General features: G+C 37.4%; 1 protein-coding gene across 1 annotated transcript; it reads left to right on the forward strand.

Moving 5' to 3' along the window:
- Positions 1-9,849: 9,849 nt before the first annotated feature.
- On the forward strand, positions 9,850-47,380 carry LOC111908500 (cysteine-rich receptor-like protein kinase 2). Its single transcript, XM_042900233.2, has 6 exons — positions 9,850-10,332; positions 28,248-28,663; positions 29,059-29,178; positions 29,273-29,388; positions 39,884-40,094; positions 46,874-47,380. Exons 1-6 carry the CDS (start codon positions 9,926-9,928, stop codon positions 46,888-46,890), a joined length of 1,287 nt encoding a protein of 428 aa, XP_042756167.1. The 5' UTR covers positions 9,850-9,925; the 3' UTR covers positions 46,891-47,380.
- The last annotated feature ends 24,709 nt before the right edge of the window (positions 47,381-72,089 follow it).

Raw genomic sequence — 72,089 nt, forward strand, 5'->3', positions numbered from 1 at the left:
ACAACGGATTTTAAAGAAAACTGGGCTTTGCTCGGAGCAGCGTTTCCGAAACCAAAAGACCCTTTTTCTCGGGACTCCGGGAGCCTCGGGGCTTCCTTAGGCTGCTAGGGGTTTTATCTAGGGTTTAAGAGTGGTTTGGAGCCTTAGAGAGAGAAAGATTTTAGAGAGAGAATGAGAAAATGTGTGAAAAATCCGGAGACCCTCGCCCTCTTTTATAGCTGCGAGGCCTCGGCCTACATTGGGCGTAATCCTTGGCTACGCGGCGCGTACTCCTCGGATAAGGATGCCAGATGGCGAGCTTCGGATGGGGCGACATGGCTACTCCTCGGACCAAGCAGATCGACTACGTGGGGAGTTCCCTTTTCGCACGTAGGGCGTACCTCGTACGCGAGGCGCTCCTCGGTTACGCTGGGCGTAACCCTCGCACCAGGTGTCATCATCCGAAGCGAGGCCTTGGGGAGCAAGCAACGGTTGGGATCATGCCACGTCAACAATCTCGCAACATGTCTCGTGAAATTTACTTTCCGACTTCTAAAAATCATAAATTTCGCATACGAGCTCTGTTTTTGACGTTCTTTATATCCACGCGAATGCGGGAACGTACTCTACAACTTTCGTTTAGACTCTGTCGGCTAATTTTGAATTTGTTTTAAAAGTTATATTATTAACAGGCCAGGACAGGATTGGTCCGTTAAATTCTCATAACTTCTTCATCTAGCACCCGTTTTCGTCTGTCTTTTTATCGTTACACTACAATTAACGAGATCTTCGCTTCTCATTTAGGTCGTGTCAGCTAACAACCGCTCGATCTATTATTCAAATTTCGGGTTGTACACTGCTAATCCAAAACTTCGAAAAATCGTAACTTCCTCATATGAAGTCAGATTTGGGCGTTCTTTTTATGGACGTTCTCAGTTTAACGAATTCTACGACTCTTATTCAGATCGCTAAGACTAAATCTCACTCTATCGTAAATTCACTATTTACGCTTCCCGGTATTGTGTTCGTTCTGTCGCGAAACTTCGACGGGTCATAACTTCTTCGTTATAACTCGGATTTCGGCTTTCTTTATATCCCCGGAATCCTTGTTCCGACCACTACAACTTTATATAAAGATACCGGGCTTATCTGACACTTTAATTTTGACGCTTACTTTTATTCTTTATTAATTTTACATTTATAATTAAATAATAAGCACATAAATACACATAATACTCAAATATTTCATCTTTATTACTTCAAAAAGAGTTACAATAGTTGACCTAGACTATTACATTGTCAAAAATGCTTAGCCCTGAAACCCGAGCATTACATTAGGGTTTGGAAAACCCTAATGCCATGAAACCTTAATTTGGGACTTATCGAGACCGCATCAGAATTATTTAATGAACTTAAAGTAGTAATTAATAACCATTTGCAATTAACCGAAGGCCATGTGGGACTTAATGGATTAAGTCTTTAACGGGTTAAGTAGGGACACTTAACCCTAATCGTTATTTTATGTGAAACCCTAATTTCACTTGGGCCTTGAGTTGGGCCTTTCCATTAGTCTTTGTTGATTGGACCAATAATGGGCCATTTAAGAAAAATCATATGGACTAGAAAAATTAGATGGGCTTTAGCCTAAGGCCTATATGAGGGGTTGGGCCCAATTTAGAAAATTGGGCTATAGATGGGCCATAGTTTGGGCCTTAAATATTATATGATATTGGGCCAATAGAATGTCAAAGGTTGGACTAGAATAAATGGTTGGGCCTTAGAGTGAGACCATGTAGAGGTTCGGGCCTAATTTGGAAAACTAGGCCATGTGTTGGGCTTTGACCCATAGTTGACTTTTAGGCCTTTGGATTGGGCCTTGGGCTTGAATCAAGCCAAGATAGGGGAAAAGCAGTATTTTACCCCAACATGGACTTATGGACATGTGTTGGAACCCAATTATTAATTGGGTGTTGTTTTGATGTTGACAGTTCGGTGACCTGTCATCCAGCAGCTGGGGTTGGGACTGCAGGACTTCAGCAGTGTGAGGTGAGTCACCTTCCAGTAGCGGTGTGTCTATGGCCACAATGTCGACCCACTAGTAGGAGTTGTATGTTAGATGATTGTATTTGTGATATTCATCTAGGTTTGCTACTACCTGATATGTTTATGTGTTATCATGATATGTTATATGTGATAGTGGTAGTAGTAGGGGAATAGTCCCCATGTTCGGTTGTTAGGACCGAAGGGTAGGTCGGGCACCCCAGATATAACTGACAATATGTTTATGCTATGATATTATGTGGAAGTAGTAGGAGGTGAAATAGTCCTCGTATCTCGGTCTTAAAGACCGAAGGGTAGGTCGGGCACCCTAGATATGCCTGACAATATGATTATGTTATGATATGTGTGGTAGTAGTAGTAGGGGTGAGATAGTCCCCGGAGTTCAGTTGTTAGGATCGAAGGGTAGGTCAGCACCCCAGAATGGCTTGACACGGGTAGATCAGCACCCCATAATGGCTTGACATGGGTAGGTCAGCAAACCATAATGGTTTGAGACGGGTAAGACGGGCACCCTATAATTTCCTGGCAGTATGTATTCTATGTGATTGTATGGTATGTGGTATGATGGCGGAACTCACTATGCTTCGTGTTTACGTTCTACATTTTTGGTTTCAGGAAAGGAGTTGGCTTGATCGCAGCGCATCACACTATGTTTTCCGCACTTGAGATCTTTAGGTTTACACTCTTATATGCTTTTATGATAGTATGTTTTGATTATTGACACTTTGGTTTTGACATGAGATATTAATATGAATGTTTTTATAACGATGGTTTTATAAAATACCTTAATGAAAACGAAATTTTTGGTCTTGAATTTTGGGATGTTACATTTTCTTCGGAGACGATCAGGAGACATTTACAAATTTTGTCTTCAACCCTTTCACCATAAACATTAATAGTGATGACGATGAAGCCCCAATGACAAAAGGGCGGTTCAAAAAGCTTAACAAAAACTGGATTATCTTTTAGAGTTTTCCACATCTACATCTTCATCTAAATTTAAATACATGTTCACTACTAACAAAGCTATTGTGGAGATGCTCACAGTAGTGAACACTAAAGTCCTTGAAGAGGCATCCAAGGCAATTAAAGCTTCTGAAAAGACCATTTCAGAAACGACTGCAAAAGTCGAAAAACTATCTCAAGATGTGACTTTCCCTCGTTCGTTCCGAAATTAAAGTCGAGAATGTTGAACTCACTTCCTCTGTCCTTTCCATGATTGAAAAGTTGCAAGCAGACTTGGCAGCAGAAAACAAAATCATGGATGCGTTAGCTAAGAAAACTCAGAAATCCAAGGTCCTTTTTGTCAAACTGAAGATTGTTACCAAGCATGTTGATGATCATGAGAATGAGAGGAATATTGTTAAAATTTGTGTTCCAGGGATAAATCAATATCCATTGCGGCTTGTTGATACTCCTAACTCTTTGTTCACTGTCTTGGTTCGACAGCAACTATCCGACAAGCTCCAACCAGTCTTTGTGATGCTTAATCAAATCGAATGTGTTTTAGGAAGCGAGGCTTTTCCAAAACAAGGGGGAGAAACTGATCAATAGTCAAATCCAAAGCCTAAAACTGAAACTGATCAACAGCCAAAGCCTAACACTGAGACTGGTCAGAAGGGTAATGAAGCTTCTGCATTAAAGAAAGGAAAAAGGAAAGTAATTGATGAAGAAGAAGAAGAACAGTTGTCTAAGCCTGAAAAGCAAGTGAGAAAGAAGCGTGACAAAGAGCTACATGATCTACATGCTATTCGGAAGAAATTAAAAGTAGATGAAGTTGAGGTTAAGAATGCAAAAATTATGGTTGAAACTCTAAAATCGTTATTTCGTCGTTGGTCAATGAACAAAATTCAGAAAGAGGCTATTGACAAGCTAAGCATCTACTGGCTGGAGCCCTCGATCTCATTTGACTTAGTCAATGATGTGAAAAATCAATTTGATTTCCCAATCACTCCAAGGGCTTTTCTCTTCCGTTGTTTTGAAAATATAGAGAAGTTTTTGATTTTTGTAGTTGTGAAGCCTGGATTTCCTATTCAGACCGAAGACTTTGTGAATATAATGTTCAAGGGATTTAGAGGAGCTAATCACGTTCTAGATGAGTTCTCTTTGGCAGGCCTTCAATTTATGAACACATATGATTGGATCTCCTTCTTTCACATCAGTACGAAAGAGGAAAAGAAGTATGACCCTATCATTGCACATTTGAAAAGGATGCTCATTTGTTGCATCCATGAAATTACGAAGATGGATGTTGAAATAGAATCATTTGTAAAGAAGAGGCCCATTCTAAACCCGGAAGAGCAAACGAAGGAGGTTCAGAAGCTAAAAATCGAAATTATCCGAAAAGAGCATTGGAGCATAGTGTATAAGAGAAATAAGGGTGATATACTTCATAACTACATGTTCTTTCTACGAGACAAACACCTTTACTCCACAGCCGCTCTGAAGACTATTCTTTCTATAGCTGAAGCATGAAAAGTGAATACTACGGCTAACCTCAAATGCTACTCGGATATAATCATATGGTACTTATGTATCCGAAATACGCTTCTAAATTTAATCCCAAGGTTCTTTATCGTGGAGAAAAGAATACAATGAAGACATTCCTTGTGAATTTGACACAAAGGGGGAGATTGTTAGGTCTATAATGTATTGTGTCAAATATGTACTTATATAGTTTTGTTTATTCGGAAATGCGTCTGTCTATGTTTGGATCCAGTATCTATTCTAGTCTATATATTGTGCATACATATAAAATATTAGGGTTACTTCTTTGAACCCTAAACGCCATTTGTACGCTCTCACAGAGAAGTTCCATCTTTGAGAACTCTTCTAGAGCTGTTTGAATCTAATCATTCGACATACTTTTGTTCATTGTTTGTTTTCTTTAAATCTCATCATTAATATAGAATCTATCGATCTTATTTATTGTTTCTTTATAGAAAAAGGGACCAAAAGGGTCCTACATCTACCAACAATCACTTTTGGAGTGAAGCAAAAGGCTCTACAATCAAACCATTGACTCAAAGAGCATAAAATGGCACGAAAGTAGATCTAGCATTTTGGATTAGCAAGATGGAAGCTTTTTACCTCACAAGGACAACAAATGAAGAGCTAATCTCAGATCTTCAAGCTCTAAACACAACTCCAAATGGTTCACTTCTTCTTCTCCTTCACAATGCACCAAAAATCACACTTTAAGGCTCAAACTCTCAAGATCTCACTTATGCTTCGATTTCCTAGATAAGAAGAGATGGAGGGTGTCTAAACATGACCTAGTGAGGCTATCACAAGGTTTAAATAGGGTGAAACACCCTTAAATTTTGGTTTTACTTATCCACACGTAAGCCCCGCGTACATAAGCATACGCCCCACATACGTGTGCAAATACGTGATCATGCATCAAGCTAGTACACTAAGCGTACCATTCTGTACGCCCCATATACTAGCCTTAAGGACCATTTTGCAAACTTTTTTTATTAGGGCTTACATATGAAACTTACAATTTCCCAAGTGTTACAATTCTCCTACACTTGAATCAAATTTCGTCCTTGAAATCATTCATTACCATCCCAGGCAGGCCAGACTGCATAAGCAACACAACAACCACCCCGATCATACAACAACCTTCCCAAAGGCAACCGAACCCAACTTTAGCAGGGCTCTTGGAACCCAATGATGAACGAATTCTTTCTCATCCTTGTTAGGGTGCAAAGTCACGCTTGGATGTAAATTTGTGCTTACCCTCTTGTATTGTGTAATGAGTTGTCTTTCATATAAATAGAAAGTGGGTGACACTCATTTATGTAATGTTCATTTGGAGAGTTAGACTAGAGAGATAATTGTACAAGACCCACTTTGTATTCTCTTTCTAGATCTAATGAGAGCTTAAAGCAGATTTATTTACACCTTGTGTTCATGATTCTTACAATGATTCACTAGATCTTATCAATTTTGCATATGTCATCATAATCAACACCAGTACAGTTGGTACTAGAGCGGGTGTTCTTGATTTTATCAAGAATTGATCCATGATGACATTTTTGATTTGGTGATTCTTCATTGTGTTTTAATCTTCATATTTTAGAGAGTTTTTGGATTCTAGAAATCGAATTCATCATTGATTCAATTCATAATTCGATTTTCTTCACTAGAATTCAAGTGATTTTTGATTTGTTGCTCTAGAAAACCCATTCAAAACCACTTTCTCTCTTTACAAAAAATCAAGATCTTATCGATTGATCAAAGATGGTGTACTTGTCTTATGATTCTTGGGTTGTGATCATTAAAGATGTCAAACACAAAGTTAACGAAAATAAATTCTATAGATTATTGTTGAAAGGTGGCTTGATTTCATAGGGTAGTATGGTTTCTTATGGAGGTTTGAAGGATGATCATGGAAGATTCATTTTTCAACCACTTTAGAAGATTGGATGCTTGGTTGAAATCTCCTTGATTATGGTGTCTTGGAGTGAAAATCAAAAGGAAGGAGAAGAAAGAGATTTGTTTAATACGAAATACATTTCTCTTATTGAAAACCCAAGTGATCTTCATACTCTTAAGTACGTTAAAGTTCACGATTATGGAGTTCAATGTGATGTTCTTAAAGTTCATGACAAAAAGATTCAAGTTGATTCTCATGAAGATGAAAAAGTTTTTTGCTCGATTGGAGTTCAAACTAATGATATTTTGAGTTCTGGTGATTCCTTTGAAGGAATGATTCCTTATCGAAAGCCATTAATCCAAGAAATTCACAAATATCAAATAAAACACTAAAAGATTTGATTCAAACTTGCAAAGTTGAAGTTATCAAGAGTGAAGTTGTTCTTGAATTCAAATCTTCAAGATGCAAAAAGATGAGAAAGAAAAAGAATTAGAAGATCAAACATAAGAACAAGCAGGTTAATTCACAAAAATCGTCAAATGTTGTTGTGAAGCCGAAATCCATGAAGCAAATTTGGGTTCCAAAGCAACAATCACCAAGCGTTGCATTGAATTTGAAGTCAAAACCCAAAAGTGTTGATGGTTCTTGTGAAGATGTTCTTAGGTCGTTGAAGAACATGAAAAATGAGTTATACAACATGTATCGTGGGTGGTACAATGTTCATTTGAAGAGTTAGACTATAGAGAGAATTATACAAGACCCACATTGTATTTTATTTCTGGATCTAATGAGAGCTTAAACCAGATTTTATTTACTCCTTGTGTTCATGATTCTTATGTTGATTCACTAGATCTAACAATTCCGCATATGTCATCATAATCAACACCAACAAAAGAACCAAAATCTTCAAAGTTAGATTCGTTCGTTGCAAATGGAACTCGGATCGTCAAAAAGGTATCTCAAATTCTCGAATGGATTCCAAAACGTTCTTGATTACGATTCGTGCTTTGTGTTATTCATTTTTGATCGTTTTGTCTCATTGGATTAAATCTGTTTGAGCCACATTGTCGATCTAAATATTTTTTGTTAAATTGATCTAGCCAAACACAAGTTCAAAATTTAATTTCATTCTTTTTGATCCAAAATTCGTAATCAAACACTGTTCATATTTCGAAATCAATTTTTCCAAATCCTAAAGTAAAACTCAACTTTTCTTTGGTTGAGTTACTATTCATTTATTCTGGAGCCCAAATCCAATCACTGTTCATTTTAACCCAATCCGTTTATTACACTGTTCGATGTTGGATGAATAAAGTGAATAAAAGTCAAATGTTGACTTGTTGCTGATCAATTCATTATTAGTTTGGGGTATCGAATAGTAAGTTGTATGAAATTGAACAGGACAGAAAACACACTTGGAGTCAAACTCGATCTTGACGATGATTGTTGTTGAGTCTAATTCGAGTGTATTCATTGGAGTCATTTGTGGATCGTGTTTGATCTTGTTCGCTTGCATCCTAATATTGTTGCTTCGATTCGATTTTTGATTTTGAGTTGAATGAGTCCTTAATCGAATAAATCAACTATATTTGTGTTTGATGAATCGAAATTGTGTTGGGACTACATCGAACGTGTATGGTTGTTAGTTTAAATCAAAAGCTTATTGGTTTTTGAATGTGAATAATTGGGAATTTGAAGTTGAAATCGATTTCGATGTAAAGTGTTGATTGTAATCAATTGGGAAGGCTTAGTTTTAGAGTTTGATCGATTTTGAAGGTTTGAAGTCTGCTGATTAGTAACGAAGTCTGTGAAAACGAAGAATTGAGGATCAATTTCGAATGATTACAAGTCATGAGTCGACGATTGAAAATTAACGCCTCGTTCCCGAGTTTAACAAAAGAAAAGAAAAGAAGAGAAAAGAAAGTCATGAGAGAAAAGAAGAGAAAGGAAAGGAAAACATAATTTTCTTTTGTGTTCCCGAGTTGGAGAGAAATGGAAGGAAAATGAATCATTTTGTTCTTTCTTTCCAAATCTTCCCAAATCGGAAGGAAAGTTAGGAGGGAAAGTGATCCTCTCATTTCCCTCCACTTCCTTCCACTTCCCTGCTTTAATGAAACTTGGGAACACCAATTTCTTTTATTTTCTTCTCGTTTCCACCCATTTCCTTTCCTTTCTCTCATTAAGTTGAACTTAGGAACGGGGTGTAAAAGTGAATACGATGTGATTGAAGCTTCGATTTTGGGATCAACGCATTGAAGTCGATAGTCGATGTTGAGTTTTTATTTTGATTTCGAAGGGTGAACGTTGGGATTTGATTCGATCTGATGACAATCGTTTTGGAGTTGAAATAGACTTTGAATGTTGATGGTTTTATATCAATTCGTTAAATGTGAAGGCTTGGATTGATTTAAATTTTGGAGTCGATTATCGAAGGAGTGGGTTGATCATAGAACGGAGACTTGAGATGAAAAAGGAAGAGTTGGAATATGTATCGAAAGCTTGGGTATCAAAGTCGATGGTTAATGGATTGATGTGAAATTGAAGGATTGTTGATTTTGGATTCGTTGTTGATGGTCGATGCTTCGTTAACGAGGGTTCTTGAGATTAAAAGCGAAGGGTTGAAGGGTTGATTAAAAGGGAAGGGTTGATGGTTTTATATGATGTTTGTTACATGTTTTAGGTACTATGTGACCAAAAAGTTTCATTTAATTTGCTTTGCAGTCTGATAATCTACGAAATATACCCTTGAAGATGTTTACTATGGAAACCACATCAGAAAATCCCACACCACAAGCTATGCAGTCAAACTAAATGATCTACGTGGAGTAATGAGGACAAAATCCAAGAAATAACAACTTACTTGTGCTTATTTGTTTTTATATCATCCCATTTCTTCTATTACATCATCGTACGTTTCTACCAAATTATAGCAACGTATCAACAATTTCCACTGCTACAGTTTATTAGAAAAAAAAAAAAAAAAATTGTGCATGGTCTCATCACCGGTTATTATTATTATTCACCTTAAAAATGTTGAACACTCTAGCATTCAAACTTTGGTCCACTTCAATTTAAAATGTTTCATTAAAATGCTTACCATTATTAAACCATCTTCACGATGGTTTGACCATTATATATTATTATATACTATTGACTCTCTATTAAATAATGTTTTCATTTTCTGCGTTTAGTTATCAACCTCACATGCTACAGTTGACATTTTTCATGTACATGTGTGGGTGTCTAGGTCAATGCATACATTAAAATGATGGAAATTTCATCTCGGATGATGGAGAATCCAGTATGATGAAACACGTGGTGGCCCTTTTGTCATTTAATGTAGTTTGGATATCTATTCTTTAAATCGTCAACTCAAATTTATTCATCGAACGTTGAATATCCCTGTAGTGCTCTCTTTTCTTTTATAAATTATTTTGTTCATCAAAGAGATATACTCCTCTCCTCTCTTCTTTCCTTTTAATTTGTTCTTATGTGAACATCATGTCAACAGGTTACCAGTTTTCTCGGTGGCTAGCAGCCATGGTGGTCGTTCTATGGATGATTGTGAAGCCAGGCAGTGCACAATCAAACGATAGCAGTAGTAGCACTGTTGACATGCCGATTAGATCATTTTGTGGCCCTGTTGATGTCATGTCTCCTACAGTATTCTTCACTAATCTCAACTCCACATTTGCTTCACTTAGAAAAGAGTTATCCAGGAAAGGTGTCTATTTTGCAAGAAGCAACAACTTAGGAAATGCAGATTCAGTCTATGGTACTACCCAATGCAGGCGATACCTCTCAACAGCCAAGTGTATGTCTTGCTTCGATGTGGGGGTTTCTATATTGACTGCACGTTGCACTACCCAAAATGGTGCTTATGTTATTCTTGATGACTGTTTCATCAGGTGAGTTCTTAATTATTATGCTTTATCAATCTGACACTTTCGATCTTACTACTTGAACAACGCTAAGTTTTGTTTTCAACCTAATATTAGCCGATTATCAAAAGGAAACAGGCTTGAGAATTGATATTTAATGAAAATCTGGTGGTGTTTCTTAGGAATAATTCTAAATATGATGAATGCTCCCAAACCATACACACAAATTCCTGAAGATTTTTGATGGCTATATGAACACAATTGGTGTCGGTAGGCTAATGTATAGGCACTTTGATAGTCTTCTATCTGATTATGCTTACACATACAAAAGGATGAATGTAACCCTGAGATGCATCTGCTGATCTAATATCCAAGATGTCATTCGTTTATATGGAAATGGGATTAAGACCATCAGAATAATAATTTTCATTTCTGAGGCAAATATAATATATTTTGGTTCAACTTTTGCCCCTTTCTGTAGTTAATTAACATTTTACTCCCTTATTACAAATTTAACTACTTTGTAGAGTCCGTCAAATAAAAATATAAATTAATTTTACATAATACATCACTACGAAGTGTTGGATTAATCGGATTTATGAGTGTAGGGGCATTTTAGGAAAATTATATATTTAAGTTTTGTTTCATTGATTTAGAGTTTGAGTAGGATAGTATCTTAATTAGTATAAATATAGGACAGGATGTGTCTTTTCTTAATTGTATTCAGAAATTAGTTTAGCTTATTAATAAAGCTTTGACAGCAAGTAACTTCCGTTGTTTGATTACCTTTAGTCTTACACTTGGTATCAGAGCCTAGGGCTCGTGAAGACGTAAGGCGGCCGGTTTGAGAGTCGGTTTCAAGAAGAGTGTACCCCTTTGTTGCGGGGCAGACGCAGCCGTAACCGAGTTCGATTTAAAGGGGTGTGGATTGTTTTTGAGCACGAGTTGAAGCATCTCAACAGCAACCCCAATTTTTCTTGATAGGGTTTGTTCTAAGGTAAAGATAGACTAACCGGAGGCGCGGAATAAAACGGACGGGAAGACGTCAAAGTGGGTGACTTTTATTCGGTTCGTTTTGCAGGTTACAGAAGATGGTAAAGATGGTTGTGACCTTGTCTTGTTATTCAGTGGAAAAGTGCTCTCGGAACAAGTTCGATTAGGTCGGGGTTGTCAAAAAAGAGAATAAGTTCTTGATCGGTTTGTTCGTGATAAAGGGATACCGACGTAGGTGCGTGAAAAGCGGGCAGGAAGGATTCGTCAAAGCAAGTGGCTTTGGATTCAGTTCGTTTGGCATGATTGAAAGAAAACGGTGAAGCGGGTAGCTTTGTTTTCTTCGTCGGTGGAGTTGCCTCTTTGAAGAACGGTAATCGGAACAAAGGAAGAGAATTGAAAAAACAACACGGTGTGAACATTATGACGGTGAAGTTCAAATCGGATGGCTTTGGATCTGGCCGGGGAGAGGTCATGAATCCAAGAAAAGTCTAGATAGTAATGAACGTGTCCAACGGGATGTCATGGTATATGTTACATGTGTTATCAACAATGAAAGAGAATGAGAGAAGACTTTGGTTGTGACCGTGGTGGTGGCCCGGTGTCTGGGAAAGGTCGATAATCGAGATGGTTCAAAAAGGTGATTAAACGTTGTAGTGAACGAGTGGTATGACCAATCCGATTAAGGGGGTGATTGTTGGATTAATCGAATTTATGAGTGTAGGGGCATTTTAGGAAAATTATATATTTAAGTTTTGTTTCATTGATTTAGAGTTTGAGTAGGATAGTATCTTAATTAGTATAAATATAGGACGTGTCTTTTCTTAATTGTATTCAGAAATTAGTTTAGCTTATTAATAAAGCTTTGACAGCAAGTAACTTCCGTTGTTTGATTACCTTTAGTCTTACACGAAGATCTTAAGGCTCTAAATTATCTTGAATATGATTTTTTTAACTGTTGTCCATCTTTATAATATTAAAAACCACAAGAAAGGGTATGCACAATGGATAAATGCAATTCGTAAGAAGGCAAAAAATAAACCACCTATCCGAAGAACCTAAAGATAAACAAAAACATTCGGGAAAATTAACATGGAGTACTATAGTCTAGCTAAAAGCTCAAACTAAGCTAGCAAGCCTCAAACCCAACATAGAAAAAATAACTCAAATTACATTAGTGACATGAAATCGCGCAGCCAAAGTTACAAAACCACCAAACTAATGAAACCAAACCCACATGTCCATAGAAACTATGAAAACTCCGTAGGAATAATCCAAATTAATCTTTATAAGGAAAGTAGTAGTTTTAATTACTTTAGAAATCTTTTGCTTGTTTCCTAAGTTTTGCTTGTTGATCAAGTGTAGGAGTCTTAATGTTGTCCTATAAGAAGATGTAATGTTTTTAGTTTTTTAATAAGAGAGCTTAACAATTAAGCAACTAAAACCTTTCATCGTTATTTTCGATTTTTCCTTCTTTGTTCTATACTTGCTTCGGTTCTATGCAAGTTGTTTATCAAGTGTAAACCCTAAATTTGGTATCATAGCGAATTTGGTGGGTAATGTCTAACAAGGAAGTATCTCTTAACCTCCTGATGTTGTCAAGGACCAACCACGTAGCATGGTCGATAAAGATGAAGATTTACATGCAAACTCAACAGGTGTGGGGATGCCATTGAATCGAAGAACCCACAAAATATGCTAGGTGTGAAGAAAGAAAAGATGGAAATGGCTGCCATCTACCAAGCAATCACGAAAGAAAATATGTTGACGATAGCAGAGAAGCAATGAGAAAAAGAAGCTCGGGAGACACTCAGAATGATGTACTTGGGTGCAGATCGACTCAAAACAGCCAAAGTTCAAACTGTAAACGCCGAATTTGAGATGTTGAGCATGGAATTAGAGGTTGTGGATGATTTTTTGTGAAGACTGGAGGTATCGTGAACAACATTTGTGTTCTTGGCGAAACAATGGAAGAATCGTATGTTATACAAAATATGTTACAAGTCGTACCCTCCAAATTCATTCAACTTGCATCTACAAATGAAAAACTTGGTGATCTCAATAGTGTTACCTTTGGAGAAGTTGTTGGAAGGCTTAAAGCTCATGAAATTCAAATCAAGGTTCATCAAGAACCTGTGGAGAAAAAGTTGTTACTTACTCATGAAGAATTGTCAGAACGAGTGAAAAAGAAAAGCAATAAATTTCAATCGAAGTAGTGATACAATAATAATAGTTGTGGTGGAAAAGGATGATGAAGAGGATGGGGAAAAGGTGGTTACAACAAATCTAACAGAGGAAGAGGTGTTGGTAACCAACAAAACAAAGGTAACAATAACTCTTCTCAAACTCATGACATGTCGAAAGTTTAATTCTACAATTGTCAAGAGTTTTTATTACACTACTGAATGTAAAAACCCTCATCAAGAATGGAACCATAGAGCTAATCTAACTAAAGATCAAAACGATCTTGAGCCCGCTTGCAGCCCAAGTTAACGATGAAGTTTATCTGATTGAAAAAAAATATTAAATCCCAAACTAAGATCCAAAGAACATATTCCAACCCAATCAAAGGTTTTGTGTCTTGTTGAGAAAGGAACCATAGAGCTTGAATTCTTCACTTCTTCTTCCATTAGCCTTTCAAGCTCCAAACGTCATTCATTAGTATCAAAGTTTTCACCTTTTTGTTCTTCCTAATCATTCTCTAATATATTATCTACAATGTCCATAAAGAACACTTCATCTTTGTGTACCCTATGTTCAACTATTTTCTTCTAACACTTCCTCATTATCTAAATTTTTTAAAAATATCTTATTGTCACAAACCTTGCCAAACTTCATCACTTTGACGATTCTAAATGTCATCTTTTTGGATCCCACTCTTAATGTTTGCTTTGACTCATTAATATCAACTAAAGCTCTTGTGGTTCTTAAGAAAGGTCTCCCGAGAATGATCTGAGTGTTGTCATTTTCGTCGATATCATGGACAACAAAATCAAATATGAATACAAACTTTTCCATTTTCACGAGCAAGTCCTATATGATTACTTTGGGATAACTAACAGAGCGATTGGCCATGTGAATCTTGAATTCAATTATGGGAGATCGAGCTTCTTTAGAATGATGACGACATTAAATAGATAGTAGCTCCAGAAACAGCTAGTGCATTCGTTTTAATAGAATTTTCGAACTCACAAGGCAATGTAAGGTTGCATGGATCTCTCATTTTTGTAGGAATTTTTCGCATCACCATTGCTAAACATTGTTCATTCAAAACCACACTTGAGGCTTTCTACAAATTATTTCAATTCGTGATGAGATCGTTGAGAATATTTTCATATTTTTTTCATTTGAGCTAATGGTTTTATGAAAGGTATATGTATTGAAAGTTATAGGATCTGCTCCATGAACTTCTTCTTCCCTTGCTCGAAATGATTTTGCTTTTCCCTTCTCCTTAAAAGTCCGTGGCGCGGTTTATCCCAAGTCGTGATGTGGTTTCTGCGTAGCTATATTATCTTTATGGGATTTTTCGACCATTTCATTGGGTTGACTGAATTTTGATGGTTCTTTAGAGTCTTTAAGAGTCTGAGGTTGGAATGTAGCACTGGTGGTTACTACATTTACTTGTTCTTGTTAGCTTTCTGTAGAATTATTCGGTAATATTTTTGATATACTTTGTAGTAATAGTTGACAGAGTTAACCGACTTATCTTTCGACGTTTACAACTAAAGCTCATTGAATCCTTATAGTGGCATTGTTCTCTTTGTGAAGCTTCGCGGATGCCTCCACAAATCGAATGAAGGGAGTTTCAAGATCTGAATTCTTTTCTTTATTTTATTTTTCACATTTTTTTCTTTTCGCCAATGTTGTTTTTATTTTCCGACAAGTAGCACACTCAAGCTTTCTTCTTCTTATTCTACTTTAAATCATTATCCTTCATAAGAATGGGACAACTATAATCCTCATGACCGTCTTTCATACATGAATCGTAACATCGATCTTTTCCATACTCAACCTAGCTAGTCCAACTCCTTCAATCTTTTTATTCTCTTAACTACCTCCTTGAAAGAAGTTACATCTAATGTTTTCAAGCTGCTTGTTGACAACATTAGGTGCAAGTAAGAAAAGGTATAACCCAAGGTTACTAATAACGGATTTACATAAGATAAGACAACCACCGATTGAGAGATTTTAGCTTCCCAATTAGATAGCTTCTTGTTGAAATTGTCAATTAACAGAATCCAATTAGATTTTATAGACATGGTAGCTCCGATAAGATTAGGTTTGTGAGTGTAAACTTGACTTGGGAGACTTGGGTGTGAACCTGACACCAGTAGCTGCACCTCCATCTATGTTGACAATAAGAACTCAAATGACAGCTTCTTCATTTCACATGATGAACACATTAAACGATAATAGTAGTTACGGTAGACTAGCTTAACTATAAATAAGAGCTCTAACTTCAGTTGTAAAGCACCACAAAACAGAGATTGTAGTGTGTAATACTTAGAGTGAGTATTAGAGGGTTTTTTCTTTTTCTTGTAATATTAAGCGTGTAAGCTCTTCTCTTTTGTTCTAGTTCGGAATAAAAGTGTGTTTTAACCCCAACAAGTGGTATCAGAGCTTGGTTAAGCTCCGGGGGAGCATTCTCTATTTTTTGGTCGAAATTGTGTTGTCTCAAAAACAATTTCGGAGTACATTGCTGGAAAGGACTCGTTCCGAGGATTCCGAAAATATTTTTTTTTGAATTTTTTGACCACCGGAAGGCGTCCAAATCACCGGTCAAAGTTGGTCAAACCTGCCGGAAAAGTCGCTGGAAAAACCAGTTCGCCGAAGCATCTGCCGGAGAAGAAGGGTGACGTCATCAGGTACTGTAGCAGCACTGTAGTAGTGACGTCAGCAGTGACCAAAGTTTAGAAAAATTGCAAATTGGCCCCTGTTCTTCCGAAAAGTGTAATTTAGCCCCTATCTTTCAGAAAAAATTGCAATTTTGGTCCCGTTTTTCAAAAAAATTTCAGTTTAGCCCCTGTTTCACTTCTGTAAAAGTTCTATTTGCCCCTTGAACTTCTGAAAAGTTTATATTGGTCCCGTACATCAAAAAAAATCATAGTCGTGTATGCCAAAGTATATGCCAAGAATGACTACACTAACCACGTCATCTTCTCAAGCCGAAGTTGAAAGTATTCAAAGGATCGGGAAACACGGTAGTGTTATGTTACAGTATCCAATGCTCACGAAGATGAACTATGCAGTGTGGGCCATAAAAATGCGAGTGAATTTACAAGCACAAGGAGTATGGGATGTAATTAAAAATGCAGAAACGGATGAACGTAAAGATCGGATGGCTCTTGTGTCTATTTATCAAGCAATTCCAGAGGACGTATGTAACGCCCGTAGATTAGGGCTAATCAATTTAGAGACGATAAACGTCAAAAATGACTTTTTAATAGAAGATTATTTAGGATGAGTAATCTTAACTAAGTTGTAGTATATGTTACAAGGATTCCATACATATACAGAACGCCAAAATCTGACTTCGTATGAGGAAGTTATGATTTTCTGAAGTTTCGACTTAGCGGTATGCAGCCTAAAATACTCGATTTGAGACTGAGCGGTTTTTAGCCGAAACAATATAAATGAGAATCGAAGCTCTCATTAATTGTAGTAAAACGATGAAAAGTTAGGCGAGAACGAACGTCAAACGAAGAAGTTATGAATTTATAACGAAGTTTTTCTGTCCTGGCCTACTAAAAATAATGTCAAAATTAGCTGACGGAGTCTAAACGAAAGTTGTAGAGCGTAGTCTCACCTACGCATGGATATAAAGAACGTCGAAAACGGAGTTCGTATGAAGAAGATATGAATTTCCGAAGTTTATTAAATAATTAATATTTAAAATTAATTATAAAATCCGGTATTATCCGAAGGGGAGTCATCGGACTCATCCGAAGTACGCCCAGCGTATAGCGAAGCGTGACGTCCCTCGCACTCGAGTTCTTCGGATGACGCATGCCATGACGATTCGGACGCGTATGCCCCGCGTACTCCGAGGCTCCAGCCTCCTATAAATAGGATGCGAGGGCAGCCGGCTCCTTTGCTCTTTTTCTCTCTTCTCTCTCCCGTTTTGCCTCGTTTTGCGTGCTAGAAGTACCCCGAAGCCCCGGTATCATTCCCGAGCCCCGAAGCAAGTCCCGAGGTCCTTAAGATCCCGAGAAGTAAGATTCCCGAGCCGAAGCTCTGCCCGCGAGAAGTTCGATTTTTGTGGAGATCTTCCAGATCTACCGAAGAATACCACTATTATAAGTCGTAGTGTTGTCCGATCATCTTCTGATCAGGTGAAGGTATAGTCACTTTCATCTTACACATAGATATGAAGTATTTTATAAAATACGTGCTATGTGTACATATATTGTTGTTTATATGTGTAAGTGTGTGGTTACTTTCTTCTAATGCATAAATACAAAGTATTTTATACGAAATACGTGTTATGTGTATATTTTGTTGTTATATGTGTGAATTTATATTCACTTTCTTCTGCTGCATATATATGAAGTATTTGCTATGAAGTACGTGCTAGGTGTTTATACATTGTTTGTTTACTTGAGATAGATGTTGAAATGATGTTTCATACATGTTTTAAAAGATTTAAACTATATATGTGTTTGCATCTACAAATATGTTGGGTAGAACATGGGTAGATGAAATAGTTGATGTGAGAGGAAATAATAGGTATTTTTGAACTCTATGTGTTCACTTGGTGTTTGAACTCAATGTGTTCATTAGGTATTTTTGAACTCTATGTGTTCACTAGGTGTTTTGAACTCAATGTGCTCATTAGGTATTTTGAAATATATGTGTTCACTTGGTGTCCTTGAACTCAATGTGTTCATTAGGTATTTTGAACTATATGTGTTCATTAAGTATTTTAGAACTCAATGTGTTCATTAGGTATTTTTGAACTCTACGTGTTCACTAGGTGCTTGAACTCAATGTGTTCATTAGTTATTTCCGAACTGTATTTGTTCACTTGGTATTTTTGGACTCAATGTGTTCATTAAGTATTTTTGAACTAGATGTGTTCACTTGGTGTTGTTGAACTGAGTGTTTTCACTAAGTGTTTTAGAACTAAGTATTCACCAGATGTTTTGAATTAATTGTTCACTAGGAGTGTTAGAACTAGGTGTTTGTTAAGTATGTTGAACTAAGTGTTTACCAATCGTAATTTGTGGACCTTGGCAGTGGTGGACTTTGTGTCAATTCCTTAGGAATAAATGGATAAAGGATAGTTGATTCTTAGGGTAAATCCTTAAGAAATAAAGGAGATAATGGGAATGGGTATTTGGGTTGATTGTTTGATAATTGAATATAATAAATGTATTATTGTGGGTTGAAAACCCTATATGCTCACCAGGCTCCCAAGCCTGACCCACTCAGTTTTCTTTGCATTACAGGTAATGACACAAGAGTATAAGTTGGTGGACCTGACGAGAGGTTTTGGATTATAGATCAGTAGTTATAAATAACTGTTGTAAGGTCTATTTTATATTTTTTATGCTTTTGGTCTATATCGGAACATGACATCCCGAGGTTTTATTATTTAATGAAAATACATTCTCTTTGAGAAATGTTTTGATAAATGGTTATCATATTTTATTTTGGGAACAAATTTCACAACCGTTTTCTTTAAACGATCACTCTGAATTATAAAACAAAGCATAAACGAATCGGTTTTTTCTGGCCGTGAAATTGGGGATGTCACAGTTGGTATCAGAGCATTAGACTTAAACTTAGAATGCTAAGTAATGATTGTGAGGAGTGTGTCTAAAATATGTTAAGTAGTACACCTAAATTGACACAAGCACTAGTTTATTTTAGGAATGATGCCTAAAAAGTTTTTATGTGCTAAATGTTTTGTGTGATAGCTATATTGATGCTATTATTTGTTCGGATCTATGGTCTGTTGCCGACCAGATCTGGAAACCTTATGTGTGTAGGATTCTAAGCGTATGACTACGATATTAGAACTAGCATGTAAACGTTTCGGAATGATAAGGAGATTTATACGTTTATCGTAATTAAAGCTTTCTTATCTTAAAATTCTCGCTTGGTACACCGAATGTCTGCTTGGATGTACAATAGGTCATGGTGAAGACTCGTAGATAAATTGAGTAAATGGAGGAAATGAAGAAGGCTTATGATAGTGGATGACACCTATCAGAAGATATCGTAAGAGTGGTATCTTGCGTTTAGAGTATGTCTTATGAAATAAAAGTACGTTTAGAGGAGTACGGTACATCTAAAGTACACCTTCGATTAGTAGGATGATGGAACGATTGGTGAAATTCTTGAAGTTGTCTCATCGTCTGGTATTTCCATCACCAATCGAGTTGAAGTAAAGTTGATGATTGAAGATTGAGCAATGAAGAAGTCCTAGTAGAGTCTAGGGAAATTTATTATGATTACTTGGACACATTCGTATGTGTTAAATTGTTTTGTGATTTTCTTGTATGGTGACTTGGTCGACTGCGGGACAATACTTGGGACGAGTATGAGTAGGTGTGAAAGGTAGTAGATGCATATACTACCGGAAGTGCAGGACTCACACTTAGATCAGGGAAAGTCACAAGGTTACCAAGAAGCTAGTGATTGATTCCATTTTATTCTGGTATGTCATTACCATTGTTTCGGTAATGACTAGTAAGATGGTTCTTGTTCTGACCCTAGTGGTCATATTTAAATTTGAGTTCGACTACGAGGAGTATGTTACGTGGTCTAGAGGACCAAGTTAGATGTAACATCTGACTTAAGTCAGAAGGTTGAAGTTAATGCGATTTATAGTGTCGCACTCGTTGTTCAAAGAAGTTTGTAGGTAGAAATGCTACATGCTGAAAATGTGATTATATCACATTAGAATATGAAGGAAGGTATATTCCATTTTGGAATTTAACTCTAAGAGACCTGAGTCTAAGCATTGCATCATTCGATGAGAGGTCAGTAGAGCACGACCCATCGTTTTGTTACAATAGATAAATGAATGTATTTATCCTAAGAAGAAGAAGGAGTCCACAATAAGGATTAATTTTGTAACTTAAAGTCCAACATAGTAAGAAGAGCAGATGCAGGATTGAGCATCAAGGTTATTACTTAGGATGGCGAGATAACTTATGGAGTCAGTATACGAATCCTATTTCGTTGATGATTCCGGGACGTAATCATCCTAAGGGGGAGATAATTGTAACGCCCGTAGATCAGGGCTAGTCAATTTAGAGACGATAAGCGTCAAAAATGACTTTTTAATAGAATATTATTTAGGATGAAAAATCTTAACTAAGTTGTAGTATATATTACAAGGATTCCATACATATATACAACGCCAAAATCTGACTTCGTATGAGGAAGTTATGATTTTCTGAAGTTTCGACTTAGCGGTATGCAACCTGAAATACTCGATTTGAGACCGAGCGGTTTTTAGCCGAAACAATATAAATGAGAATCGAAGATCTCATTAATTGTAGTAAAACGATGAAAAGTTAGGCGAGAACGGACGTCAAACGAAGAAGTTATGAATTTATAACGAAGTTTTTCTGTCCCGGCCTACTAAAAATAATTAATAAAAATAATGTCAAAATTAGCCGACGGAGTCTAAACGAAAGTTGTAGAGCGTAGTCTCACCTACGCGTGGATATAAAAAACGTCGAAAACGGAGTTCGTATGAAGAAGATATGAATTTCCGAAGTTTATTAAATAATTAATATTTAAAATTTATTATAAAATCCGGTATTATCCGAAGGGGAGTCATCGGACATATCCGAAGTACGCCTAACGTACTGCTGTACGCCCAGCGTACAGCGAAGCGTGACGTCCCTCGCACTCGAGTTCTTCGGATGACGCATGCCATGACGATTCGGACGCGTACGCCCCGCGTACTGCTGTATGCCCAACGTACTCCGAGGCTCCAGCCTCCTATAAATAGCATGTGAGGGCAGCCGGCTCCTTTGCTCTTTTTCTCTCTTCTCTCTCCCGTTTTGCATCGTTTTGCGTGCTAGAAGTACCCCGAAGCCCCGCTATCATTCCCGAGCCCCGAAGCAAGTCCCGAGGTCCTGAAGATCCCGAGAAGTAAGATTCCCGAGCCGAAGCTCTGCCCGCGAGAAGTTCGATTTTTGTGGAGATCTTCCAGATCTACCGAAGAATACTACTATTATAAGTCGTAGTGCTGTCCGATCAAATTCTGATCAGGTGAGTGTATAGTCACTTTCATCTTACACATACATATGAAGTATTTTATAAAATACGTGCTATGTGTACATATATTGTTTTTTATATGTGTGAGAGTGTGGTTACTTTCTTCTAACGCATAAATACAAAGTATTTTATACGAAATACGTGTTATGTGTATATTTTGTTGTTATATGTGTGAATTTATATTCACTTTCTTCTACCGCATAGATATGAAGTATTTGCTATGAAGTACGTGCTAGGTGTTTATACATTGTTTGTTTACTTGAGATAGATGTTGAAATGATGTTTCATACATGTTTTAAAAGATTTAAACTATATATGTGTTTGCATCTACAAATATGTTGGGTAGAACATGGGTAGATGAAATAGTTGATGTGAGAGGAAATAATAGGTATTTTTGAACTCTATGTGTTCACTTGGTGTTTGAACTCAATGTGTTCATTAGGTATTTTTGAACTCTATGTGTTCACTAGGTGTTTTGAACTCAATGTGTTAATTAGGTATTTTGAACTATATGTGTTCACTTGGTGTCCTTGAACTCAATGTGTTCATTAGGTATTTTGAACTATATGTGTTCATTAAGTATTTTAGAACTCAATGTGTTCATTAGGTATTTTTGAACTCTACGTGTTCACTTGGTGTTTGAACTCAATGTGTTCATTAGTTATTTCCGCACTCTATGTGTTCACTTAGTATTTTTGGACTCAATGTGTTCATTAAGTATTTTTGAACTAGATGTGTTCACTTGGTGTTGTTGAACTGAGTGTGTTCACTAAGTGTTTTAGAACTAAGTATTCACCAGATGTTTTGAATTAATTGTTCACTAGGAGTGTTAGAACTGGGTGTTTGTTAAGTATGTTGAACTAAGTGTTTACCAATCGTAATTTGTGGACCTTGGCAGTGGTGGACTTTGTGTCAATTCCTTAGGTCAATCCTTAGGAATAAATGGATAAATGATAGTTGATTCTTAGGGTAAATCCTTAAGAAATAAAGGAGATAATGGGAATGGGTATTTGGGTTGATTGTTTGATAATTGAATATAATAAATGTATTATTGTGGGTTGAAAACCCTATATGCTCACCAGGCTCCCAAGCCTGACCCACTCAGTTTTCTTTGCATTACAGGTAATGACACAATAGTATAAGTTGGTGGACCTGAGGAGAGGTTTTGGATTATAGATCAGTAGTTATAAATAACTGTTGTAAGGTCTATTTTATATTGTTTATGCTTTTGGTCTATATCGGAACATGACATCCCGAAGTTTTATTATTTAATGAAAATACATTCTTTTTGAGAAATGTTTTGATAAATAGTTATCATATTTTATTTTGGGAACAAATTCCGCAACCGTTTTCTTTAAACGACCACTCTGATTTATAAAACAAAGCATAAACGAATCGGTGTTTTCTGGTCGTGAAATTGGGGATGTCACAACGTACTTCTGATGTTAGTTGAGAAGGAAACAGCTAAAGAAGCATGGGAAACGCTTAAGATGATGTACATGGGAGCTGATCAGGTCAAGGAGGCTAAAGCTCAAACCTTGAGAAGTAACCTTGAGGTGATCCAGATGAAGGACAGTGCATCGGTAGATGATTTTTCCATGAGATTGAATACTATCGTAACCGGTATTCGATATCTAGGTGAAAAGATTGAAGAAATTACGGTTGTGAAGAAGTTTCTGCAAGTCGTACCGATATGATTTATACAAATCGTAACATCTATCGAGCAATTCGGAGATTTGAAGAATATGACAATGGAAGAAGTTGTGGGTCATCTTAAGACCCATGAAGAGAGACTTCGAAGCTATGGAGAAAAAGAAGGAGGACCTTCTCTATTTCTTACACATGCCGAGTGGGCATCTCGTTCGAAGCAAAATGACGAGAGAAAATCGTCAAACACTTCAAGAGGACGAGGAGGACATGGTAACCGAGGCCGGGGATGAGGCCGAGGTCGTGGATGTGGCCAAGGAGGTGGTCGCGAGTACAATAAAAATCGGAATGACCATAATCCTTCTCGAAAGGATAAAAGTAAAATCAAATGTTTTACTTGTGAACAATTTAGTAATTATGCTTCGAAGTGTCCAAACAAGAATCGAGGTGAGGAGGCGAACCTCACTGAAGCCAATGAAGAAGATCCTATTTTGATGATGGCAGTCGCACAAGAATATGCACACAAAAAGGTGTCTCTAAGAGAGAAGATTTGTGTTAATCTTCTTGCATCAGGAGAAAGTCGAGTCGAGTCTGAGGTATGGTATCTCGAAAATAGTGCTAGCAATCACATGACTGGAGACCGCTCAAAGTTTTGCAAACTAGATGAGCACGTTACGGGTCACATGAAATTTGGTGATGGTTCGACCGTCGCTATTTTGGGAAAAGGGTCGATTTTATTCGATTGCAAAAATGGTAACCAAAGACTCCTTAATGAGGTATATTTCATTCCAAGTCTAAAAAACAATATTATTAGTCTTGGAAAAATGACGGAGGAAGGGAGTCGGGTCATAATGGATGGGTCGGATCTGACATTGTTTGACAGAAACAAAACTATACTTTTGAGAGTTAAACGATCCCCAAACCGGTTATATAAAACTCCTTTAAGGACCGGTAGACCGACTTGTTTTTTAGCAACAAAAGACGAACCAACTTGGATATGGCATTCTAGACTCGGTCATGTTAACTTCCTCGCCTTAAAGAAGTTGTCCGAAAAGAATATGGAAATCGAAGTCCTAAAGATTGTGCACCCAAACCAAGTATGTGAAGGGTGCGTTCTTTCCAAACAAACCTGAATTCCTTTCCCGGATCATGTTGTATTTCGGGCTAAAAAACCTCTACAACTTGTTCATGCAGACTTATGTGGTCCGATCACACCTACGTCTGTTGGAGGGAGTAAATATTTTCTCCTTTTAGTAGACGATTTTAGCCGGTGGATGTGGGTTTACATGCTATCGGAGAAGTCTCAAGCCTTGAGGGCTTTCAAACGGTTCAAGTTGATGGTTGAAAAGAATTTGGGTTATCAAATAAAGACACTTCGAACGGACTGAGGGCGAGAATTCTAATTCTCATTATTTTGTGAAGAAAATGGTATTCAAAGGCATCTTACGACACCATATTCGACTCAACAGAACGGAGTTGTAGAAAGGAGAAATCGGACCGTTATGGACATGGCAAGAAGTCTGCTGAAAGGTAGAAATGTTCTGGGAGAGTTTTGGGGAGAAGCAGTTAGTCATGCAGTTTATCTTCTCAACCGCCTGCCAACAAAAGCACATCCCGACAGGACGCCTTATGAAACATTGTTTGGCAAACAGCCCAACCTTGAACATCTAAAAGTTTTTGATTGTGTTGCTTTTGCTAAACTTGTAGGTGGTCACTTGAAGAAGCTTGATGATCGAAGTAAAAAGATGGTGTATTTAGGTGTGGAAGATGGAACTAAAGGCAACCGCTTGTTCGATCCGCAAGACCAAATGTTTCGAATTAGTCGCGATGTTGTTTTTGACGAAAAAGAAGAATGGAATTGGTACAAAAACAAAGAAGAAGAGATGGAGACTCCTAAGACCTTTACCATAATTGAACCACAACCCCAAATACACCTCGAAACACCTCAAAATAACCCCGAAATCAACCAGGAACAACCAAACAGTCCAGGAATCGATGCTATCCAAGTTGAACAACCATATGCTGAATTTGACAAGCCTGAACCAGCTCCACAAACTCCTGTCTCAGCCCTGTTTTCTTCTACCTCGCCCCATATGGAAATCCCTTCTAGTGAGATTGGGCCAAGGGGATTGCGTCCATTAACCAAAATTTATTCCGAAACCGAAAATGTATTCCTTGAACCCGGAGAACTGTTGATGATTGCAGCGGATCAACCCTTGAATTTTAAAAAGGCGGTAACCTCTAAGGCATGGCAGGAGGCTATGCAAACAGAGTTGGATGCAATCGAGAAGAATAAGACATGGAAACTTACCGATTTTCCACCCAGACACAAAGTAATCGGTTTGAAATGGTTGTTCAAAGTGAAGAAAGACAACTTGGGAAAAGTAGTGAAGCATAAAGCTCGACTTGTAGCAAAAGGATTTGTACAAAAGGAAGGAGTCGACTTTGATGAAGTTTTTGCACCGGTAGCATGACTTAACACCGTAAGGCTCATTATTGCCTTTGCAGCTCAACATGGGTAGGTTGTCCACCATCTCGATGTCAAGTCGGCTTTTCTCAATGGAGATCTCAAAGAGGAGGTTTATGTCACCCAACCAGAAGGATATGTTGATAAATCAAACAGTTACAAGGTGTTCAAGCTTAAAAAGACTTGGTTTTACAAAAAGTTCACAAGACCCAGCTGTTTACAAAAGGAGCTCAAAAGACAAAATTCTTATTGTTGGTGTCTATGTTGATGACTTGATCATTATCGGGTCGAACACTAACGATGTTGTCGAATTCAAAGAACAAATGAAGAAAGAATTCGAAATTAGTGATTTGGGATTACTTTCTTACTACCTTGGAATCAACTATGGAAGAGGTCGTGAAATTGAAGATTTGGTTGGTTTTACAGATATTGATCTTGGAGGTGACCCTGTTGATAGCAAGAGCACAAGTGGAATGAGTTTCTATCTAGGAAGAAATGTGATAAATTGGCAATCCCAAAAGCAAAAGACTGTTGCTTTGTCCACATGTGAAGCCGAGTTCATGGCAGCTACAACAACAGCATGTCAAGCCATTTGGCTTGCTAATCTTGTGAAGGAGCTCACGGGACATCATATCATGCCTATCACCTTATATGTCGATTACAAGTCAGCTATCACATTGATGAAAAATCCCGTGTTTCATGGTTGAAGAAAACACATTGACATTCGTTATCACTTCATACGAGATGTGTTGAACGTGGGCAAATTATAGTGGAATATGTCAACTCGAAGGATCAACAGGCGGACATCTGTACAAACGCTTTAGCATACGTCAAACATAGTGAAATGCGAAACATGATCGGCGTGACGAATCTCGAGCCAAGTTCGGTTTAAGGGGGAGAATGTGAGTGTAAACCTGACTTGGGAGACTTGGGTGTGAACCTGACACCAGTAGCTGCACCTCCATCTATGTTGACAATAAGCACTAAAATGACAGCTTCTTCATTTCACATGATGAACACATTAAAAGGTAATATTAGTTATGGTAGACTAGCTTAACTATAAATAAGAGCTCTAACTTCAGTTGTAGAGCACCATAAAACAGAGAGTGTAGTATGTAATACTTAGAGTGAGTATTAGAGGGTTGTTTCTTTTTCTTGTAATATTGAGCATGTAAGCTCTTCTCTTTTGCTCTAGTTCGGAATAAAAGTGTGTTTCAACCCCAACAAGGTTTACTCTTAAAAATAATTTTTGAATTTTGGTGGGCGTTGTCTGACTCTTCGCAGTCAAAATCCCTAATTTTTTTAATCACGTCGTTGTTCTTTCTGCCCAACGCTCTTGGTTTCCACGCGCTTCTTGTAACATCTTCCATGGCCGGAGTCCTCTCCAATGTGTATTGGTTCTCTTCATGAAGTTGTTCATCGATTAATTTGTTCTGGTCATTCTCTGAACCAGAAGCATCATTGCTACTAGCATCAATTTCTGATAAACATGGTGCTAGATTTTTGGATTCCCCTTTGTCCTCAATAACAATGATTTCGAATCTGACTCCGTTGACAATGACTGCGAATTTGCTTTGAATCCATTGTCCTTGGTTGGTGGAGATCACAACCCTTCATCTATCTCTATTTTTATCCCCGGGATTACAAATTTCTTCTTCCAAGACTTCACCCCAACATCTAGCAACTTTTGTCAGCCAACCACCCATCCGGGGGCATGCCTAGGATTGATAAACATGCTAGCCTTTCTTTAACATAGTACCATGGATACTATTCTTGCAAGCACGAGAACCACAATTTTCATTTCAAGTCTCCCAGATAAACCAATTCGATATCGTTAATCCACTCCATTTCTTTGAGCAGCTTTATATTTTTTAGTATATACAAAGATTTAGCAACCCCAGAAAGCGTACATTCCAATGGTAGCATCTCTTGATCTGGGGACTCTGATGCAATTTTACCCGTATTCAAACCCCTTTATGTTCGATTTAGGTTGTCATTATCTATGAGATCTTCTTCCAACTGAAGTTATCAAATGCCTTCTTAAAGTCACCTTTAAAGATAACATTTTCTTCTTTCTCCTCTTAGTCCATGGAATAACATCATTCCACTGCTCAAATAATGAATTAAGTTGTTGGGTTAACTCATTCACAATTTGAACAATTTCAAAATACAACATTACTAAATTTTACATTAATTCAACACAACAGTTGGTTGGGCATAAAAGATGTTGTTTGTCTAATGACAAATAGTTTTATTTCTTGTTAGTTTTAAAGATCTTAAACAATATTGCTTGACTAGTTTATTTGTGTTTCATCAAATGTAAAAAGTTCTCATTTATCTGGGTTTGAAATCCATTCTTATCAGCTACTTACCTAACTCATGTAATCACACTTGAGTGCTTGTTTATTAGCTTCTTTTTAGTTTAATAAATTCTGCTAATCATAAAATATTTAGAAATGTTAGTACTCTAAATGTTCCTTAATCCATATGTAATGTGTATTCTAAAATGTGGTCTAGAAACTAACATTCTAATATTCGTTTAAACCATTTGTGATCTTTGTTTTAGTGTATTATCACTCTTCATTTCTTTTTCCTTAAGGTATCAGAACTACCAAAATTACTACGATGATCCAACAGTGATAGAGGATGTAGGAGTGACTTCAGCTGGAATATGTGGTAATCAATCAACATCTGAGCCATCAACCTTCAACAAATTTATGGAGGAGTTTTTGTTAGATATTCAAGTTGCCACACCAAGAACTTCTAACTTTTATGTTGCATCTACGACAACACGCTCAAGTGGGAATGCAACATTGTACGCAATTGCACAATGCATTGAAAACACAACTCAAAATATTTGCCAAGACTGTCTGGATACAGCATATAACAATTTAGTAGATTGTCTCCCTAATACCGAAGGAAGAGCTATTAATTTGGGGTGTTTTATGAGGTATTCTGGCACACCATTTTTTAAAGATAACCAGACAATTGACATCACGTCTTTTCTACAAGAAGGTAATATTTGTATATGGATGTAAATTCTGAGATTCACCAGGAAGGACTTTTCCCTTTCTTATTTTAATTTTTTTACTTACTATTTCAGACCAATAAACTTGTTATTTTTTTAATAAAAAAACGCCATTGTTGCCTAAATATACATACACACTTGAGTTTATGATAATGGTCGAATGACTCTATTCTAGCTATTCGCATCCTTTTACCAATTCAAGTGTTAGTTTTGTGTTTTTGCAAATCTATTTGATGTTTAAACATGGAGAGCCAAGTATAATGGATTAAAATAAGCATCACCCAAAAGTTTCTTCGCTACTTCACCGTTAAAATATGTTTATCCTCACATTTAGTCATGAGAATAACCTAACAAAAATAATTTCTATCATTGTATGTTGCAGAGAGTTCAAGCAAATTAGGCATGATTGTTGCAGTAACAGTCGGTGGAGGCATATTCTTTCTTATGCTTGTTTTCTCACTATGGTATCGACTACCAAAAAGATCAAAGGCAATTGAAGAAGGTGACAACTTGAATTCTATTCAAATTCATTAACTAGTATAAGAATTAGGAAATCATATCTAATTGCATGTATGTTTGCCATTTCATATAAATAGATGCTTCTGAGCTACAAGGGGCAGTAAATTTCAGCTATAAAGATATGAAACTAGCAACTGGAAATTTTAACGAAGAAAATCGAATAGGGAGAGGAGGATTCGGTGAAATGTATAAGGTAATAGTATACAATATTTTATTTAGTTTTTGAACAGCAAAATGATTTTCATTAAAAAAAACCACCTACATACCATAAATGAAAACACCAACACCACTAAAAGGAAGCTAATGAACATAGCAAAGTCTCTAAATTTGAACAAGAAGAACACAAAGATTGACAAATTAATCTAAAAAAGTACCAAGCCACTATGGTCAATACCGCCAAAACATTGGTTAGCAAAATACGTAACTTTTTTAGGGATATTAGTAATCTAACCATAATTTAATCTGTATTTGAAGAAAAAATAACCAAAAAAATTATTACTTTAGAAAATAACCACCAAGTCCAAAATTGAGGATTCCAGACTAAGAAAAAAGACAATTAAAAAAAATCAGACTGACATTCCGGGATTCTAGAAAAATATTCTGGATTTATGACTGAAATTTTGAAATATGGAGAAAGAAAAAACTCCAAAATTACAAGAAGAAGTCCGAAAACTGATTAATAATTTTGGTATTTCTAGATAAAAATTAGTTTTTACTAAAATATAACATAGATATATACAATAATATGGCTTAAAATCAATCATATCAGTGAAAAACATTGACAATAAATATTTCGAAGTATACATGTGGGATATAAGTGGAGAAACTTCTTTAACAGTTAATGCAAAAAAACAAAAAAACTTCACAAATTTAAAAAACAGTCCGAGGCCTACGAGAGAAAGAGACCATTTCTCAAAGCGATTTTTTTTTCTTTAAACGCATTATAAATGATCACTTTACATTTGTTACTTTTTTTTTCGTAAGTTTTGAACCTTTTGATAATTTCATCTATTATAATAACGTATCAAAAGCTAACAGCAGATTTAACAACTTATCTAATTTTTTTGTCATGCTAGCTTTTTACATAATGCTATTTGTAACCGATAATTTGCAAACATCCGCGAAACGATATCCTACCGAGAACTCGGTGCTATTAACTTCAATATATATATATATATATATATATATATATATATATATATATATATATATATATATATATATAGGTGGGTTCAATTGAGAAAAATAAAAAAAGTTGAGAATAGAGGAATCATTCTCAGCCACTCATTTTATTCAAGCATAAAAAGACACGGTGACAAACTTGTAAATATGAAAACAACTTTAAATCTCAAATACGTATCTGTAGTTCAATCCCATTCATCGTTCATCATCCAAATTTTTTCTCCAACTTTCAACAATCATCAAGATTTTTTCAATTAAATCATCATCAACATCATCCAGTTCTAATCAATCATTGGTCTTCGTCAATAATCAATACGATTCAACAGTTAACAAAAAAAATTCGTTTTTGGTTCTTTTAATTCAACCTTCAATTGTGCTTGAATACGATCAGATCTTGAACATCTATGATTAATTATACTCCCAGCATTATTAGATCAACATCATCGATAATCAACAAAAGTCCACTTCATATCATTCATTCAACATCGATTATCAAAATTGAGGTGTTTGCGGTTTTTAAATTTCAAAACCCGAGACGACACTTTCTTTCACCCGTTCGTTCAAAAATAATATTAAAATAATCAAATGAACTTATTTTTCCCAAAACAAGTAAAAGTGAACTTGACTTATAATATGATGTGATTGACTGCTAGGGTTTGACCGAATGGAAATTTCGAGTTGTCACATCATCCCCCTATTAAAGGGAATTTCGTCCCGAAATTAGAATTTAGGTAAGGAAGTAGGTATGAATGATCGAGTCAAGAGGTGGAAACTTCCTAATCGATTGGTTCTAGCGCTCCTAAGTGAAATCGGGTCCTCGGTTGGTATCCCAACGAACCTTCACTAACGGGCGACTGCGTTGCTTCGTCCGCTTGACCTCTCGGTCGAGGGTCACTATGGTTCTAATACGAAGGCGAGGATCTCGACGAGTGGACTTAGAAGAGTCGTAACGGAAAGGTATGGTTTCACGATTGAGACGCGAAGAGTAGAATGTACGTTACTGAGTTCGCGGAGTAGGTCTAGTTTACGAGGTACTGGACCGATTCTTGTAAAAATCTCGGAGGTCCTAACTATATTGGATTTAGCATTCCACGCTTTCCGAAGCGTATTAAGCCATTCCTAGCGTGAGATTTCCTAAAGAACTTGGTCTCTCCCTCGGAATCTCCAAGGTTTCCTTTTCTTGTTTAACTTCCCAGTCAAGGGCCACTCCTTGCTGGGTCAAGGTCGTATGGTTTTCTGTGATTTGCGAGGGGTTTTGGATGAACAAAGACAATAGGTCTATAAGACCTAGAATTTGGCGAATTTTATCGGCGTCTACGGTGCCAATCAATTCCCAACGGTTTCAGATAAATTGCGAGAGTATTGAAAAATTTCCACATCACTAATAGTGTGTCTTAGGAAATTTTGACTCTTCAATTCCAAAACTCGAGTTCAGAGAACTTTGCGAAAAGTATCTCCGAGGGGTAATGTTTCCAGGGGTTCCTTCTTACAGCAAGGGTAGATAAGTAAGTCATTATATGGAGAAATGACGAACTGATCCAAGTAAGAAAGACAGGCCCTATTCATTAAACTCATGAATACTATAGGCGTATTGGTCCTATCCGAAGGGTATCACTATGGACTCGATGTGTCCGCATTGAGTTCAGAAGGTAGTCTTTCGGACATCCTTCCCTAACACTCGAACTGGTGATATTCGGATCTCAGGTCCATTTCTGAAAGTAATTCTTTCCTTGCGTTTGCTCAACCAGTTCATCTATGCGAGGCAGAGATAACGATTTCTAATGAAAAATCTTGACGGAGTCCTCGATATCTGAGGTACATACGATGCAATCCGTCGATCTCTGGAAGAATAAGACCGGATTTCTCCAGGGTGAGAAGCCTAGTCTTCTAATTCTATTTCTGTGTAGTTCGTTAAGTTGTCCGGGCTGTTCTTGTATCTCCGTAGGTGTTTAGACAGTAGGGCGATCGGTTTACAGGAGTTCTACTGGATTCTAAGTTTGTTCACATGACGATGCGATTACTCGTAGGCTTGGTCAATTCTCCGTCCTGAGGTTCATGTTAGAATTAATATATGGTTTCACAATCACAATCTCGTGTATACGAGTCGTATATAATTAAGATTAAAAAGGTAGTCGAATAACTGATTCTTCTTTAAGCTCACATCCCATCGAGGAAAAAGAAGTTAAAGTGGAATCATCAATTCTAAACCTATAGAACCTTGATTATATATCACTCTTATGTATACATTCCTCAGTGATAGGTCAACCTCATGAATCCTTGGATTAAACTTGAAGTACTGCACGATTGGTACTTCGTGGATTTCTTCGGAAAAGAAAAGAACTATGAGGTACTCCATGCATGAGTACTTCGGTGTTCTGATATGACGGCTTCGCTGGAAAAGCGATCTCGAAGAAAGAGATGTACGTGTGAAGGTAATTGTTTCTTGATGACGGCATGATTCTGTTAGCATGAAAGATAAGGATTTTGTGAGCGATTTTGGTTGACCCTAGATGTACTTCGATTGCTCAAGAAAAGAGGAAGAGTGTGTTCTTGAAAGTTTGACCTACATCCCTATGATGCAGTCCTAGCACGGAATGGAAGTATGTTCGTGAAGGTTTGACCTACATCTCCATGATGCAGTCCTAGTACTGAGTGGAGGTGTGTTCATGAATGGTTGACCTACATCCCTATGATGCAGTCCTAGTAATGGAATAGAAGTAAGTTCGTAGAATGGTCTCAAGTCGTTTGTCGTTCAAGCCGAGGTATAGTTGGTTGGTGAATAACATGATCCAACCACTGAAAGAGACTTGGAAATGTCTCCAGAGCTAAATTACTATAGTCCAATCACTTGACTAAAGCATGTTTCAGATAGACTCCAATGAAAGTATGATAAGAGTACTTGAATGAAGAATGACTCAGAAGTTAGCCAGCTGTCAATATCTTTGATATTCACGATGTAAAGATTCGGGAAAATGACCTTGTAAAGGTCTTACATCATATCCAGAGAAGATAGTTCTTGACAGCATAAAGACCTAACAAAAAGTACTTACAGTACAAGATAATTTCATAGAAAATGCCACATCGGGCATAGACAGAAAAACGATTCCTTTTAATAAGGAAAATAAAGTAAAGCGTCTACTACTGGCAACGGTCATCCCTCTGGTGAACTCTCAGTTCAGCCAATTGACGTTCCACGTCAAGTAGGTGTCTTTCGTACACCCTCTGGCGTACTCGGAGCTCTATTACTTCGGCTCGTGATTCAGCCAGTGCTTGCAGCAGGGTTTCATGGTTTCTCTCAGATCTCTCGTGAGCATCTTCTAGATGAATGGTGCGGAGGGTATGCATTCTCACATCGGCGACAACTTCGGTAATCTGATGTAGGGCAGTCCTGCCTTGAATCTCATTCCGGGCCACTCTGCGGACCAAGATTGGCAAGGTTCTGTCTGCTGAGCCCCCATTGCTTAGGTCATAAAAGCTTCGGTCACCATCAAATGGCATGGGCTGATCTTATTCTTGGCTCCATGTTTCCAAGCATTCCACCCATGGAGGCGTCGGGCCATGAAAAGCCGGACGAGGGTTAGGAATTGGAAAGGGAGCTGCTTGGGGTAGGTTCTCAACCTCGGGTTCGGAGTTAGCATCGTCCGAAAGGTTTTCATCATGGTGATCATTCAAAGGGATAGGATGATCATTCTCTGGTTCTTCTTCAAACCATCCAGCAATGACCTCGTTTGGAAGGTACAGGTTGCCGTGGGGATGGAGTCCGGCCATGTTATCTACGCGAGAATTGGAGTAAGAAAATAATTTTTAGACGAACTATCTAGATAACTATTTAGAAAATCTTCATTATTTACATCGCTATTTGTGAAGTGCATACCAGTTATATGTAATCGAAACATGATAGGCCTTCGAATATGTGACCTTAACTCCAAATTCACACAGAATAGGGGTAAAGTAAAATTTTCATAGATTTTAAGTCTATAACATCCTAATTACATATAGCTTTTGTGTATCCACTTAGTAACTATCAACTTAGTAATGAAGATCCCGTTTTAGTTCTCAAGTATAACGTATTTATAGTAACACCAAATACTCCTATAGTATTTTAAGTTTAATGTTATGTTCTATTGTTCTCAATCTGGTAGGGTTGGTAAGATTTTAGACTTGTTGCAACCACACAATTAAACTTAGGCACATGCTAGTCAACCCTCGGATAATCTAGGTGATCATGCTATATCTTCCCAGTTTTGACCATATGTCTCTAAGCCCACCTGTATTGCCCAACAATCGTAATTCTTTTGTACTGTCCTAGTGACACTGATTTTAGTGTGAATGTAGGCACGTATACTTTATTAAATATTTTATTATTTAAAGTATAAACTCTTGGTCAGAGTATTTTTAATCCCTTATGTATTTATAGTTAGTATATCTTTTATGGGTTGATATACTTAATTCACTATAAACAATGCTCTGATACAACTCCGTCGCACCTCGAAACCAAGAACGCCGGAAACGTTCTGGCGCGGAGGACGTCATGTACAGTATCACAACAATGAAAAGTAGTAAACAAGAAACAACATCATCCATTGCATTAATAATATAATTATTATACAAGTGTGTTCTGTCAAATTATAATAGACACTAAAGCATAAATCAAAATGAAAGATGAGTCTTGAACAAACTCCATCTTCTCTAAACCTTGCATCGGTACCTGTCTATTGATGACCTGAGGATAAAAGTAATTTCGAAAGCAAGTATCAGCTTTGAAGCTGGTGAGATCATAAGTATTTTAGTGTCTTAATTTGTATGTAAGAATTTGTATGTATATGAATTGTAAGTATTGAAAATGTATGTGAATCGTAAGTATTGAAAATGTATGTAAAACAACTGTAAACGTTTGAAAAACTCTAGAAATCCCTATGATTCCTACTATTATAACCGGGAGTCTTCTACCAAGACTTAACTGATCTATATGTAGCCTTCTACCAAGGCATCTAGTGTCTGTGTGTGTCTCTTGAAAGAGTGTGTATTTTCCCAAGTCTGACTACATTAACCAAAAATATAGTTTCTACATTACCGTGTGTCGTGTGAATGTTCACGAAGTGAATGTAATGGGAAAATGAAATAGTACTATGGTGTATTGTCGAACTACAACCGTACTAATTACATTAAGTCTAGGGTAATTCTTCTAAGTACTGTAGCATTTGTAACAAATAACTACATCGATACACAATTGCCTTATTTGAGGGATAAGGTATAATGTGATTGCTAGATCCCAGGCTATATGCTCCCCTGTCAAAGGAATTTTGGGACCTACCCACGACCCCTGCATGTATGCAAGCCGTGAGCATCCACATTACTATGATCATGTATACTCGATATAACTATCACAATTGCGTTGTGATTCATCGGTATAGTTAGATCCTGAACTAGTTCCATGCTATAGCACCTAGTGACGTCTGTCCTATGTATATGTAAGCGTACTCATGTAAGTGATCATGTAGTTGTACTCATGTAAGTGTGATCATGTAAACATATCTATGTAATAGTATAGTAATGTACTGTAACGTTCTAGCTGTAATGTATGTTCTCTCTATCTAGCAAGTATAGTAATGTACTGTAATGTTCTAGAAAGTATTGACTCATGAATGAACCGACTCATTGTATGATATCGCGTTCTAGTAATAGTTTGAGTATCTTCCTAACCTACCCATATGGTAATTTACTAGTAATCTAACAGGTACGTATGGACATGGATGTATACCCTTGCTACCTAAGGGCATTGGATGAACTGGAAGGACCTTTATGACTATATATGTACACATGATATATAACTAATATTTAAACGACCTTCGGACGGGTACCCGATATTCCACCAGACCATATCCAAATCAAGGAAAAGGAAATAGGGTGGATAGCCTTCCTAAGTCCTTTCAACATTTCTTATATAACTATACATATATAGGCATGCAATTTATAATATAAAAGCATAAAATAAGTTTTGTAAAACCTTTGAACATAATTATTATCTAAGAAAAGATCGACTTGATGTCAATCTATAAAACGGTTTGAAGGCATGGGTTTGATAAAACAGTTTAGTATAAAGAAGCATTTGTTTGAAACACAATTGTAAATAAGTTTGAAATGAAAAATATAGAGTAACAGGTACATTGTAATAAGGAGTTTTAAACATATAAAGTGTTTATGAATAACATTTGAAGGAAACTGTTTGGTAAAACGACTAATGAGTAGCGAATCATTTGAATGCTGCTTATTAATCACATGCGATTAATATAATAATTAGCATAATTCTACTCGTATCCCCCCTATAAAACATTTAAAAACAGTTACAACATTGATTAAGGGGTATGAATTCACCTGTTGCAAGTGGATCGGAAGGAAGTGTCGGATAAGTGCTTGGTGTCAAGTGAAGACTTAGACACGCACAAAGATCCTAATAACATATAAGGATATATGTATATAAACAATTAGTCTTTAAATAACTAATAAACAAAGTCAAGACACTCTAAGGCATTACAAACACTTTGTATAAGTGTTATAAGTGCTAAGGAGTGCATCTAAGTGTTTTAGGGAAATGCTAGTATGATTGGGGTTCAAGGAACACTCTTAAAATGAGTTTACTCCCTAAGGACTAACACCCCTTGAGTTTACGGTCGTAAACTCTTGAGTTTACGGTCGTAAACTCCTAACCTTATGACCATTTGTTGGTTTGAAGTCTTCTAAGCTATTCCAAGCATTCCTACTTCATGATTTAGCCTTAGGAAGTGTTGTGTGGCATCAAAACACTCCTAAATGGAGTTTACGGTCTAAGGACCATTTCTCCATGAGTTTACTACCTTAAACTCATGAGTTTACTACCTTAAACTCATAAGTTTGGTATTTGGTGGTTTTCAAGTCCTTAGCTCAAACATGACACTAGTCTACGTTAGATTTAGACATAAGGAACAACCGTGGGACATTTACACACTTTTTGGGGTGTTTACAGTTTTGGGACATCCCCAAACCGTAAACACATAAAAATGGAAAGTTTTGGTGCTTTTTGTGTGATAAACTCTTCAAGGATGGATCTAGACAAGTCCCTAAGGCATTGTGAAGCATCTAGACACCTTAACACAACATTTGGGCCCTAAACTTGGTGTTTACGGTTTTAGGACCTCCCAAAACCGTGAACACCTTTAACTTGGTGTTCTTGGGACTTTTCCTTGGTAAAAACATGTATAGCTAGCTTTAAATGACTCTAGGATAGATGTACTTACATTGTGGAAGCTTGAAATGAACTTTAAGTCCAAGAACACTAGTGTGTGTTCTTGGTGTTCTTGGTGTTTTGCAAAAACTAGTCAAAACACATCAATGAATGGATTAAAGAATGTACAATCACTAGATTAAGTGATATACTAACTTGAAAGGGTTAGAACACTTACTAGTTTGAAGATCTAGAACAAAAACTAGGATGATACTTGAGAGAGTTTGGAGTTTACTCTTTTGGAGTTTACTCTTTTACAAAATGGGTAGTAAACACAAATTACTAGTTTTTGGGGAGTAAACTCATGCTTAAGGCACGTGTTTACGTTTTTGGATGATTTTTCGACCCAAACATAAAAGTTTGGTCGCAAACTTCTAAGACACGAGGTGTTTGCAGTTTTCAAATTTCAAAACCCGAGACGACACTTTCTTTCACCCGTTCGTTTAAAAATAATATTAAATTAATCAAATGAACTTATTTTTCCCAAAAACAAGTACAAGTGAACTTGACTGATAATATGACGTGATTGACTGCTAGGGTTTGACCGAATGAAAATTTCGAGTTGTCACACATATTCTTTACAAATCCTAATTTTTTTAAGAGAGAGAGAGAGAGAGAGAGAGAGAGAGAGAGAGAGAAAATTTCGTCTATATCCATATAAACTTCTGTAATTAAGTATATATCCTTGTAAACTTTAAATTACTTGTATATATCCTTATAAAACCTACATACTCACATATATTTCCTGATACTTAATTTAGTCATATTTAATATATTACATAATTTAAAAACACTATCTTTAAATTGATTTTTTATAGGTAAGAAAATAATTAACTTGTAACATTACAATATTACTCTTCCATACATTGCTATTTTCGACCTAGTTACTTCATGTATCCTTAGAAAATATTAACACCCACATTGAAATTAATTTTTCAATGATTTTACCTGTAACTAAGAATCACCGAGAACCAGGGAAAGAAGAAAATAGTTTGGAAAAGAATAATTGTAGGTTTCCTAAATTAATTCAAGGAAATTGAATATGTTGTTTAGCAATCGATTAGAAATATAAAATAATCGAGTTTTGCTAATCGGTTATAAATAGTATGAAATGGCAAAAATTCGGGTCGTGAATAAGCATATTCTTGAATAAGGAGCTCGGTTATAAAAGGGATTGCAAATGAGTATTTTAATAGTTTTGTTATAATTTATTTTAAAGATAATGTTTTTAAATTTTAAATATATTTATTATTATTAAACATATATTTGGATATATATATATATATATATATATATATATATATATATATATATATATATATATATATATATATATATATATATATATATATATATATATATATATATATATATATATATATATATATATATATATATATATATATATATACGATTTATAGGTTTTATAAGAATATACATTTAATTTGGAGTTTTACAAGGTGTATATATAATTAACAAAGTTTATGAAGATATAAATGGAATTCGCCCATTAAAATGGCATTTAAGTCCAACTTTGTTCGGTACAGGACTTTCGTATAGCTAATTGCCTAATTATTCAAATTATTAATTTACAAAAATAAGAAATTATTTATTGTTAAATCCCTTTCAACCTAATCTACCGTAATAAACTAAATTTTTTTTGCCTCATATTCTTATGTATTTAAAAATATGTCATTTTATAATTATTTTAAATTAATTTCTATTCAACATGTCATTTTATGGTTTCTTCATTTTTAAAATTTTTATATAGTATTTAAATATAATAATAAATGTATATCAATTTTATTAATAATTTTATTAATAGACTAACTTCTAATTTCAAAATTACTAAATTAAACCTTATTAGTTTTTTTTTTGTTTATTTATCTAAATTAATTGTTTAAATTTAAAAGTGAAATAATACTTTATTTTAATAATTCAATATTTTTCTTATTTTTTTTTATAAATTAAAACTTCTCAAATGTTTAGAATTCCATATTTAATTTTTTTTTTTAAATAAACTCATGTATTACACTCACACCTAATTACTTCAAAACATTTACAGGTGTTTAAGGTTACAAAATAATTTATTTTAACTTTCAATAGAAACAAAGAATGCATTAGCCCTATCTACGGTTTGTAATTGCAGAGAACTTCTAACAACTACAACCATAATGAAGATTTCAAATAACTGAATCCTTCGGTTCTTAAAATTAACGTAATCCTTGATCTTCATGTGTAACAGGCAACTATAGACAACAAGAATGTTGTGGCAGTGAAGAAACTTCTTGTACGGCATGGTATAGCAAGACTAGAATTTGACAATGAGGTTAAACTGATGAGTAGCGTCCGCCTCGGTAATCTTGTCCTTGTTCTTGGTTGGTCCAGTGAAGGACCAGAGCTCCTTTTGGTCCTAGAATACATGCCGAATGGTAGTCTTGACAAATTCTTGTGGGGTAAGTTAACTGTTTTATGGAAAACAAAGAAGATTACTTTCTTGCTTACTTATGTTGTTGATAGTTTCATTAATGTACTAGTACAATTAATGTAAATTAACAACAGCTAGGTGAAGCAAAAGGAAGATGGAACTGGAAACAAAGATTTAATATCATATTTGGGATCGCTCGGGGTCTTGCACATTTACACCATGAATTCCATGTCAAAATCATTCATAGGGATATAAAGTCAGCAAACATTCTCATTGATGATGACTTCCAACCCAAAATTGCAGACTTTGGATTGGCTAGGTTTCAAGTAGAAGGCCAATCCCATGTTAGCACTAAATTTGCGGGGACCTTGTATGTTAGCACGAAATTATGTAGATTGAGGCCTGCAAATTGCAGTGTCCTAAGACAGAAATTTCCCTGGTGGGGATCTGTCTAGAGGATACAACAATCAATCAAGAACTTCTCTTGATTCTGACGAAATTCCTATGTTCCCTTCATCTTTGGAAGAACGAATTTTTTAAAGAGAATTCTGTGGTGTGAATGATGATCTTTTCCAACCCCTTTCAGATGAATGAAACAGGTATTTATAGGTATTAGTTATGACAGTTGGAAACTGTCAAAACCGAAAATAACTGTTAAAAACCTGTCATTCAGTAATTACGAATTTAAAAATAAAAAATAAAAATTAATTTCGTAATTAAAAATTATCTAATTAACCAGGAAGACCCCAAGAGCCCCAAGGCCCAAGGCCCATCTTTTGACCATTAAATATTCTCTTGATATTAGCCCATTTTCAATCCAATTAGGCTAATCCAACACCACAACCCAAGCCCAATATGCTTAACCCCTTACTTGACCCATTTAGTTAAATGAGTAGGACTAGACATATAAGGTGGGAGAAGGTTTTCTCTTCCACCAATGTGGGATAAGTCCCACATTGTAATTTTGTAGTCAAAGTTCCAACAATACCCCACATTTTCTATTCAAACTCCAATAATACCCCACATTTGAATAGAAAATAAGTGAACTTTGATATTCAAATAAGGGAAGTAAGATATGACATGCATCTGAATAGGTGTTGTAAAACTTGAACCTTTCATAGTGAGTACTACTTGGATCTACTTTGTGGGTAGTGAACTAGAGTCTTGAACTAACCACTTTTTATAGTAGAATAAAAAACAAGAAGTATCACACATATCATATCTAAGCATAGATCATTTCTTACCGTTGTGTTCATTTCGGTCATGAACGATCCTTTCTTCATGAGACTTTTAGAGAGCTTTAGCCATATCAGCTCCCAAAGATGCGACCTCACATCCATCTCACATAGGTAATGCTAATCTGGAATAATCCGTACTAATTCCACTGTAGAAGCTATCAGCATTATTAAGAATAAAGCATTCATCCCTATAACATCAACGGAAAAACACAAAACAAATATCATGGGAGTGAGCATACCTTTGTGTTAGTGCTTCTTTGAGTCTTCCCCAACTAGTTGTCCTATTGAACCTAGACCATGGGATCTCCAATGTTGCTAGGTTAGGTTTCCGCCAGGTGGTGACTCATTGTGTTGGCTTTAAGCCCATTCCCCTCGATGTGAAGAGAACTTGCTCTCTACTCAGGCCTTTTGTCAAGGGATCAGCTATATTTTCCTTTGACTTTATGTAACTAATGGAAATGATTCCATTCTTCAGCAAGTCTCGTATTGTAATATGTCTGCGCCTAATGTGTCTCGACTTGCCATTGTATATTTGACTTTGTGCTCTAGTAAGAGCAGCCATACTATCACAATGTATGCCAATGGCAGTAACAGGTTGAGGCCACAGAGGAATACCTTCTAGGAAGTTTTTAAGCCATTCAGCTTCTTCAGCAGCTTTATCTAAAGCAACAAACTCTGCTTCCATTGTAGAACGAGTATTCACAGTTTGCTTAGATGATTTCCAAGAGATAGCAGCTCCACCAAGAGTGAACACATATCCACTTGTGGATTTTGCCTCAGAAGTATTGGAAATCCAATTTGCATCACAATACCCTTCAAGAACAGGAGGATATTTCGTGTAATGCAGTCCATAGTTCATTGTATGCTTTAAATATCTAAGCACTCTTACTAAAGCATACCAATGATCTTTCCCAGGATTGTGGGAGTAACGACTCAATCTACTTACACTATAAGCCAAGTCCGGTCTAGTACAATTCATAATATACATCAAGCTGCCGAGAACTTGAGTATATTCTAACTGAGCTACAGTATCACCTTTATTCTTCTTTAGATGACTAGAAGCATCAAATGGGGTGACAACCGGCTTGTCATCATAGTGTCCAAACTTCTTGAGTACACTTTCAATATAATGGGACTGAGTAAGAGTATATCCATCTGGTCTTCTTTGAACTCTTACACCAAGGATCACATCTACTACTCCCAAGTCTTTCATGGAAAAGGAGGAGTGTAGCATTTTCTTGGTTTGATTGATCACATCCAGATTAGTACCCATTATAAGCATATCATCCACATACAAGCATATGATGACATAAGCATTCTTGTATTGTTTGACATAAACACATTTATCACATTCATTTATTCTAAATCCATTAGAGAGTAATGTGTTGTCAAACTTCTCGTGCCATTGCTTTGGAGCCTGTTTTAGTCCATAAAGTGATCTAACTAACTTACAGACTTTGTTTTCTTGACCTTTAACCACAAACCCTTCAGGTTGATTCATATATATCTCTTCATCTAGTTCACCATACAAGAAGGCAGTTTTCACATCCATTTGGTGTATTTCCAAATTATGAATGGATGCAATTGCTACTAATGTGCGAATTGATGTAATTCTTGTAACAGGTGAATAGGTGTCAAAGAAGTCTTGACCCTCTTTTTGACGATACCCTTTAGCTACTAAACGAGCTTTGTACTTCTCTATGGTACCATCAGGTCTAAACTTCTTCTTGAATATCCATTTGTGCCCAATTGGTTTTTGCCCATGTGGCAAATCCACCAATTTCCAAGTGTTATTTTGCACAATGGAGTCAATCTCACTTTTGATTGCCTCTTTCCAGTAAGGAGCTTCAGAGGAGTCCATAGCTTCCTTATATGTTTGTGGTTCCTTATTCACTACATAGGTCATGTAATCAGGTCCAAAATCTTTGGCTATTTTGCCCCGTTTGCTTCTTCTAGGTTCTAAGTTGTCTTCTTGAACCTTTGAAGAATTCTCTTCATTTGATTGTAAACTTTTGTCTGGAATCGTATCATTCAGTCCATCATCTAGAGGTCTTTTCCTAGAGTAGGTAACCTCTTTTCCTTTATCCTTAAAAGGAAAAGTATTTTCAAAGAATTCAGCCTCTGCTGATTCCATGATGGTTTGGTTATGGATCTCATCAACATGTGATTTATACACAAGAAACCTGTATGCTGCACTATTCATGGCAGGGCCAAGATAGATGCAATCTATGGTTTTTGGTCCAAGTTTAGTCCTCTTAGGAAGAGGTACTTGAACCTTAGCAAGGCAACCCCACACTTTCATCCTTTTATAAGAGGGTAACCTCCCTTTCCATAGATGATATGGTGATTTATCACTCTTTTTATGAGGAATTCTATTAAGTATTGTATTTGCTGCAAGACATGCTTCTCCCCACAGATTATGTGGTGCTCCAGAAGTAATTAACATTGAATTAATCATGTTTTTCAATGTTCTATTCTTTCTTTCTGCCACTCCATTTTGTTGAGGAGTATATGGAGCAGTTGTTTGATGTATAATACCGTTTAAAGAACAAAATTCAGCAAAGTCTTTGGATTCATATTCTCCTCCTCGATCAGACCTTAGAATTTTGATCTTTTTGTCAAGTTGATTTTCAACTTCAGCCTTGTAATTCTTAAAATAATTCAAGGCTTCATCTTTGGTATTTAACAAATAAATATAACAATACTTACTGCAATCATCAATAAAGGATATATAATAATTCTTTCCTCCTCTTGTAGGTGTTGCTCTAAAATCACATAAATCAGAGTGGATTAAGCCAAGTATTTCATTAGATTTTTCAACCGATTTATGAGGATGTTGTGTAAATTTTGATTCTACACAAACCTCACATTTTATATTTTTATCTAATGAACATTTTGGTAACATGCTAAGTTTTGCCATTCTTTGAATAGAACGAAAATTAACATGTCCCAAACGAGAATGCCACAAAATTGAAGGATCATGCATATACATAGAAGAGGGGCTAGTAGTGCCCATTATTGCATTAGCATTAATATTGGTTACATCATTGTTTGGTGTTTCAACACCATAGTACAAAGGTAATACACTGACTTTGAAGAGACCCTCACTAAGGTATCCCTTTCCAACATACATCCCACCCTTGGTGAGAACAAATTTATCAGATTCAAATACAAGTTTGAAACCTTTGTTACTAAGAATAGGACCAGAAATCAAATTCTTAGTAATTTCAGGAACATGCAAGACATCACATAAAACAAGTTCTTTTTCAGAAGTCAATTGTAGTTTCACTTTTCCCTTTCCTTCAACTTTTGCAGTAGAGCCATTCCCCATAAACATTGGTTCAGAATCCGAGACTTTCTGGTATGTAGAAAACATGGTTCGGGAGTTGCAAATGTGCCTTGTGGCTCCAGTATCAATCCACCAATCCACACAATTGCTAACCATGTTGGTTTGAATCACAGCAACAAATTGATTTGGTGATTCAACCATGTTGGCTTGACCAGAATTTCCTCCACCAGAATTGCCACCATTGTTTCCATTGTTTCCTCCATTGTTCCCTCGATTATTTCCTCCATTGTTTCCTCCTTGACCCCTCCTGAATCTGCAATCTTTGGCCTTGTGTCCAATTTTGCCACAAACATAGCATGGACCAGAATTCTTCTTGAAATTCTTCTTGTTAGGGCCATGATTTTTGCCATCTTTGGAAGAGTTTTTGGAGCCTTGCTTCCCTTTCTTGTTGTTGTGCTTTGTCCTTGAAGTACTTGCTTCTCCAACAAAGTTTGCACTTGGTTCCAAGGAATTTGCATCTGCCTTCTCATTCAATCTGTTATCTTCTTCCACACGAATTCTCAACACAAGTTGCTCAAAACTCATGTCATCAGTTAAGTGCTTAAGATATAATTTGAAATTCTTCCAAGAAGGAGGAAGTTTTTCAATGATTGAACCAACAAGAAAATTAGAGTTTATACCCATACCTTCAACTTCAAGATCATGTGCAATGACTTGAATTTCCTCCACTTGTTTGAGGACAGATTTGGTATCCACCATCTTGAAATTCATGAACTTTCCAATCACGAATTTCTTGGAACATGCCACTTCTGTTTTGTATTTCTTTTCCAGTGATTCCCATATCTCTCTTGCAGTAGTCATGGTAGAGTAGATATCATAGAGAGAATCATCCAGGGCATTTAGAATATAATTTCTGCAATTATATTCATTTGTGTTCCAAGTTTCCACAGCCCTTTGATGTTCTGCCATTTGGGCTTCACTGGGTGGTGTTGTTCCTTCTGCAGTGGTTGTACCAATAGGAGGAGAGGGAGAATCATCAGTGAGAACATTGGAAACATGAAGAGTTGTTAGATAAAACAACATCTTCTGTTGCCATCTTCGAAAATCTGAGCCTTTGAATTTCTCAGGCTTTTCCACATGTGTTTTGATGATGGATTGTTGATCCATTCTTCCACTTTTTAATTTCTGTCTTAGATTGTTAGGACAGAAGTATACAATCAACAAGATTAACAGAAATAAAACAAACGAAATTTGAAATATATGTATGAAATATACAAGAATCAGTTTGCAGAAAACATACTTGATGGTTTATGCTTACAACAGAAACACAAAAACGAAATTATGTAGATTGAGGCCTGCAAATTGCAGTGTCCTAAGACAGAAATTTCCCTGGTGGGGATCTGTCTAGAGGATACAACAATCAATCAAGAACTTCTCTTGATTCTGACGAAATTCCTATGTTCCCTTCATCTTTGGAAGAACGAATTTTTTAAAGAGAATTCTGTGGTGTGAATGATGATCTTTTCCAACCCCTTTCAGATGAATGAAACAGGTATTTATAGGTATTAGTTATGACAGTTGGAAACTGTCAAAACCGAAAATAACTGTTAAAAACTTGTCATTCAGTAATTACGAATTTAAAAATAAAAAATAAAAATTAATTTCGTAATTAAAAATTATCTAATTAACCAGGAAGACCCCAAGAGCCCCAAGGCCCAAGGCCCATCTTTTGACCATTAAATATTCTCTTGATATTAGCCCATTTTCAATCCAATTAGGCTAATCCAACACCACAACCCAAGCCCAATATGCTTAACCCCTTACTTGACCCATTTAGTTAAATGAGTAGGACTAGACATATAAGGTGGGAGAAGGTTTTCTCTTCCACCAATGTGGGATAAGTCCCACATTGTAATTTTGTAGTCAAAGTTCCAACAATACCCCACATTTTCTATTCAAACTCCAATAATACCCCACATTTGAATAGAAAATAAGTGAACTTTGATATTCAAATAAGGGAAGTAAGATATGACATGCATCTGAATAGGTGTTGTAAAACTTGAACCTTTCATAGTGAGTACTACTTGGATCTACTTTGTGGGTAGTGAACTAGAGTCTTGAACTAACCACTTTTTATAGTAGAATAAAAAACAAGAAGTATCACACATATCATATCTAAGCATAGATCATTTCTTACCGTTGTGTTCATTTTCATTCATAACTCGATTCAGTAAATTGGTCATTAACTATATTTTTAATTTCCTATAACAACGTGAATAGGCATGGAAGTTGTATGAGGACAACATGCATCTCAAGATCATTGATGAAAATTTATATCTGACAGAGAGTGAACAAGAACATGTCAAGAAGATCATTGAAATTGCCTTAAAGTGCACTCAATCCCCAGTTAGCATAAGACCAACCATGTCTGAAGTTGTTTTACTGATTTCAAATGAAAGATCTTTGGTGCGAAGAAATTGAGGCAGCAAGTCTAGTTTCATCATTCTCGATAAATTAACTTGAAGGAGACTATTCTACAAATACTAGAAGAGGTGTTCAAAAATCTTAAAGGAAAATGAAGGCGTGTCTGATCACCTGCGGAGATTTAAGATTAAAAGTAGGAATATATTTTTTAAAATGAGCAAAGTTTTTGCCCAAGATGATCACTTAGACATGATAAAATATCTTCTTATGCTACACAACGACTTTAGTTTCCTACGAAGGTTTGGTATTTGAACGATTTTATCTCATAATATTGAAAAACAAATATTTAATGCTTTTATTCAAAATAACAACCTCATGTTGATCATTCGTGGCCATGTTCATTGTAATAAGTAAAAAATCACCATATGCTTGGACATATCATGAGGGCGTGGAGATTCAAATAAGTTAATAAGGGGTAGTGGAATAGTATAGCACGCCAGTTTGTTTTTTGTTGTTTTTTTATTTTTTATTATTATTTTTTTATTATTATTTTTTTTTTCACTTGATTTACACTACATAACGTAATTATCTAACGGTAAACAAATGACAAAATAAAAATAACAATTATAATTTCAGTTTGACAAACAACTAATTACCTCACAAAAAATTGTTTTATAATCTTTCGATTTTTAAAATATACAAATAAGAATATTTACTAAAACTTAATAAATGAAAAATAAAAAAGCAACAACAATGAACCTATATATAACATTATTGTTTTGTACTCTTATATATTAGATTTATATGTAGACATAAAACCAATTCATACTCCGCTTATGAGATCAACAAACAATGTCAATAAATAATATTATATGAGTTAAACTTGAAACATTTATTTTGATATTTCTTTTAAGTTACAAAGAGCGAGAAACACAAAGAGAGAAAAAAGAAAGAAACAAGAAGTTTGATGTGAGTTAGAATTGAGAAATGAGAAACGAAGCGTGTAATCAATCAAATAAAGCAGTAAGAACACATTATGTAAATATGATCTGATTGGCTCGTATTAGTCTGAAAAGAGTACAAGATATTCAGGAGTGTTTACAAAACTGAAGAGCACAAAAGTTACTTCGACTCTAGTACATGATAGGTTTTGGGTAAAACAAATAAACTAGAAAAACAATTCTTAAGTTCACATGCAACCTACTTTAGATCTATGTTTTAACTATTGAACATATAACTTTGAATTGTAAAACAAGAACCCTAAGAGAGGAGGCTATTTTTGAAATTAACCAATTAGGGTTTTAGAGTTACATACCTTTCAATTGTTATAGTAAACAATTGGTAATCCTTTTGATGTTGATCTTCTTCGAAGCTTAGCACCACAAATGCAATGCCTCTAATGGAATCACACCCAAGAGCTAACAAGTAGGAAACTTATGAGGAGAGAGGCTAGGTATGCAATTTTCGACCTATGGTTTCTCCAAGAGAAGGAGTGGCTGATTTTTGGAGCCAAAGGTCTCCTTATATGGCTGAGGTGTCTAGGATTTAGGGAAAACCCTAATGCTCATTTGCTTAGGACCTAAGCTTATCTAAATGCCTTATCCAAGCCCCTTGGACGAAATCATTAGGGTTTCCCCTTATAGATTTCGTCCACCCCCTTCCAAGGAGGTTCCGGTACCTTCCACTCAACTCTATTAGATAATTGCAAACCAATCCCTGCATTTTATAATTAATACAATTAACCCCAAAATCAATTCTAATTAATTTCTGGCCAACTATTAATTAAACATTATGCTATCTTATTAATATATTAATCTTTTAACATATTAATAAATCATTTAAATTAGTTTAATAATCTTATAACAAATTAATATCTCTCCTTTCATAATTGCTCTTTCCAGTTGCTAGGTTTGAGGGCAACCCAAAAGGACTGTGCTACTATTAATTCAAGTACATACCAATTATAGTTATGGGCTTAGACACCTAATCGAATAGTCTCCCACTTGGGTAAGTCTGAAACTATAATTGCTAGTGTGAGTTCTATATCAACCAGCAAATTGTAGCATCCAAAAGCTGCTGTCAAACTCTGAACTAGTTAGTTACGTGTCTTAAGATAAGTGACCATATAATCCTTCGTTCTACAAGATATCCCCATAAATAAGACATGGACAATCACTCTCTTTATCCAGAATCTATGTTTCCCGATTCCTGATTTGTGATGATATAGGACTTCTAATTGAACACATCAATTTAGTCCTGGCTGGGCCCAACACATAAGTCAACACCAAATCATCGAGGGGCCCACAGATATCATTTTTTCTCGTTAGGGGAAAAGGAACGAATAAACATTGACTCATATTCTTGCATCTTTTACTCATCAAACCATACATGACAATGTGTTTTATAACAAGTTACTCATGCATTTTCGTATCACAATTATATGATCGACTCGTAAATTATAACTCATATTTATCCATTTCAAGATTATAAGATATCATCATCTCATTATTATTCGTGATGAATTCCATGAAGTAATACTCTAAGAGAGGGTTTATCTAGTACTCAAATCTCTATTTCTAAGTACTCATGAACATTGCATCAGTTCTATTGCTATGTCTAATTCCCTCAGACAATCTGCAATCCAATTGATGATAGTCTTGATTCACTACTTACTTCCAAAAGTATGAAAGATCTTGGAATTTGAATAATCACATTATTCGGGAAGTAAAACATGCAAAATATGAAACACAATAATAAATAATTGAAAAAAGCAGTAAACAAACTCATAAATAATACTTTGTTATTTAATTGGTTTAGGTCATTTTTTGTCACTTAACTTTTGGTTTTGTGCTCATTTGGTCACTTAACTCTTTTAAGTTTTAAAAGGTCATCAAACTTTTGGCTTTCTGCTTATTTAGTTAGTTAACTTTTGTTTTGATCACATTTAGTCAGGAAACTTTTAAAATTGTGTTCATTTAGTCACTAAACTTTTAAATTTTTTTAAAAGTTTAACGACTAAATGAGCACAATTTTAAAAGTTAGGTGACTAAATGAACATAAATCTAAAATTTGGGTGACTAAATGTGACCAAATCAAAAGTTAAGTGACTAAATGAGTACAAAATCAAAAGTTTGATGACCTTTTAAAACTTAAAAATAGTTAAGTGACCAAATGAGGAAAAAACCAAAAGTTAAGTGACCAAAAATGACCTAAACCCTTATTTAATCACCAAAATTCAATTACATTTACTTTGTAACAAGTTTCAGAATAAAAGTAATCTAACTGCTAAAACTAATATCATATCTCAGCCCAATGCTCTAAGCATGTTGAATATGCTTAACCCTACTCAGACCCTTTGTGAGGGGATCTGCTAGGTTTTCCTCAGGTGATACCCTCTTTACAATAAGATGGCATTCTTCTACTCTATTTATGATGAAATGGTACTTTTTGTCGATATGTCTGGTTTTACCATGATCTTTGGGTTCCTTTGTTAAGGCAACCACCCCCTCATTATCGCACAACAATTCTATAGGCTCTTGGATGGTTGGAACAACTCCGAGATCTCCGATGAAATTCCTCAACCAAGCTGCTTCTTTTGATTCCTCGCTTGTTTCTATGTACTCTGATTCACAAGTAGAATCAACCACCGTATCTTGCTTGGAATTTTTCCGAGTAACTGCTCCTCCGTTCAGTAAAAATACCCAGTCAGATTAATAATGGAAGTTGTCTCTATCCGTTTGAAAGATGACATTATTGTAACCATGTTCTCTCAAAGTATCATTACCACCAAGTACAAGGACCTAGTCCTTTGTTGTTCGCAAATACTTGAGTATGTTCTTAACCGCTATCCAATGAGCTCTGCCTGGATATCCCTAATAGCGACTGACCATGCTCAAACCGAAGGCCACATTAGGGCGAGTACATGTCATAGTGTACGTGATCGATCCAATAGCGGAAGCATAAGGTACACAACTCATGTCAGCTATTTCCTCATATGTACTCGAGTATTGATTCTTACTTAATTTGGTATTGCTTTGGATTGGTAGCTCTCCATTCTTGGAATTTTCCATACTAAACCTCTTTAGTACCTTGTCTAAGTATGTGCTCTGACTAAGTCCAATTAGTCTCTTCTTTCTATCTCTCAATATTCTAATCCCAAGAATATAGGCATCTTCTCCAAGGTCTTTCTGTTGGGTTTAGAGCATACTAACACTCCTATGGTGTACATGCAACCCAAGAAACCTTGGATCTATGTTTTCTCTAAAATACATGCAAATTTGATTTCCAATTTCACAGCCTAACTAGCATGTTATGGGGTACTTGTAATACAAAACTTTAAGTAGACACTACTGGAATATAGGCCTTTAATGACGCACGAACAATGACACACGGTGATTTACAATACGCAAAAGTATGTGCCTTAAAAATAATGTCATCTCCTAAAAAATATGAAGGATTTAGGGCATGCATGTTTGCGCGACCTAAAATTTGTGTCAGAAAAAAAAACACGGAGGGCACCCATTAAAAAAGCATGTCGTGCAGACATGTCGCTTTATAATTTAAAAACAAACACGGAGGGAACCCATTAAAAAAGTGCTCATGCAGGCATGTCGCTTTATAATTCTTAAAAATGAATGCGCTTTCTTGTAACAAAGTCGCAGGGGATCTAGGGCTTTTTTAAAAAGAGGATCTCTGTTCGCTACATCTTCTCACTTCTGCTCATCTCCACTCACCTCTTCCCACCGGCGACCTCCGCTCACCTCTTCCTACCGGCAACCTCGAGCTCACCTCACCTCACCGAGACTGCAACGACTGCTCAAGTTTACAAGCATTTGTTTAAGATCCAACCATTTTCGGATCCTCACGCTCACAAGACTACGATTTAGGGCTAGTTACATTGTTCCTGTGTCAGATTTACTAGGAAATTTAGGATTTTACAACTTCTCCCTATCGCTATCTATGAACTAATGAAGCCCTAGATAGGTACGATTCAAGCATCGTCTAAGGTAAAGTTGGTCGTGCCTCCTTCAAAAATAAATCACAATATATCTTTGTTGTTCCTCCCATCAGGTAAGTTGATGATCCCTCATTCTCGACCACCTAAATTCTCTCTCTTTTTTTTTTCTCTTGATATTTCTTCTCCATTCTCCCTTTTTTTCTCTCGATATTTCTTCTTCATTCTCTTATAGTTATGTCATGTGGTTATTTTGTTTATACATATACTTGATACTTGATAACTATGTGTTGTCAGGTTTCTATTTCATCCCTGAAGCATTGAGTATTGAGGATCAATGCAGATGGATTAAGCATTGAGTATTGGGAAGTGCTTACATGAGGAAAGGAAGGCTAAGTGAAGTTGCTCAATGCTATCGCCAGGCTCTTTCTTTGAACCCTCGTTTGGTATGAACTTATGAACTCTAGTCAACTTTATTTTCTGATTTATTGCTTATTTGGCTTCTAATTATATATATATATATATATATATATATATATATATATATATATATATATATATACATATATATATATATATATTTGGTATTTGTTTATGTAGGTTGATGCTACAGCAACCTTGGGAACTTGATGAAGGCTCAAGGATTGGTTCAAGAAGTAAGAAAACTTGATGCATATGTTTAGTTATCTCATTTCCCTTGGTTCCATTGACACTTACATGAACATGTCATCCATCCCCTTCCTCTAAATAAATCATAGTTTTGACTTTCCAAGAAGTCTCACTGGTTCACAAGCTGATTTATACCATATAAAGATATACATGTTCCTAAGTCTCACTGATGAACTTGGTGAAAACCAGCTTTTTAATAACCAGAATACAATTCAAGTTGCATTCTTTTATATATTCTTGTCTTTCAGAATAATGTTTTCTTAATTTTTGATACAAATCACTTTAAGTATCACCAGATTGGGTTGTTACTACTTTCACTAATTGCAGTCATTTTTGCAATTGCAGGAGTGTTGTTAGTAATGGAAACCTTATAAAGGCCAAAGATCAAATCCGAGGCTTTCTAAGAAAGGTCAGGCTCGTCTTTTGACTCTTTATATGTATATGCAATTATGTAATCTGCATTGGACTTCTGGATGTGATTTTGATTTTGATTTTTTCAGATAAAAATTTGTACACTGTAAGAGCAGTACCATTTTCTGATATCCAGTCAATTCACCAACAATTGGGTGGCAGTATTTTATTGTTGTTTTATCATCTGGTATGTTGTAATTTGATCTTATTTATTTGTTTGCATTTGTGTATGCCATAAGGCAAAACATATTTATGATTTTCTAATTATTATCTACTTAATTTCATGTCTAGCATTCCCTCCTCTTTACTTCTATAGTGGAGGTGTCCGGGAGTTTCTTGTTACAGTTAAACAACATGTCATGATTGTCAGGTTGGTGGTTTATGTCCAGAAAAGAATCTTTTTTTAGTTTTGGTCCTTAAAAACATTATCTTCTAATATCTGATATTTATAAAAGTTATTGATGTTTCAGATCATCAGAAGACGTGAATGTATTTCTTGTAAATGGAACACCTTCATATTCATTCAGAGGCTTTCCTTCGGATAATAACAATCAGGAGAGACTTAATACATTCACTACTTCAGAACACAATCATGGGCAGCAGACAGCAAAACAACAGGCAAAGGCAAAAAAATCACGAACCTGCTCGAGATATTTCCATTCAAGTTTAAGAAAAATTCTCTCTTGTGACAAGGTTGGCTACATAACTTACCATATTTAATAGTATTCAAGTTCATATTCTACTTTAGTATATTTGCAGACTATGCCATTTTTAAAGGCAAAGCAGCACTTTCTATTACCCCTGTTCTTCCTAGTTTTAGTAAAACGGATGTATGATTCTCTATGATCCATCATCTGCGTTTTACTTTTTAAAAATAATACTAAACATTAGCAATTGGAAAAGTGCAAGTAGTAAGAAGGTGGTGAAATGCTTTAGGTGTCATTATGTAAATGATTTGGCATTTACCCTATTTCTATATCTTATTATCTTTTAAGTTTCTGTGTCTTGTTTACCACACATAATAAATCTGGTTATAATGAATTTTTTACAAAGTAATCCCTTGATTTGTTAAACAAAGTAGAGAGAAAAAAATGTTAGAGTATCATGAAACAACACAAGATTAATTTGACATGTGATTATTGCATTGGTTGCCTAAATAATATAAAAGTGACAACATTTAGTCTTGTTAGCTATATAATATATGTGTGTATATTCTTTTTGACTTAATGTACAAATTCAGGTTTGTCCAATCTTCTGTTGCAATTAAGTGTCTAAATCGATAAAATGATAAAAGTGCATATGCTTATTTTATATTTTATATTTTGTCCTTGTTGTTTAGTATTTTTAAGCTGTTTTTGGTGAATGCTTACAGGCACCTTCAAGCTCCTGAGTAAATACATTGATGGTAAAGGCTTATCTGGGACTAAACGTTATTTAGGTGATCTAGGAAAAACTGTAAGTGCACTTCTTCTTTTATATTTTTATTATTATATTTTTATTTTTTAGTTTGTAAAGATTATAGTATTTTTGATGTTGCAGGTTAAAATAGTAGGATCAAATATATTGTTTGTTGTTGTGACTGAGATATCAGATTCAGTGCTGAGGGGATCAGAAACCAGTGGCTTTAATGGAATGGTAACCTTCCTTCCTTTTCTTTTGAAATAGACTAAATTACAACAGCTGGATCAAATATACTAGTCCCTGTGCTATTTTTTTGGACATGGTCCAAAAACAAATTTTCTTGCTGTTTTTGATCTGTGATTTCGTTCTGTTTTGGATTTGCTCCTTACCCATCATGCCGCCCAAAATCAAAGTTTGTAAAATAACCATTTTTCTCTTCATATGGAGGCAACAGTTTATGTATGCCGCATATGTTCTTGTGATTCCAAATTTTGCACCATATACAGGACAAATAGTATAGCACAGGGACTAAATATCTAATGTTTAGTCTTGTTATGTTGAAAGTTGAAACTAAGGTAAAAGGTTGACCATATTCTATGTGATGTTGATGTATATAAGCACGAGTATTTGAGAGTTAGAGTCATTGATGAACAGGCATCAGTAATTTTATATTATCATATATCATGTGTGATCTGTTAATTTAATTCCAATTAAAAAAAGTTGTTTTGTATATTTGTAGGTTGTCCTAAAGAATCTACCACCAAACATTGTTCTGATAGATGAAATTATGGATTAGCAAGGCATTGTTGAAAGGAGAATCTTCTTTCTTTCATCCCTTACATCACCTTCATGGGAAAAACGTAAGTCTACGCTCTAAAAGGGTCTTCCCCATGGAAAATACATAAATTCCCTTATTACATATGGAATCTTATTGTTTTTTGTTTTTTTTTGTAGGAATGGAGAATCGGGACAACGATTTTAACTTTGTGTGAGCATCTGTTTGTGAATTTTGCAATCGGGTGGCTGAGAGAGCAGGCGGGTGATCTAATGGCTAAAATCAATTGGGGGGATAGGTTTAAGGGGGACTTTAATAGCCCGGATTTCCAGGTATCTTTTATGCTTATATTTTTGGAGTTTTGTGAGGGGACTCGGCGAGTTGGAGCTCAAACTCGCCGAGTAGGATCGCGGTTCAGGACGCGGGTTCGTGCCTGCACTCGACGGGTCCAAGGAATGGACTCGGCGAGTCCTCGCTGTTTAATGAAACCCTAATTTCCCGGTCCTAAGCCTTATTTAAAGGACCTTATGGCCCTTCATTGCGGCTACCTTGATCTTGAGAGCACCAAGGCAGCTGAGGGTTCTTGTGAGTGAGATAAGAGGCCATTGTTCACCAAATTTGTGTGTTTTTGCAAGAAAGGAAGAGGAAAGTCAAGCTAGAAGAGTTGGGGAGCTTGGATCTACTTTCATTTAATCAGAGGAGGCCTCTTGAGGTATCATTCAGAGCTTATTTCCATATTTTTGTTGATATGGTCAAACCTAGGGTTTCTTCATGCCTTATTTGCTTTGTATTTGAAGTGTGAGAGGTCCCATGGGAATATGGTGCTTAGATCTGGACCTTAGTAGGTCCAGAGAGTCCCTAATGTCATGCTTTATCTCCTTCCTTTTTGGTTGGAGGCTAGGGTTGCCATTTTAGAGGCCATTTCTCCAAAAAGAGCCTTGTAGGTGTTGTATGGTAACCAAGACATGAACTTTATGTGATGAATGAGCTTAGGAGGGCCAGATCTATGAGTGGATGGAGCGGATCTGACCTCAGAAGCTAGTTTGAGTTGATGCATGGCATGGACTCGCCGAGTCTGAAGAACAGACTCGACGAGTAGCATGATGTTTGTCCTTGACCACTCATCGAGTGGTCTTGCCGAGTTAAGGGTCGACTCAATGAGTCAGGGAGAGTTAGAGAGGGTTGACAGATGGACCGAGTCGAGCTCGGACTCGCCGAGTTGTTCTTGAGACTCGGCGAGTTGAGTCGTGGCGGCCCCGCGATTCATGCCAGGTGGAACTCGTCGAGTCAGGGGAGTACTCGACGTGTCAAAAGAGAATCCTAGAGAGTTAGTGAATATGTATAGACTCGCCGAGTCGCCCTAGTGCACTCGCCGAGTCCGGTCAAAATTGACTGTTGACCGTTGACCAGAGTTGACCAGAATTGACTTGATAGGGGTAGTCAACCTTAGTGGTAAAAGTGTTAATTAGAGATGTATGATGTTATAGGAGGATTATAGCTCGGAGGATCGAGCACGAGTGATTTCCAGGATTCGCGGGTTATCGAGTTATACGAGGTGAGTCTTCTCACTATACTTTACTTTGAGTAGGTAATCAGAGTTATGTGTCAGAGTATGTGTATGTTATATGTATGCTATGTGTTGTACTGCATGATGTCTATGTGATTTATGTTGTGCATGTTTATAGAGATGGAACCGGAAGGTTCCCAGAGTTAGAACTTGAGGGTTCACAGAGTTTGGGTGCACGGACCCATAGAGTTATAGCCTCGAGTGGCTAATATGTGTTTATGTGGTATTTTGGGGAACTCACTAAGCTTCGTGCTTACAGTGTTAGTGTTGTTTGTTTCAGGTACTAGTGATGACCGTGGGAAGGCGCCGGCTTGATCTGTACACACGCAAGGGATTTTTATGTGATATGATCTTGGGATTTTGTATGATGTGAGTTGAAGATTTAAACTTCATGTTTATGAAAATTAAATGAAAAATGTTTTTATATTTTGCGAAAAAATATTTTGAAATTCACGGTGTTACAAGTTGGTATCAGAGCCTTGGTTTGAGGGATTCGAGTACACCTTCGGGCGTATTTGAACTCAAATTGAGGATTTGAGAAGTATTTTCAAAAAGAGTAAAAGATTTTGAAAAGAAACGCAGAGCAGAGTTGTGTGTACGATCAGTCCGCGCCTGAACGGTGATTTCCCAAAATACCCTCATGTTATGTGCTATTGATATTGATATGATGTATTCGCATGCTAGAGTAGGCTAAGTATTCCTATTAGGACTAAAGTGGCCTGATTTGTGATGCCTTAGCCTAGGAAGTGGTGAGCTGCTATGAGATGCTTGAGAGTGAGTAAGTAGCAGCGAGAGGCTTATGAGGGATCTATTAGAGAATAACCTGTGCATGATAGAGTACTTGGAAGTTGGGATCCGAAGAGGAGGACTTGGGGTGTATTCTGAGACGGTGCGGACAGTAGTATTGGGCCCGTACTATTGAAAGCATCGGAGCGGTGTACAGCCCAAGTAAGAATCTTTGGAATACCAAGGATCAAGGAGGAATGAGTTGTCGAGTGTGAGTATGCTCGAAGGGGTTCTAATTTTTCGTATGTTGTATTTCAGAGGTAGATCATGGTGAGGACATGTTTGATGCCTAAGAGCAGTGATACCAGTTTTGAGGAGATCCACCGGATCATCCACGAGGAGGTGGCTGCGGCCATCAGGGCAGAGATACCAGATATGTTCGGGTCTATTAAGACCACACTGATTGAGACCTTTGATGAGCGTTATGCCGCTCTTTCTGAGGCTGCTGTTGCAGCGGCCACTGCAGCTATTGCTGCTGCAAGGCCGTAAGGTGGTGATGCGTTGCTGTTCCGGGAGTTCATCAACACAAAACCACCAGAGTTTGATGGGACCCAGGACCCGATGGCAGCTATGAGGTGGATTTATGATATAGAGGGGTGTTTCTTCACTTGCTCATCTCCTGAGCATTTGAAGGTTCGGTTCGCGCTAAACCAGCTTCGCTTGGGAGCGAAGGACTGGTGGAAGTTTGTGACGGCGCATTTTACGCCTGTTGAGCTTGCGGCGGTGACCTGGGAGAGGTTCACTGCCATGTTCCGAGATGAGTACGTTCCCCAGGTGGAGAGGGAGCGTTTGGCACAGGAGTTTCTGACCCTCAAGCAGGGTACTGAGTCAGTTACAGCGATCACCAGGATGTTCCATGAGAGGGCGATGTTCTGCCCTGAGCACGTGTCCATTGAGCAGGCACGTATGAGCCGATATTTGAGTATTTTGAGGCGAGAAATTCGGGAGTTCGCGGCAAACTCCTCGTACCGGACATTTTCCGAGCTTCAGGAAAATGCCCAGAAGAGGGAGATTGAGCTGGAGACTCAGGCCAGGGAGGAGGCGGAGTCTCAGGGGAGGGATCGGCGACCGACACAGTCTCAGCCGGCAGCCAAGTGGTCCAAGCCCGCTGATCCCAAACCAGGGAGCCAGAAGGGCCACACTTGTGGGAAGTGTGGCAAGGGTCACGATGGAGTCTGCAGAGCAGGATCTTGCTACAAATGTGGCAAGGAGGGGCATATGGCCAAGGATTGCACCAAGGGGTTTGCAGTGTGCTTCCACTACAATCAGACGGGACACCGGAAGGCAGAGTGTCCGCAGTTGCGAGGGTCATCTCAGGGAGCACCTCAGGGATCTGCTCCTGCCACCATCAGAGCTACAGAGAGTCGGCCAGTGAAGGCCGAGGCGCCGAGGGCACGAGGGAGAGCCTTTCAGCTGACCGCAGAGGAGGTCCACGTAGTGCCCGATGTCGTGGCTGGTATGTATTCTTTCATGTATTTATTTTGATTTTGAGATATTATGCTTATGTTATGTTATGCGTAGGTACTTTTCTTGTGAATTATGTACCTGCCTTGGTGTTATTTGACTCGGGTGCGAGTCAGTCTTTTGTATCTTTGGCTTTTAGTCAGCATATCAGTGTTAGTCGTGAGGCGTTGAGTCGGCCTCTAAGAGTTTCCATAGCTGATGAGAGGGTGATATATGCCATGGAGGTTCTCCGAGGTTGCGTAGTCGAGATTTTCGGTGTTGAGTTCCCGATTGATCTGGTTCCTATTGCGATGGGTGATGTCTGCGTCATTGTGGGCATGGATTGGTTGAGCAGATTCGGTGTGGTTATCGACTGTGAGCGACAGCTGGTGACCATACGAGACCCTAGTGGGGGAGTTCTTTCGGTGTACGGCGAGGGTACACGTTTAGGATCAGCGTTTTGTTTGGCCGCTAGAGCGAGGCAGTTTCTACAGCAGGGCTGTAAGGGTTTTGTGGCGTATGTGATGGATACGCAGGTGGATTTAGAGAAGCTGAGTTCAGTTGAGGAGGTTCCGGTGGTGCGTGAGTTCCCGGATGTGTTTCCTGAGGAGTTGCCGGGTGTGCCTCATGTGAGGCAAGTGGAGTTTAGTATCGATTTGGTTCCGGGGGCCGCGCCTATCGCCAAGGTGCCTTATCGCCTTGCACCTCCAGAGATGCAAGAGTTATCCTCGCAGCTTCAGGAGCTGCTGGGGAAGGGGTTTATTCGGCTGAGCAGCTCGCCGTGGGGAGCGTCTATCCTGTTCGTCAAAAAGAAGGATGGTTCACACCAGATGCGTATTGATTACCGGGAGTTGAACAAGCTGACGGTCAAGAACCGTTACCCGTTGCCGAGGATCGACGATTTGTTCGATCAGTTGCAGGGAGCATCTTGGTTTTCCAAGATCGATTTGAGGTCTGGATATCATCAGGTGAGGGTGCGGGATGAGGACGTACAGAAGACAGCGTTTAGGACGCGTTATGGGCATTACGAGTTTGTGGTGATGCCTTTCGGGCTCACCAATGCCCTGGAAGTGTTCATGGATCTCATGAACCGAGTGTGTAGGCCGATGTTGGATCGGTCGGTGATTGTATTTATCGATGACATTCTGGTATATTCGAGATCTAGAGAGCAGCATGAGGAGCATTTGAGAGAGGTCCTCGGAGTTCTGAGATCGGAGAGGCTTTATGCCAAATTCTCCAAGTGTGATTTCTGGTTGCGTGAGGTCTAGTTCTTAGGACATCTCGTTAACCAGGAAGGGATATTGGTCAATCCGGCCAAGGTTGAGGCGGTGATGAGTTGGGAGGTGCCGAAGTCACCCTCCGAGATCAGGAGTTTCCTAGGGTTGGCAGGGTATTATCGGAGATTTATTAAGGATTTCTCCAAGATCGCAATGCCACTCACCAGATTAACCCGAAAGGGTGTTGCTTTTTCATGGGGCCCCAAGCAGCAGGCCTCCTTTGAGACACTTCGCCAGTGGTTGTGCGAAGCCCCGGTGTTAGCTCTTCCGGAAGGGATGGAGGACTTTGTGGTATACTGTGATGCATCGATTTTGGGATTGGGAGCGGTGCTGACGCAGAGGGGGCATGTGATAGCGTATGCATCGAGGCAGCTGAAGCCTCATGAGACGAGATATCCCACCCATGATCTAGAGTTGGGGGCAGTGGTGTTCGCCCTCAAGATTTGGCGTCACTACTTGTATGGGGTTCGGTGTACGATATACACGGACCATAAGAGTTTGAAGTATTTGATGGATCAGCCCAACATAAATATGCGTCAGAGAAGGTGGTTGGATGTGGTCAAGGATTATGATTGTGAGATCCTGTACCACTCAGGCAAGGCTAATGTGATAGCCGATGCATTGGGCCGCAGGGCGGAGAGCACCCCGCTGCGGGAGATATGTTTGAGATTGACCGTGATAGCTCCAGTTTTGGACGCCATTCGTGGGGCACAGGCCGAGGCTGTGCGACCTGAGATGCAGAAGAGGGAACGGGTTGTTGGTTTGGTTTCAGAGTTCATTACCGATGGTTGGGTGCTTATGACATTTCAGGGGCGTATCTGGGTACCGTTTGTGGGAGGAACGCGTACCATTTTGAAGGAGGAGGCGCATCGGTCGAAATTTTCGATCCATCCGGGGGCCACTAAGATGTATTTGGATTTGAGAAAGGAGTATTGGTGGCCCTGTATGAAGAGGGATGTCGCGTGGTTCGTTGAGAGGTTCTTGACCTGTCGTTGGGTTAAGGCTGAGCACCAGATGCCGCATGGTAAGTTGCAGCCATTGTAAATTCCCGAATGGAAATGGGAACATATCACTATGGATTTCATCACCAAATTGCCAAGGACTGCCAGAGGAGTTGATGAAATTTGGGTGATTGTGGACAGATTGACGAAGAGCGCTCACTTCCTTGCTATCAGCGAGAGTTATTCAGCAGAGAAATTGGCGGAGGTGTATGTGAGGGAAGTGGTATCTCGGCATGGGGTGCCGATCTCGATTGTTTCAGACCATGATGTGCGTTTCACTTCCAGATTCTGGAAGAAGTTTCATGAGGAGTTGGGTACTAGACTGCATTTTAGTATCGCATATCATCCCCAGACAGACGGTCAGAGTGAGCGGACGATTCAGACGCCCGAGGACATGCTCCGAGCATGTGTGTTGGATTTTGGGGGTAGCTGGGATGCATATTTGCCCCTGGCAGAGTTTTCCTACAACAACAACCATCATTCGAGCATTGGTATGCCACCCTTTGAGCTGTTGTATGGGAGGAGGTGTTGGGCCCCCATTTGTTGGGGAGAGGTTGGTCAGCGGGTGATGGGCAGTACAGAGATCGTGCTTCAGACGACAGAGCAGATTCAGCAGGTCAGACCGAGGTTGTTGACCGCTTAGAGCCGACAGAAGAGTTATGCAGACAGACGCCGGTCCGAGCTTGAGTTTCAGGTTGGCGACCTTGTACTCCTGAAGGTCTCTCCTTGGAAAGGAGTGATTCGATTTAGGAAGAGGGGCAAGTTGGGGCCCCGATATATTGGTCCTTTCCTTGTGACCGCGAGGGTAGGCCGGGTAGCCTATCGTTTGGATTTGCCAGCAGAGTTGGGGCAGATTCACGACACTTTTCATGTGTCGCAGCTGAGGAAGTGTATAGCCGACGAGTCGGCAGTGGTTCCATTAGAGGATATTAAGGTGGATGCGATCCTGAATTATGCCGAGAGACCAGTGGCCATCAGAGATCGGAAGATCAAGGTTTTGAGGAACAAGGAGGTACCCCTGGTGCTGGTTCAGTGGCAGCATCGAAAGGGATCAGAGATGACCTGGGAGCCAGAGCGTGAGATGCGTGAGCAGCATCCGGAGCTATTTGCAGAGCGAGACTTCGAGGGCGAAGTCTAGTTCTAGTGGGGGAGAATTGTAACAGCCCGGATTTCCAGGTATCTTTTATGCTTATATTTTTGGAGTTTTGTGAGGGGACTCGGCGAGTTGGAGCTCAAACTCATCGAGTAGGATCGCGGTTCAGGACGCGGGTTCGTGCCTGCACTCGACGAGTCCAAGGAATGGACTCGACGAGTCCTCACTGTTTAATGAAACCCTAATTTCCCGGTCCTAAGCCCTATTTAAAGGACCTTATGGCCCTTCATTGCGGCTACCTTGATCTTGAGAGCACCAAAGCAGCTGAGGGTTCTTGTGAGTGAGATAAGAGGCCATTGTTCACCAAATTTGTGTGTTTTTGCAAGAAAGGAAGAGGAAAGTCAAGCTAGAAGAGTTGGGGAGCTTGGATCTACTTTCATTTCATCAGAGGAGGCCTCTTGAGGTATCATTCAGAGCTTATTTCCATATTTTTGTTGATATGGTCAAACCTAGGGTTTGTTCATGCCTTATTTGCTTTGTATTTGAAGTGTAAGAGGTCCCATGGGAATATGGTGCTTAGATCTGGACCTTAGTAGGTCCAGAGAGTCCCTAATGTCATGCTTTATCTCCTTCCTTTTGGGTTGGAGGCTAGGGTTGCCATTTTAGAGGTCATTTCTCCAAAAAGAGCCTTGTAGGTGTTGTATGGTAACCAAGACATGAACTTTACATGATGAATGAGCTTAGGAGGGCCAGATCTATGAGTGGATGGAGCGGATCTGACCTCAGAAGCTAGTTTGAGTTGATGCATGGCATGGACTCGCCGAGTCTGAAGAACAGACTCGACGAGTAGCATGAAGTTTGTCCTTGACCACTCATCGAGTGGTCTTGCCGAGTTAAGGGTCGACTCAGTGAGTCAGGGAGAGTTAGAGAGGGTTGACAGATGGACCGAGTAGAGCTAGGACTCGCCGAGTTGTTCTTGAGACTCGGCGAGTTGAGTCGTGGCGGCATAGAGTTATAGCCTCGAGTGGCTAACATGTGTTTATGTGGTATTTTGGGGAACCCACTAAGCTTCGTGCTTACAGTGTTAGTGTTGTTTGTTTCAGGTACTAGTGATGACCGTGGTAAGGCGCCGGCTTGATCTGTACACACGCAAGGGATTTTTATGTGATATGATCTTGGGATTTTGTATGATGTGAGTTGAAGACTTAAACTTGATGTTTATGAAAATTAAATGAAAAATGTTTTTATATTTTGCGAAAATTTATTTTGAAATTCACGGTGTTATAGGGACCCACCAAAAGAAATAGAAAAAGAAGAGGAGAGTTGTAAGATTCCTGTATTGAAATGGGGAGTTGGGAGGTCTATGTATGCAGGTATTGTTGTATATATTTATGGAAGGTTATGTCGGTGTATACTTAATCCTGTTGCAAGGCGTGTAGTTAGTGGTTTCGTCTTAAGTTTTCTAGACAAAACCTCTGATAAATAATCATTTCAATGTTTTTTTTTTTACTTTTTTTTGCTATCTTCAAGTGCCTTGAAATGTATATGAGGAAAATTTAAATCAAGAATGTAACCTTGTAAAAATGATGATACTAAATTGAACATCTTGTTTGTTTTGTATTGTCTGATGGAACGGAATTATTGAGAATTATTGAAGGATTGTTGATATACATTTCTTATAACCCATTTTTTTTATAATGATAAAATTATATATTTAAATGATTCAATAAAATTAGAAATTTATTTTGTGAAATATGTTTGTGCAGTGGAATGCAGATTAGAGAAGCACTGAAGTAGTAGATGGAGGTGCAAAAGCGACTGCATGAGAAATTAGAGGTCTTATTTTGCCTAAAATAAAATGCTATAGGTTTTTCAAAGTAAAGTAAAGTAGCTTACATATATGATGAAAGTGTATAGGTCCAAAGATAGCTTCAATTACGAATAGAAGCCCAAGGGAAGTACCTAAAGAAGATCATTGAAGAGCAACATAAGCTAAGTGAAGTCCTATCAGACGACAACTGTCAGGAATCCGAAAACCAAACCGACCCTATCACTCCACCTCCTCCATCCATCATCAAAAACTCTGCCCCAGCCCCAGCCCCAGCCCCTGCCGCCGATGAACATGAGCCCTTAAACCCAGACTCTTACCGTGGTTCACTTGTTATGAAGAAGCAACGAGTGAGCCTCAACCAAGGGGTCGGCTTAACTCACCAAGTAATCGACTCCAGCTTAAGGCAACATCCGGTTGTATATGGAATGTCGGTTAGCAATCAAGATTAAAAATTAGGCTGAGCCAATTGAAATTTGAATTTGTCCCAAGGAGATTGTTTTCTACTTTGTGCAGTTTGTATATAGAAATATATAATATAATTTATGTTTCATTAGGTGGAATGGGTTTGGGTGTGGTAATACTCTTAAAACTTGTAATTCATGTTATGATGCCAAGACAAATTGGAAGACAAAGCACAGAACACCATCAAATGTGTGAAGTAAGATTCTTATCTTAATTCATAAAACAATAGTCTTTTTATTTCTTTTCTTTTCTTTCTTCTGAGCTCTCATTGGCCAAAATCTGTGAGATACTAATTCTTTTATTTATTTATTTGTAAATCCCATCTCACCTTTTAGTTTTTGTGTTTTTGTTGTTGTTGGCAGCTTCAAAAATAGTCTACACCAGAAGACATTGATGATTTGAATGATGTGGATGCAGTAATAAGCTACATGCCACAAGATTTCAAAGGAACATTAATCAGACAACAATGAGAAAGGTCTGAAATAAATAAGCAATCAAAAGTTGATGCTTTGGCAAATTCAGGTGGTACCATACGTGATAGATATGCCCTTCTTTGTGAAATATCTAGTGGGAGTGGCACAAGTGTATCAATATTTATATGTTTTTTATTATATATTTCCTAGACCTTTGGAATCATGTCTTCTTTTTCTTGGATGCTGCAGAATGTAAGCACCAATCTCTTTCTCTCTATCTCTCTCTCTCTCTCTCTCACACACACACACACTTTGTCTCTAAAATTATGTTTGTGTATTGTAGGATTCGACCAATGAACTCTGAAATCAAGCAACAAAAGGTTGTAAAGCATAGAAAGCATGCAAGAATAACTAAAAAAGCACGCCCTGAATAGATAATTATGCTTAAAGTTTGAGACTTAATTTACATTTATGCATCATATAAACACATATACTTTATCTGTACCTGTTATTTTATTGATGGTTGTGTGTTGGATTGACAGTTATTGTTGGATACGGTTGAGGCTAGAGTAGAACTGATGCCACATAGAATTTCGGTTGACACGTCACCTAACTAGCAACTGCACATGAAGAAGCTGGAAATTCTAGAGTGGGAATTAGGATAAGTACTGATTTATCCCCTAGCCTTCTACAAGTGAGTTTACTTTCTTACCCTTTTACCAATGAATTTACATTATTATTCTTTTTTTTACAACTGATTTTACCTTCCTACCCTTTATGGTTATCCGGGCGCTGGATGCTTTTCCCAAATTGGTATGGCATTTTAGATCCCATCATCTTAATCTTAATTTCATTGACTTTGTTTATCAGTTTGTAACATGGCATTTTAGATCCCAAATTGGTATGGCATTTTGGATCCCCTTCAAATGTGTCTCAAGGTAACATAACATATCTATTTATTGTTGGAGTCTTTATATATTAAGTACATGCAATAAGAATATTGACACCTTTATATGTAGTGTGTATTTAAATAGTGATTTTAATGATCTTGTAGGACCTAGATGCATTCACTAAAGCTATTGTTATGAGTATTGCCTTCTCTTTCATTCCTGGTTCGATAGTTGTTGCTATTATGATGGTAGGCCACTCTCCGGTTGTATTTTTCACATAATTGACAAGGAGCTGTTGTATCTATTCATACTAGGCTTAGAGCAATGGTTGCAAGAGATGAGTTTAGAAGAAGAAACAAGGTTGCAACTATAGTTTAGGTAACTATGGATGAATTATTTTTGTAAAGTATTTAAGAAAATGATTAGAAACAAGGGGAATTTGTACAGATTAGTTAGCTACTTGCAGGTTGATCTTGAATAATCAAAGGGACAATGGATTATATTTTTTGTATCTAATTCGTTTGTAAATTTTTGTTACAACTTCTATTGATTTGTTTTATCTTTCCATGGAACGATTATTTGTATGACATTAAATTTATGCAATGGATTCTATTTATTGTATATGATATTTTATTTTCTATTATGAAACATTAAATACAAATTTAATTTGAAAATAAGTAAATCTATAAATAATATCTTTTTAACATTTAAAATTATGATACGCAAAAATGTGTGTCATCTTCATTTATGACATGGCCTTTCTTGACAGGGGCTTTCTTGATACGCATTGCGTGTCATTAACACGCGCGTCGTAAGGTTACGACACGCGAATGCGTGTCGTCTTCCTCTATGATAGAGCCTTACTTGATACGCATTGCGTGTCGTAAACGCGCGTCGTAATTACGCGTCGTAAATGCGCGTCGTCTATAGATGACGCGCAAAAGCACGTCGTCTCTCTTTATGACAGGGCCTTGACGAGCATTTGCGTGTCGTCTGAGCCTTTTACGACGCGCTATGAGCGTCGTAAAAGGTTGTTTTTCTAGTAGTGAGAGTAACATTCCTTTCTTTTGTGGTTGATTGCTTGGAGTTTTGAGCTTAGTACCAATAGTGTGGATGCCTTAAGTGGTGTCACAAATCACCAAAACAAGTTGGAAGCTCTTAAGAGAATAAGAACACTTATAGAAATCGGCTCACTCTTATTCTCACATACACTAGTGCCAATTATAGAACCAAGGACTCCTTTATATAGTATGGAGGATTAGGGTTAAACCCTAATACCCATGACTCTTCATTTACGTAGGATCCATGGGTTAAAAGCTCCATGGACTATCCATGGACTCCATATACTCTTAGCCCATCCTAATTAAATCTTAGCATAATCCATATATATATATATATATATATATATATATATATATATATATATATATATATATAAGAGTCCATATTTAATTAGCTCCATTTTGATCACTAAATTAATTCTAAATTAATTCTTGATCAATACTAATTAAATAATTATGATATCATACTAATATATATATATATATATATATATATATATATATATATATATATCATAACTAATAATATATTAACATATCATAAACATCTTATTCTCAAAAGTACATCCATACAAGTTGTTAGGTGAAGTGCAACCCAAGTGGACCATGTCGGGTCGAGTCAAGTTGATAGCAAATATTGTTACAGACTTAGACACCTTATCCAACAGTCTCCCACTTGGATAAGTCTGATAACTATGGTTGCAAGTATAACTTCAGGAACCAACCAACAATTGTAGCTCTTTAAAACTCTGTTGAACTATGAAGCGCCATTTTAGATAAGTGATCATATATTCCTCTGTTCTCAAGATATCAGCTGGACAAACACATGGAACAAGGTCACACTTATTGTCTAACATTTGTTTCTCGATCTCTGATTTGTTTGACATAGAACTAAATTAAACACATCAATTATATTCTAAATGGGCCCGACACATAAGTGAAAACCAAATCATCGAGGGGCCCAAATATCGCTTCTATTGCTAGAAGGAACACATAAACTTCAACTCATATGCTTGTACTAACTACTCGTTGAATTATGCACAAAAGCACGTTTTATGACATCAAGTTACTGATGCGTTTTTGTACAATCAATGGTTAACCAACTCGTAGTCAACAACTCATATCTCTAGGTTTGAAGATATATATGATATTATCGTCTCGAGATCACTCAAGATAAATTCCATGAAGTGATACATGCGAGCGTGGGTTTAATCCAATACTCAGACTTTATGAGCACTCATGACTGTTGCAGCAACCATTGTTATGTCTAATGCACATTAGACAAATCTTACAAGCCAAATTTATGATAGCCTTGATTCATATCTACTTCCGACATATGACCGACTATGGAGAGTTTGAATAAAATAATTATTCTGGAAGTCAAAATATGCAAAATTGAAACAACAGTAAACGATAAACATAGGATAGTAACACTTTACTCATAAATAAATAACAAGTTTTATTTAATCATCAAATGTCAATTACATTTTACAAGTTTCATAAACTTAGTTATTAAAATTAATATCGTCCCTCAGCCTGATGCTTATTCCAAGCTGCAAATGCCTAACCCTAGTCAGTCCCTTCATGAGGGGATCTGCAGGGTTCTCTTCTGACAATACCCTCTTTGCCACGAGGAGTCCTTCTTCTATCTTGTGTCTTATGAAGTGGTATTTTCTGTCAGTGTGTCTGGATCTACCGTGATCTCTTGGCTCCTTGGCTAAGGCAACCGCACTATTGCTGTCACATAGAGTTTCCATAGGCTCTTGTATAGCTGGCATAACTCCAAGGTCTCCAACGAAGTTCTTCGTCCATATTGCTTCCTTCGCCACTTCACTCGCTGCTATGTACTCTGATTCACAAGTATAATCAGCTACTGTCTCCTACTTGGAACTTTTCCAAGTAATTGCTCCTCCATTTAGGGTAAAGACCCAGCCTGATTGAGAGCGGAAATTATCCCTATCAGTCTGAAAGCTAGCATCACTATACCCAATCACTCTTAAGTCATCACTCCCACCAAGGGTAAGGACCCAGTCCTTAGTCTTCCACAGGTACTTGAGAATATTCTTTAGTGCAGTCCAGTGCGCCATGTCAAGATTTCCATGAAATCTGCTAACCATGCTCAAAGCAAAGGCCACATCAGGGCGAGTACAAGTCATATCATACATGATCGAGCCAACAACGGAAGCATATGGAAATCGACTTATCTCAGCTATCTCAGCCTCTGTATTTGGATTTTGAGTCTTACTCAGTTTGGCATTGTGCTGGATCGGCAGTTCCCCCTTTCTTAGAATTCTGCATGTTGAATCTTTTCAACACCTTATCCAAGTAGGTACTCTAACTATGTCCAATTAGTCTCTTACTCCTATCTCTCAATATCCTTATCCCTATGATATAGGCAGCTTCTCCAAGGTCCTTTATAGAGAAACACTTCCCAAACCAGTATTTTACCTCCTACAAAGTTGGGATGTCATTTCCTATGAGTAGTATGTTATCCACAAACAACACCAGAAAGCTAACTATACTCCCACTAGCCCTAACATACACAAAAGAGTCATCTTCACTTCTCGAAAAGCCAAACTCTTTGACTTTCTCATCGAAGCAAAGATTCCATCAGCAAGATGCTTGTTTTAATCCATAAATGGATTTCTCAAGCTTACACACCCTATTAGGGTACTTTTCATCGACAAAACCCTCTGGCTGAGCCATGTAAACATCCTCAGCCAACTTTCCATTAAGGAAAGTGGTTTTGACATCCATTTGCCATATTTCATAATCATGAAATGCAGCTATGGCCAACAAAACTCTAATAGACTTAATCTTTGCTACTGGTGAAAAGGTCTCATCATAGTCAACTCCTCGAGTTTGAGTAAAGCCCTTTGCCACCAGTCTTGCTTTGTAGGTGTGTACTTTCCCATCCATGTCGGTCTTCTTTTTGAAGATCCATTTGCACCCAACTGTCTTACGACCTGTTACATTGTCAACCAAGTTCCACACTTGATTGTCATACATGGACTGAATCTCGCTGTCCATAGCCTCTTTCCATTTAGCAGACTCAGGGCCTGCCATGGCTTCCGTATAATTATTAGGTACATCCAAATCTATTAGTGTACTATCACTAATAAATCTATCACCTTCAGTGGTGATGTGATAACCAAAATAAAAATCAGGTGTGTTCCTAACCCTAGTGGAACGCCTCGGAGGTACGGACTCATCTATCGGCTCAACTGGAGTTTCCTCCTCAGGTTGGTTAATAGTGTTTGAGTTTCCTTCACCACTTGACTCTTAAAGCCCTTCAAGGTCAATTTGCTACAAAGACCACATTTTCACTAGGCCTATAGAAGAGGTAACCAAAGGATCTTTATGGATAGCCGATGTAAATAGACCTCTCACTTCGAGGTTCAAGCTTGTCATGAGACTCGCACCTTACAAAATCCTCGCAACCCCAAATCTTGATGTGGTCTAGATAAGGAACTTTCCAAGTCCACATCTTGTGAGGTGTTTTGGTAACCTTCTTAGTAGGGACTAGATTGACGATATGGGCGGCAGTCTCTTAGGCATACCCAGGGAATGAGATTGGTAACGAAGCTCGACTCATCATGGAACGAACCATGTCCAATAAGGTCCGATTATGCCTCTCGGAAACACCATTCAGTTGTGGTGTCCTAGGAGGTGTCAATTGTGAGACTATCCCACATTCCTTAAGATAGTCAAGGAACCCAATACTAAGATACTCTCCTCCCCGATCGGATTAGAGCATCTTGATATTCCTGCCCAACTGATTCTCGGCTTCCTGGTTAAACTCTTTGAATTTTTCAAAGGTTTCTGACTTATGCTTGATTAAGTAGATATATCCATATCTGCTATAATCATCCGTAAAAGTCACATAGTACCGATTAGCATCCCTTGTGGCTGATTTGACGGGTCCACACACATCCGTGTGTATGAGATCCAACAAACCCTCACCCCTCTCACAAGTACCATTGAAGGGTGACTTTGTCATTTTTCCAAGTAAACAAGACTCGCAACTATCATCCGACTTTAGGTCAAATGATTCCAAAACTCCAGCCTTCTGGAGTTGGCCTATGTGCTTCTTGTTAACATGTCTAAGACGACAACGTCACAAGGATGCTTTGTCTAAGCTCATCGAAGAATTAATATGATATACATAATTTCCTAAGTTTTCTACAATCGACACAGTTTCATATACACCATCACAAGGTAATGCTTTAAAATAAAACACATTATTATAAAAAGCATCAATAGCACCAATTTTATTATCAAATGAAAATGTGAATCCTTGTTTGTAAAAACTATGAAGGAAAATAATATTTCTCGCCATTTCTGACGAGTAACAACATTTGTTCAAATCTAAAGTTAACCCATTATTAAGCGATAAAGAATAAAATCCAATCTTGGTCACAAGTGATGCTTTCCTATTGCCCATGATTAGGTTTATCTTTCCATGCTCCACTTATTCGCTACTTCTTAGGCCCTGCAAATCAGTACAGATGTGAATACCACAACCTATATCAAGCACCCAAAAGTTAGTATGCAATGAGTTACCCGACAATATAGTATAAATATCTACATGGTGGGTTTAACTTTCCCATCCTTCACATCCTGCAAGTATTTGGGGCAGCTTCGCTTCCAGTTCCCCTTTTCGTGGCAGTAGAAGCATTGTGCTTCCTTTGGGTTTGAAGAAGGGGGAAGAGGAGCCATCAAGGGAATTTCACTTTGTATGTCCCCAATTTTCTTGTGTATTAATCAAATGTGTTTGATGGTGCGGAATCCCAATCAAACGGATGATGTCGGATCAAATAGAAGAGAAGGAGAAGAAGAAGAAGATGATGAATCTATGTATGATATGATTAGAATGAAGATCCGGATACAAAAGATCCACACACACAAAACTTCTCTCTAGTTTCTATCTCTAGAACACCTTCAAATGCACACACTTAAGCTCTCCACTAGTGTTCATCACTCTATTCCTCACACCCCTCACCCCTATATATACATGAGAAACATGGGCCGTTAATGG

Source organism: Lactuca sativa, chromosome 3 (assembly GCF_002870075.4).
Source record: "Lactuca sativa cultivar Salinas chromosome 3, Lsat_Salinas_v11, whole genome shotgun sequence".
Lineage (NCBI taxonomy): Eukaryota > Viridiplantae > Streptophyta > Magnoliopsida > Asterales > Asteraceae > Lactuca > Lactuca sativa.

Excerpts from the sequence above, each read along its gene's own strand:
- LOC111908500 (XM_042900233.2), top strand. The coding sequence starts at position 9,926 with ATGTCAACAGGTTACCAGTTTTCTCGGTGGCTAGCAGCCATGGTGGTC. Across the intron at positions 10,333-28,247 it reads CTTGATGACTGTTTCATCAG|GTATCAGAACTACCAAAATT; the intron begins GTGAGTTCTTAA and ends TTTTTCCTTAAG. Across the intron at positions 29,389-39,883 it reads GATTCGGTGAAATGTATAAG|GCAACTATAGACAACAAGAA; the intron begins GTAATAGTATAC and ends CATGTGTAACAG.